Consider the following 60,724-nt stretch of genomic DNA (forward strand, 5'->3'; position numbering starts at 1 on the left):
CTTCAAGAAAACCACCAAGCTCACAGTCCATCAAGGACCCCACTGTCTTTCCTTCTTTTCCTGCCTTTTCGTCCAACACAAGATCAATCCCATTCTGTTGAACTTTAGGTGAGTTAAAGACAGTCTCTCAAGCCCTTTCGTGGAATCTCTTTCCAACCCTTGTGGTAGGGGTTGAAAAGATAACACAGAGGAAACCTTACAGAGCACAGCTTCCAAAATTCTTTCTAATTGCCTTAAGGGCAGATTTGACCTGAGTCAAACCATCAGGAGGGAAGGAAAGGGGGACTTAGGATGGAACAGTCAATAACATTCTGAGCTGTTGCCCTACTGCCTCTCCTGTCAGGATATCTGGAGGGGTTTATTTTTCCCCTTGGATTTTTGTCTCCACAATCTTTGGCTGTAGCCAGCTCATTTTCAGGCTCACATCTTTATTAGGACTGTGCCTCCCACCACAACAAATGTCACCCTCTTCTGTTCAGTTTTGGAAGAGTTATTGCAGAGATTGTCAATCAAACAGAATGGGTCCCAAGGTTGTTGTTTTTTTTCCATGCTTCCTTTTCAAAAAGATTGAAAAGAATAGATTGCAAAGAAGAAAAAGATCCTCATCTAATTCAGAAGAGACCCTACTGTAGACTCTAGGAAAGCTTTTCTGGTGAGGGGGGTTTCATAGAATCCGACTCTGAAACGCTCCTTTAATGGCCACTCACCTGACTTCCTAGAGCAGAGGTCTCCAAACTTGGCAACTTTAAGACTTGTGGACTTCAACGCCCAGAGTAGTTGAAGTCCACAAGTCTCAAAGTCGCCAAGTTTGAGGACCCCTGTCCTAAGAGTGAGAGTTTCTGGAGAAGATCTAAGTCCAATTAATTAAATTTTGCAAAAGTTGCTTATTTACTTGTTAGAGCCCTCTTACTGTAGCAATTCTGGAGGGCTAAGAACAGGTTGATTTATTGATTTAATAAATTTATAGTATGCCCATCTCATACACATGATTCTGGGCAGCCCACAAGTAGAATAAAACCAGTACAAGAGAACCAGAGGGTTTAAAAAAATAAAATAAAGCAAAAATAACATAAACATAGCAGCCATGAAGACTCACAACCTAGTCCAGCTAACCATGATCTGGGCCAGTGGTGGGATTCAATTTTATTTTTACTACCGGTTCTGTGGGCGTGGCTTGGTGGGCGTGACAGGGGAAGGAGACTGCAAAATCTCCAGTCAAAGGTAGGATTGGCCGGTTCTCCGAACGACTCAAAATTTCGATTACCGATTCTCCTGAACCGGTCAGAACCTGCTGAATACCACCTCTGATCTGGGATCATCTTTTCTACCAGGTTCCGCATCCTTGATGGCAAACTCGGGTTTTTAAACCTGTCAAAGTCCAGCAGAATTGGTGCAAGTCTCATTTTTGGGGGGAGAGAGAGAGGATTTTCCAGTGGATATCATGATAGAAAAGGTTCTCTTTTCAGGTCCTAAAAGATGACACTGGTTTGCAAGTCGGACCCGGAACATGCTTCTCCTAGGGAACATATAGAAAATAAAATATGTGCAACAGTGGCAAATATAATATTGGGGGGGACACAATAGGGAATAATATAAATTAAGGTGGAATTTCGAATGCTTAATGAATGGTATGAAATTGTAAACATGGTGAGCGCAAGAATACATGATTAAGGAAATTAGTATATTTTTAATGAATTAAATATTCTTTTATCCACTTGAATAAGGTTATGAGGATATATTGCTATAAGTTTGATAAAATAAGATGGAAAATGTATTTGTGAAAAAATGAGGAGTTAAAGGGGAGGAAGCACGTAGAAAACATAAATATATGTAATAGAGGCAGATGTAATAATTAAGGGATAACCATAAATTAAGATGAAATTTTGAATGATCGATGGAATGATATGAATAGATTAAATTGTAAACATGTTGAATGTATGATTAAGGAAGATAGAGAATGAATAAAAATAAAGAGGCTGATACAAAGCAATTTATGAGAATATAAAGAAGAAAATATGATAGTAGATAATGATGTGTTGTTAGAAAGTTATATTTGTGGTCATGGGTATGAATGATTTGAAATGTAAAACACGTAGAACCACACTGTTATTGCAAATATGTATTTAAATAATTAAAAAAAAACTTTTTGTAAAAAAAAAAAACCCATGCTTTTCCAGCCTGATTTGACAAGATGTGTAGAAACCACTGAGGAGTGGCACTCCTTTAAAAAAACCTAGTCCCTAGTACAAACATAATCCAAACACATACCTAATGAATGCAGTATTGCAGGCTAATTCTGCCGACTGCCAGGAGTTCAATTCTCACCGGCTCAAGTTTGACTCAGCCTTCCATTGTTCCGAGGTGGGTAAAACTCCTTTACCTTTACCCTCAAACTAACTTTACACTCCTTTACCCTCAAACTAACCTCTATTGACCTCACCCCATTCCTAAGAGGTCTGTAAGGGGCGTGCATAAACGCACAATTGTGCCCACTGTCCCTGTCCTATTGTCCCCAATTATTAGTTCCTATTTCTTGTATTTAAACTTATGTTTATTCTTGTTTCTGTTATATTGTAAGCTTTTGACAAATAAATAAAATAAAATAAAAATAAAATGAGGACCCAGATTGTTGGGGGCAAGAGGCTGACTCTGTAAACCACTTAGGGCTGTAAAGCACTGTGAATCGGTATATAAAGTCTAAGTGCTTTTACTATTGCAGGGTTAACTCTGCCTACCACCAGCAGTTCAATCCTGACCAGTTCAGGGTTGACCCAGCCTTCCATCCTTCATGGTGGATAAAATGAGGACCCGGATTGTTGGAGGCAAGACGCTGACTCTTTAAATCGCTTAGAGGGGGCTGTAAAAGCACTGTGAAGCAGTATATAAGTCTAAGTGCTATTGCTACTGCTAATCAATGTTAGGAAAAGATAGTCATGATAAAACACAACCAGAACCACATGGGATCCAACTAACTACCTGACCCCTCTCCAAGGCAGGAAAAGCTATACTGGCCCCAGACTGTCTCGGGCAAAGAAGCAGCTGTGAGGCTTTGGGCTGGCTTATCACATTCTCCCTCCCTGGGCTTGTATGCTATCCCTTCAAGCAGCCAGAAGTTGTTACCAAGTTATAATTTCAAACACAACACTGAGCAATGAGTGAAATATCTGAATGGATACCGAAATCAAATAATAAAGTTCTATTTTTTGGCCCAGTTCCTGTCCATTGTGTTTTGATGTAGGATGCCTTAGCAACTGGAGGATTGGATGGGATCCTTGGCTGGAAAAAGTTTGCCCTTCCCAACTTTGGAGTTTAATGCCAGCAATTGAGGTCTGGAAACCACCTGGCACCCCCTGCAGATGACAGAACTGAGCTAATACCAATCCAATAAGGGTAGCTACTCTGTGGAAAACCACCCAAAGTTTTCAGAGCACCTTTAAATGCAGCCCTTTGAAAAACACAACATAAGGGAATATGAATTTTGGTTTCCCAAACTGGCATAGCTCCTTATTTTCAGAGACAGAGGGAGAAAGTGGGAGAAGGGAGAGAGAGAGAGAGACACAGAGAGGGAGGGGAGGGAAGGAGGGAGAGAGGGAGAAGAAATCCCAAAGGAGAAATAGATTAGAAGTTCCACTTTATTCTTTCAAAATTTTGTGCTATTCAGCCTTTCTCACAACCTTTTTTTTAACTTTTATAGGACAGGTGTATAACATGGTTTAAAAGAAATTGCAAAAGTGTTAAACAGATATATGATAATATATCTTAAAATATTACTGCTGATCTTTATAGTATTATTACACTAATTACTAATCTTTTATCAATATTGAATCAGTGCAGTTGCAGCTACTCTATTTTACGTATCTGTGAGAGTTAAAATGTGCCATGCAGCATACTAACATTTCCAGCAATGTGTAAAATTTTCAGAGAGAAAGATGTGTTAGATTGTCCAAAGTATGAGTAATATTTTTAAAATCGATAAGTGTAATTTATGAATAGAATAAAGAAGGCAGATCTGTAGCAGTTTTATGCTGATTGCATGTTATAAGGAGTATTTTATAAATTGTGGAATGCTTCCTCTTAATTTTCCTGAAATCAAAAATTAAATTTAAAAGTGCACACCTGAGTTTGGATATGTTTTCTACCCTCAATCGGAACCTGCAAGTATTTCCCAGTAGCAAAATATTTATTTTTGTTTGTGCCAGTAAAATTGCACTAGGGTTGGTTCATTTTTGATTGGGGAATATACTCCATACATTTAAAAAAAAAAAAATCTGAACAGTTGCTGGGATACATATACATAGATACACACAAACACCAAAGAACAGTGATCAACAAGGTTTGTGACTTTATTCCAGTTGTTTTGATTAGACAGAAAGAAAATGTCATGGATAAATGGCTGAAAATTGGACTCATTAATGAAGCAAGTGATGAAATTCTCCAATGAACCTTTTAGAGATAGGAGAAATAGAAATTGAAATAGAAACAATTTTATTTAAAAACCATGAAATGGAAGGGGAGATTTATGCAGAAATCTTTCCAGTTCCATTCTCCTGTCTGATAATGTTGGTTCCCACCCTCTCTAGTTTTCTCCGTGCTCAACAGCGTTATTGTATTCAGAGAAAGGATCGTAGTAAAAAAAGGAAGCATGTACCGTATGCAGGAAGGAAAAATAAAGGGTGTGAAATAATCTCCCTTAAACTGTGGTCAAATGGAAGGGTGGATTGATTGATTGTTTCTCTTGCATCTCTGATTTAAAAAAATAAATGAAAAATTAATTTCTAATAAAAAATTAAAACCAATTATATCGACTGAACGTGCCTTCCAAGCAAGCACAAAATCAGCCTCTCCTCCCCACCCCCAACTTTCCAAGTCGGAGAAAATTTGCTTGGAAGGAATTGGGATTTAACGCTCCCTATATTTCTGGAGAATGAAGTTGGGGAATGACCTCAGTGAACGGTGAACGTGAGAAGGATTCAGCTCTTTGATCGGTTGCCCACAGGGCGAAGACAAGGAGGAGGAGGAGGAGGAGAGGAGGAAGAGGAAGAAGAAGAGGAAGAGGAGGAGGAGGAGAGAGAAGAGGAGGAGGAGGGGGAGGAGGAGGAGAGGAGGAGGAGAGGAGGAGGAGGAGGAGAGGAGGAGGAGGAGGAGGAAGGAGGAAAAGAAGAAGAAGAAGAAGAAGAAGAAGAAGAAGAAGAAGAAGAAGAAGAAGAAGAAGAGAAGAAGAGGAGAGGAGGAGGAGGAGGAGGAGGAGGAGAGGAGAGGAGGAGAGAGAAGAAGAAGAAGAAGAAGAAGAAGAAGAAGAAGAAGAAGAAGAAGAAGAAGAAGAAGAAGAAACAACCATCCTGAACAAACTTTCCTACCCCTCGTTTCTCAAACCGTCTTGCTCAGTTTCAGCGAAACCTGGATCCAAGGACCTCAACTGTCATTCGAGAAAATACCAGCGCTTCTTTAATCCTTTCTGTTCCTTTAAGTATTATTCTTGCAGAAATTCTAATTTCCCCCCTCGGGTTTGTTTCTCCCCCCCCCACCGCCCCCACCAGTTGATGGGAGATCCCCCCTGTTGGCTGAATCTCTGTTTGGTTCAGTCTCATTTTATTTCCTTTCTTCCCAAGAAGCAAGAATGCCAACCAGGGAGGGAGTCCTGTTTAATTCTCCTTAATGTTGAGTCGTTGGGAAGAGGAACACGCAGAGAAATAATATGCCCCCGGTGTTTGTTTCCCTTTTATTGGGAAACCCTCGGTGGTTTCCTCGAGAGGAATCAGAAAAACAGGGATTGACTGGAATAAAGACCTAACATGGACACCTAACATCAAAAACGTCATCAAAAAAGCACCACAAAGAATATTCTTTCTGTGCCAACTCAGAAAGCTCAAACTGCCATAGTGCTGCTAATACAGTTCTACAGGGGAATGATTGAGTCTGCACCTCTATAACGGTCTGGTTTGGTTCTGCAACCCAACAGGACAGACACAAACTTCAGAGGATAATTAGGACTGCAGAAAAAACAACTGGCAAAGTATAACAGATAGATAGAGTTGGAAGGTGCTACCAACCTGCCTTCTATTAAGCACCTATATACTGCAAAGAGTCAAAAAGGGGGCTGTGAACATATCTATAGACCCCTCACATCCTGGACATAAACAGTTTCAACTTCTACCCTCAGAATGATGCTATAGGGCACTGAACACCAGAACAATTGGACACAAGGACAGTTTTATTCCCGAATGCCATCACTCTGCTAAACAACTAATTCCAACAACACTGTCAAACTACTTAGTAAAACTGTATTACTATTATTGTTCTCATCCTTCCTATTACCTATCTCTACCCGCTTATGAGTATAACCGTGTTGCTTGTATCTTTACAATTTATGTTTTATTTGTTTCCTAGTATGGCTTGGTTGCTTGTTTTTTTACCTTTATGACTATCACTAAGTGTTGTATCTTATGATTCTTGATGAATGTCTTTTATTTGTTCTTATGTACACTGAGGGCATATGCACCAAAGACAAATTCCGTGTGTGTCCAATCACACTTGGCCAATAAAGAATTCTATTCTATATTCTATTCTATAGGGTCTTATCCATTTCTTTCAAGCATCGATTGGGGCTTTAGGATGGCACTCTGTGCCCTTCATTTAACAGCACCGATTTCAAAGACTCTGCGGTTGAAAGAGGAACTGGGTTTTTTTTTTTTACACGCACTTTATGAATCCCGCTTTGTTAACTGTTGGCTGCAGGTTTGAAGGCAGGTGGTTCTTTTAAAGCGAATCCGACAGACTGAGCCGTGGATTGACCGGTCTGAAATAAGGAGGCCAACGGGGTGGCGGGGAGGGGGATCCTCAGCGCCTGCTTCCGAAGCAAGGAAAGCAAGGAATCGCGCGCACGTCGCTTTTCCCAGGAATACATCCCATTGAGGTCAATGGGAGTTAACTAAGTCTCGAAGGATTCTGCAATTCCTTTTCCCCTGTGCGCTGTGTCTTTTCCCGGCTGTGTTGGGTCTTTTGCACCGGAGTTGCTGAATTTTGCACACCGGCAAAGCGGGCACAAATACACATAAGGGGCCACTCGGTCTCCGCTGTGTTGGGTTTGGGTTGGTGCAACCCGGTGAATCTGTGTCTCGAAGGTCTGCGTCATTTCCTCTCTTTCTGATAGTCAATTGTCTTAAGTACACACAACCTTGAGAGATTCCTCTATAACCTCTGATTATAAAGAAGCTCTTTAGGCTTCTTCCCGATTTTTTTAAATTAATTTCAGTCGTTATTCCTAACTGCCTTAAATGGGTAGCCTTTATTATTATTATTATTATTATTATTATTATTATTATTATTATTATTATTATTATTATTATTATTGTTGTTGTTGTTGTTGCTGTGGTTGTGGTTATGGTTGTTGTGGTTGTTATGGTTGTGGTTGTGGTTGTGGCTGTTATCTCTTTTATTCATTAAACATGAAACTCAGTCAACTGAACATTTAAAAATGTGTCACAAATATTGACTGGCGCTGATGGTTGATACGAGTTGCTTCCAGCATCCTAGATTGTTGTTATTATTGTTATTAATGTTATTAATATTATTGATTTAATCTTTGATTCGATTCGCCAGTTTTTACCAGTCTGGGGCTGATAAACCTTAACAGTTCAAGTCCTGACCGAGGAGCTAAGTGCTGTTAAGATAACGTCTGAGTATATATATCTATATACCTATATACCTATATACCTATATACCTATATATCTATATCTAATCTATATCTATATCTGTCTATCGATCTATCGATCTATCGATCTATCTGTAGGCAGTTCTGAGTAAGATGTTTCTTTGCAAAGTCAGAATATTCAGGTCTGATAAGTTCAAAATTCCACATATCTAGGCAGCCCTTTGGGTATTGTTCCGAGGGCTCCTATTACAATTGGTACAACTGTCGAATTCTTTCTCCGCAATCGCTCAACTTCAGTGTGGAAATCACGATGTTTTGTTACTTTTCCCCCCTAGCTGTTTCTCTTCAATTCCTGCATCACCTGGTATTGCAATATCAATGAACCAGTTTTTTTTTTTCCCCTTTCCTTTCCTTTCCCACAATAGTCATGTCATGCGTGTTGTGGGGCAGATGTCTGTCTGTTTGGATCGGACAGTTATTAGTTCATGTTGTATCTTCTCTTCTGATTTAATTGTATGAAAGTTTGTAAATTTGATTCCTTTGTGCCAGGATTCCAGGCTAAGTAAACGAAGGCTGGACTGGACTGGGAGGAGCAGAATTACATAAGTGTTAAAATAAGGAACGAACAGGCAGATGTTCCTCCGGTTCAGCAAAAAACTAAGAAAAGGAAGGGGGGGGGCACCGCTTCCTTGTCCTTCACCCAAGTGCAGAAACAGGTTTATTGTTAGTGACTCCGTCGCGAACGACACGGAATTGTTCCCTAAATGTGGGTTACTGCAGGTTTTACCACGGGGAAAGAAATCAAATGAATTATAGATATATACTGTCTAGATATGGAAATATGCAGGCATACTGGAGATGTTATAAGATCGAAATTAGAAGAGCTTAAATTTTGTTTTGTTTTGTTTTGTTTTTGAATAAAATACTATTCACCCTGGAAAAACGACATTTTTTTTCCCCTCCCTCGTTTGCTCCTGGAGAGCGGAGGACTATTTTTCTGACCGGGAGGTGTTTTTAGAAAGTTTTCGATAGAAAAATGCGAGAGGAAGAAGGAAGGGCGTCCAAGCCTGCAGGCTGCCAAGCGGGATCAAAGAAGGGCGAGAATGGGTGCGAGGACGAGAGAATTTGAGTGGGTGCGCGGGGGAAAACATTCAAGAAGCGGGGAACGGCTGGAAAAACTCGGTCTTCTATAGTGCAAAATGCTTTGGGGGAAAATACTGCAAGGAGCTCGTGCGGCGCGCGGAGCGGAGACGGCGAGCGGAGCGCGAGAAATACGAGGTGTCGGGATTTCTCTGCGGCGGTGGGAAGGCGGTGAGGTGCGAGTTGCTGGGGAGTCCGCTGGCTTCTACCCGGAGGAAGTGGAGGGGAGATAGAGGAGGAATCGCTCCGTCCACAAAACTCCAGGGTGTTCTCCAAGAGGGATTAAAAATTGTCCCTGACCGCATCTCTTGGGGGTCCCGTCCAAAGCGGACCCCCAAAAGCGCACTCGCCAGTTTAATCGGACCGCTAAACAAGCCCGGGAATAACTTGAAGAGGGACTAGTTTTTCCTCCCAGGTTCGCGATTAGCGGACTATTTCTCTTGCATGTCATATATAAGGGAAGGGGGGAATAGTTCCCGGTCCCGGGGTGCTACGAGAGGGAGCCGCACCCTTAAAGAACCTCCCAAAAGTCCAAATACTTTGCAAAAAGTCCCGGATCCGAAGCCCCTGTGGGAGGGAAGAGGCGCGCTTGTCAAAAGCCCAATTCCGTGCGGCCAGCCGAGAGCCGGGGAAAGAAACGAAGCCTGAAGCCTGTTGAGATTTGGCTTCACACCTGCCTGAAGCTCCTGAAGTTGGAGATGGACTGAATCGGCTACTGGGGCTCTTTCCCTCCCCAAGGAAGGGAGGTTTTTTTGCGGGAGCGCGCGAGAACTCACTTCGGTTCACTTTTCACACCGCTTTTGCACCCGGCAGCTCCTTCGTGGAAATCGAAAATCCAGGAGAAGAACTCTGACAATGTACATAAGCCTAAAAGGGCAGCAGACGAGAGAGAGTGGGAGAGGGAGGGATGGAGGGAGGGAGAGAAAGGGAGAGAGAGAGAGAGAAAGGGAGAGAAAGAAGGAAAGGCAAAAGAAAGGAATTCCAGTTGCGATCCTCGCACTAGTAGTAGGAAGGAAATCCTAGGAAGCCGAATAAAATTCAAGCTGGTTTTGCAAATGTTCTGAACTTGAGTCTCTTGATTTCGGCTGATTGGAGCACACATTCAGTATCCCGACTCGGCTAAAAGTTGGGTCGTTGGATCAGTCAGTGGGTGGGAAAAGATGTCTCGTGTCATTCTTTGTCCAAGTCTACGAAGTCGGGCCCCTCCAAGCTCAGTAAGCCTTAGCAGACAGGTGTAGGATTGCGCCTGGGCGCATCCTCATCCTTGTTGTTGGCCTCCCTTGAGGTATTTCACAATGAAGCCTGTTAACCTTAGAGCCCATTGTGGCTAATATGAGTCTTTTAGAATCGCAGTCTTTCTCTTCTCTCTCTCTTCTCTCTCTTTTCTCTCTCTCCTCTCTCTTCTCTCTCTTCTCTCCCTCCTCTCTCTTCTCTCTCTTCCTCTCTCTTCTCTCTCTGTCTCCTCTCTCTCTCTACGTGTGTACACAATGCTATAAAGTACTATGGTTATTTGCTAGGATATCCTTAAGAACAAAGAATGCGATGTTTCCATTCCAAACACAACCTTCACGTACTCAGACACCATCTGATGCTCCGGCTAAGGTTATCTTTCTCTAGCGGACTCGGCCCGAAGATCTCAGCCAAAACGGCGTTCCCAACCATTCCTGCAAGTCTTCCATCCCTTTGTGACCTGCGCACGTTTGCTGAGAAGCAAATATTAACCGGCCCACCCAAAAAGCACTGAAACGGGACCGGATCACAGTCAGGGCACCTGTCAACCCCCTGGGCGTTATATTTATCTCGGTTAGGTCAGGACCCCGTGTTGAACTTCGCTTGAGGTTAGGGTCCCTTGAGAGAGTAGGGGTGTTCCGCCAGAAGGCAGAACGGGGTGCTCTCAGAGCTACCGACTGCCGCCTATTTGTGGCTTGGCATAATTCGGATTCTGCTTCCTTTTGGGACCGACTACCGAAGTCCAGTAGGACTTCCTGAGGGAGAAGAGGAGACTGTAAAAGTTCGTTTCTCTTTCTTCCAACTTCTGCTGCAAAAAGCGGCAGGGAGGATGCAAGAAGAGGCGGAGAAGCGGATCCTCTCTTACACATGTACGCGCGCGCGCGCACACCCACGCACGCTTAGCGCTGCCAAGCCTAACCCCAGCCCCTGGGCCTTCTTCCAGATGGAAGAAGGGAAGCGAAGCCAATCCACACCTCGGATTCTTAAAATAGAGAGGTGACTCGCTCTCCCGCACAGCCCGCGGTCGAACGATGGGGTCGCTGCGGATGATAGGCGCTTTTGATTGACAGCTGGGGTGTTCCGAGCGGGGCTGGGTTGCGCGGCTCTTTCCGAGGCTTATATAGAGGCTGGAGGTGGGGAAGGCAGGAGGAGATCGCGGCGGGCGGGCGGGCAGGCAAGCAAGGCAGAGAGTGAACTCTAGGAGCGAAGCAGGCAGGCAGGCAGGCAGGAAGGAAGGAAGGATCACTGGATCCCGGCGACCGCCTGTTGCTGATCCCAGCGGCCGGGTGGCCGCGCCGCGCCTCGCCTCGCCTGGCCGCCTTTTGCCGGGGTTTTCTTCTCCTTCTCTCACTTCCCGAGGTCCGGCGGTCTCTCCGAGCTTATACCCTCGGCCATGCACTGCCAAGGCGGGCTCCGGCTGCCTTCGCCCGGGCAGCAGCTGAAAGCAGCCAGGCGGCGCTACAAGACCTTCATGATCGACGAGATCCTCTCCAAGGAGACGTGCGACTACTTCGAGAAGCTCTCGCTCTACTCCGTCTGCCCTTCTCTGGTCGTCCGACCCAAAGCTTTGCACTCCTGCACCGGTAAGAGCCCTTCGCTTTCCCAGCTCTCGAGGAGGACGAAGCTGGCGGGGTGGGGACAGCCTGGCTGCGGCGCTTTGATCCTGCCTCTCGGGGTGCAGGCAAAAGGAAGCTTAAGGGTGGATGGAGACCTCTCCTCTCCTCTCTTAATTCCCTTTCTCTTTTTCCCTTCCCTTCCTTGCCTTTCTCTCAATTTCCTTTCCTTCCTTCCTTCCTTCCTTCCTTCCTTCCTTCCTTCCTTCCTTCCTTCCTTCCTTCCTTCCTTCCTTCCTTCCTTCTATTTGTTCCTTCCTCTCCTTCTCCCCCTCCCCTCCTCCTCTCTGTCTCCAAATTGTTTGCCAAAGAAGCCGCAAAACTCTTCCCTTAGAAATGCGTCTTTAGGGACACTGTCGCTGTTGAATGCTAACGTTTGTGGCCTTTAAAGCAACGGAGGCTTTTAATGGGAAGTGGCATAGCCAGGATTTGTCCTAGTACTTGTCCAGCTGTAAAACCCTTGAGAACCAAACCAGGTGCGTTTGTGGGGGGGACACAGACTTACCTGAAACTAATATTCAGTCGGTTGTAGGCGTCCCCCTTTGAATTTTACCAGGGGCAAAGAAAGTTTCACACACACACACACACACACACACACACACAATATTAAGGGTAAGTCTCTCTCAAAGCGGGATTTAAGATTGCGTCAAGGATTCGGGATCAGCAACAGGAGAGATTATCTGTGTTTCAGAGAAAGTTTTGGCTGCTCTCCTCCCCCATTCCAGTCCCGAAACTAAGATCCGAGTGTGAGAAGGAACTTTAGAAACCAGCCCGCTGACTAGGGCAGATCAATCAAGCAAATAATTCCCAATAAGGCCTGGTTCTCAAATACTCGGCAAGCAAATGTCTCCCAATTGTCACTTACCCTGTTATACTTCCTATGACTTCAAAGGCAGAAAGTGGCAAGCGTTGGTGCCCATAATGGAAGGGTATCCTGTCTTGCATTTGTCTTTCTCTTTTGACAGGCAGGCAACTGTCTTCCGGATCCAAAAAGAACCCAGAAACAATACCCAGGAGAAGGGTTTAGGGAAGGAAGGTGAATTGGATAAACACTTCCAAGTGCTATTAGGAGCTCAGATTTTCAGATGGGGCTGCTTACAATACACAGTAGTTACTTACTACATACACTTGTCTTCCAAAGTTGAGTTCCTATGCTGAGAGGAGCAACCCAAGAGTCCTGCTCTGTGATTATACGCAGAACAGCAGATAGGGGTTGATTGTTAAGTTGTGCAGGTTTGTGATCTTGGGGCTAAAATAGGGAGAATTGTTTTGTCTATGGAGATTCTCAGTCATCCTGGTAATGGTTGTCCCAGAGGTGCATTTTCAAAAGGCAACTGGACTTTGTCTTTCCTTGAAGACGTTTTGCTTCTTATCCAAGAAGTTTCTTCGGTTCTGAACTGAAGACGTGAAGGAGCTTCTTGGATGAGGAGAGAAATGTCTCCAAGCAAAAACAAAGACAGTTGCCTTTTTTAAAAAAAGCTCATTTGGGAGAATTCTTTTCATTTCCTTCCCATAAAACAGTCAGCTTTCCCAGTATTTTTTTAACAATTAGAGATCTTGACAAGAGTGATGAGACAGCTTTGGATTGGACCGGAAGAGGCATTCCTGTTACAGCTGTAGTCCTTGAAGACTAATCTTCTTTCATGAAATCTTCTCTTTTCCAATCCTAAACAAAAACTTCTTTATGTGTGGTCAGAAGTAGGACCTCTAGCATGGTTCTCCTGTAGCTGTTTGCAAAGAGACGCTTATCTTGTTTCAAAAGTTGACGCTCCAATTCCATTTTTATTTTATTTATTTTGTCCAGCATGTGTTAGATAACAGATATCAGTATAAACATGATTATTAATACATGAAATGGATATAAATAAAAGGGAACATTTAGAAGGGACGGTAGGCACACTGGTGAGCTTATGCACACCATTTCTTGCTCTCATATTAATATTGCACCATGCCTGGGCTTTTTTTTTTCATGCTGAGCCATGCTGAAATGCATTTTTCCCCTAATTCTGAAGATTATTAGAATGACAAATCAATAAAACTCGAATTCAGGTATCCTATTAAGCCATTCTGCTAAATCAACCCCAAATTGTTGGGTTAAAGACATAAACTGAGATTTATAAATCACAAAGGTTGGGTTCACACATCCCTTTCAAGGCAAGATCAAGGAAAATGTGTGAATTCAACCTTTTGCCTGGCTTAATTTAATCTGCAGTTAACATCAGGTTAAAATATAAAGAGGCGCTTTGTTGCTTTGAAAGACGTGTGGGATTTCTATATAATAAATAAAGTGTCCCATTGTCTTCTAGGATGTAATCCAATTCCAAGACGATTGCAACTTATTTCCTTGTTAGGAAATAAGATTAACTGAAATAGAAACTGATTAGTTACAATGATCTTGCAAACACTGGGTGTAAAGGTTGATCAGTTGACATGCCTATGATTTAAATGTGAAATAAACTCACTGATACTTTACACAAGGATTAAACTGCAAGATTCAGTTCACTTAAATCTTTGGAGGGCAAATATATTTCATTTAACATGAAGCCACCCAGGCCAATTTCTCCACATTTTTCTAAAATAATTCATTAGGGAATATTCTGTCCCTGAAAATCAGTGAGTGTGTATTCAGAGAATCAGGGAAATATTTTAATCCCTTTTCCCCCCTTTGGGACAAGAAATGAGAATGTATTCAAAAAGTGCATTGATTTTAATGGAACCGAAAATCATACTAATCCCAATTTGATCAAGGGGGAATTTTTTCAATTGTTTGCCGACTAAAGTTGTATTTAGAAATCATTTAACATTGACTGTGGTGCATGCCACAGGTTTTCATACCGAATCCTCCTAATGATTGCATAAATTTTACCAAGTAGCAAACAGAGCTGTTGTGTAATAAATACTTTAGGATGGAGAAAAGTTATATAATATATTTAGCCAATCAAGTGCAACTTATTGGCACAGTGACTATAACATTTTGAAATAAGCCCTGTTTGCTTTGAATATCTGCAGTCTTACTCTTACCTGTTCTACTCCGGTAAAACCAATGGCAAAACTCCTGACAGTGTAACTCCAATCAGTAAAATTAGTATTTTTAAATCCCATTTTAATAGAACAGATGTTCTCCTGTCTCTAAAATAAGAGATTGCGCTGACATTTAATGGTGTGTAGGTTGCTTTTAAACATAACATTTAAAAGAAAATTGTGACATTTTCAGGTTTTTCTTTCTTTGATGCTGTCACTTGTGCTAAAAACCAAAATCGTTAAGTTTGTCTCAAAAAGAAAGCGCCAAGAATTGGAAATTGCGTGTGGTTATTTCACCAAGCACCCCATGTGTAGATTAAGTATGTTATCATTAATGCAGATCTCAATAAACTGCATCGATCGTAACACGAGTAGCAAAACATTTTCATGACAAATAATGTTTAAAACAAAAGCAGAAAGTTATTGGGCAGGCATTCTTTCGAAAGGCGTATCTCTCTGGGTTTTAATTTAAATCTATCTACTCCCATATGATAAGGAAGTTTAGTTTATAAAGTACGCCTAGATTTCAGTCATGTATATTAAAAAGAGGTAAGTACCACCAAATTCAGGGTGACTTACATCTAAAAGAATTAGTGCAAAATTTGGCTAAAATATTTCCAACTGCCCTCTCTCAAAAGATTCTTATCTTTTGGGAATCTCCAGTTCCATTCTCTGAAAATAATTGGATTCTCTATAGCTCATTCAGGCAAAACATGCCATGTAGGAATGCAATGTACAATTAATTGAAATGTTAGGGAAGTGCTTAAAGGCATTGACAAATTCCACTTTACAATTGCCTTATAACAATATTATATTGTCATTCATATTTTATATCAATTTCCCCCTCATTTTCCATTCAAGCCAAGAATTTCTAACCAAGAGTTGCTTATTAGGAATTCACAGGCAAGACCTCCTATTAATTTGCATTTGCTCACATCCTGATCTTTGAGAAATCCCATAAAATGAAAGAAAAGTATAAAATAAAAGTCCCATTAAAATAGATAAGTAATCTGTTAGAAATTTCAAGTTAAATGGCACACGTAAGTCTCAAACTACCATGCATGTAATTAATTAAAACAAACAAGAATTCAAAACTCTTAGAAAGTTGTAGTTCTTCAAATGTTTTGTTCGGAATGACTCCTGATCACAGAAATATTTATTTTTGAGTAAATTGCATTATGGAAATACCTCTCATTCCGTATTGTATGAAAGATCAGTCAGTACAAATATTTTTTGAAAAGGAAATAATAGCCTGCTCAGAGTCAGTTGGAGGAGCTTATATATCCAGTAAATTAAAAAAAAAAAAAAGACAGCTATTTTAATTTGCTGCTACTTTCCTCTTAAACTTCTAGCGAATCCATATATTTAACAGCAGAATGATATGAGAATGTGAAATTAATTTAAAAAGGTATTTTCCTATTTCAAAGGCTTATCTTGATTATTATTAACTCATGTGTTGGGAAAAATATTAACAAATACCTGCAGGCTGTTCTCTTTAATTTTTTGAATGGCTCATAACCAAAGGTGGTGATTCAGTAGCTATTCATAGATTATTCATTTGCAAAAACTTGTATACAATACTCACAGCGCTAAATCAGAATTCCTCAAAGGTTGCTCCTGTGACCTCAATTATTTCATCCAGAAAGTTACTCTGGATTATGATAATAGATTGACTCATGGTGGAAATATAATTATTTTTGTGTTTTTGGAGTCCTTTTTTTAAAAAAAATCGAAGTAGGAACACATATACAAAGTGGGTTTTCTTTCCTAGCCCTGAATTTAATAGTTGAAACTTCAGGCGCAAAACTACTCATGGAAGGAAAGCCAACTACTGATTAAGAACATGAAATTGATATATAAATATGAGTGAAATATATACGACCTTTTGTAACTTCAGCCAAATTGCCGATTTAAACATTGTCTTGTTTCACTGTTTCTGATCTCAGTGCCTCAATGAGAAGCAGGATGCATTGAGAAATTCAGCATGAAGGTAACTATTAATAATAATACATGACATTAATAACAATATGCTTTTCAAGACAAACAACTTATAATGACAAATAACTTATAACAACTGCTTCCAATTGAACCTACTTATTTTAAAAACGTTTCATCCGTGAAAGGAGCCAGGCAAAGGAAGACAGTGCCGTATTACTCCCTTTAAGCATGACCGTTCTTAATTGAAACCATGTAAAATTTACCCAGATAATGTACCCAAGGCAGTTTCTAAAATGCTTGGAATAATAATCTTCATGATGAATTGCTTCATCTTCACAGCTGTCCTAAAGGACAGCCTTTTCTCATGTTGGCAATCATATCTCTTAGTATTTGTGTTGGCTGGAACTCACCAACAATCTTTGTTTCATCTTGGAGCACATGGTTGCTAAAGCTAAAAATGGCTTTCCAACATAACTATCTTTACAGACTTACCTCTAAGATATAGAACAGTCTAGCAATGTCCTTTTCTGATATTTGATGAATACCAGATGATCAAGTCAGACAATTTTACCCCCCCCCCCAATTGATTCTTCCTGTTCTCATGCTTTCTCTTCAATGTTCATTGTTGGTAGAGGAATGCCACCAAGCTCACAGTTAAATTGACTGTAATAAATACTGCCCTACTCATGCTTCTAGCTTAAAGAGGACTAAATCAGGCAAAACAAATGCAGAACTGTTGAAGTTGAACTGTTGAACAGTCGAAGAGGAGGGGTGGGGAAATTCGTGAAAAGATCAAAAATAGGGTAAATTGTGTTTTATTATTGAATTCCATAACCTATTACAAACAAAAACTGACAGAAATGCATCATTGTACTGAGTTTAAGTGTCCATAAAGCACACTGGGAACAAATTCTGGAAATAAATTGGTTGGTCTCTTCTGATTTTGAATTTATCCGTGAACAAAAGCAGTTCTAACTTGGCCATTGAAAAGTTCCAATGTTCAGATCAAAGAAAGTTGGTTAATCAAGAAAATGAACAATTTTAGTGCTTTTGGTTGAAGGAGAAATGCACAAGTTATTAGCTAAGAAGTGACCATTTGGGGTGATTCTCAAAATACATACAAGAGATAGGTTACTGCAAACTTCTTTTTTTCTTGAAATCAATCTATAGAAGACCTGAGTTAAGTTATTGTAACCAGTTTATTTTTCATTTTTTTTTTTATTATAAACCACTTTGAGATTGTCTTAATTGATGAGAAACCAGGAAAGGAAATATATAAATGTCAAATGAATCACTCATATTGATATGCATGCTTACTTAAAACAGTGTTTTATTGGTTTTGAAGACTTGCATGTACAAGAAAGAAAGGTGATGGAATGAATTTACAGTAGGGGACTTCAGATAATAAATAAATTTCTCCCTTTGTCCCATTTGTGCAATATTTTAGCTTTTTGAACATATTGATAACAGATTGGAATGCATGAAGTATGCATTTGTGCCTATCAACCATTCATTGTTCTAGGAAACAGATATTTAGAATGCCGGGTGTTGTGACAACTAACTTTAAAAAAAAAGGTTGATTATGTAAGAATTGCATGAGTTTTCTTGAGCCACACAATAGCTAATCCTTAATCCAACCCAGAAAATCTTTTTTATTTTTAGTTTTGAGTGGGGAGGATTGTTGTTGCGCTGTTGTTGTTTTTACCTAGAACAATATAGCAAAGTTAGAGCTGTTGAGACAAGTTCATTCAAAACAATGGAATCTTTCTGTAGGGATGAATTTATGAGATCCAAATATCAATAGCATGATTTCCTGATTTGCACTGATAGCTTAATTAGAACATCCTTCTAAAGATCTTAGATATTGTACTAACCAAATTCATTACCAGGTTAGGTTTCAATCTCCGAATATTACCTTTGGAAAAATATTGACCCCAATTGTTGTCATTTTGTTAAAAGCCAACTGGTTTAACGTCGTACTTTCATAATTTCGGCTTCCTGTTGATATTAATTTGATGCTGATTTTGTGAAACAGCCCTTTCATCATGGATTTTGGCACAACAATGGAGGGGCACTTCACTGAAAACACAAGACATTTTGGAACTGTACTGACGGAGTTAGCAATTTAAATGTCCAAATATATACTTTTTAATATTTAAAAACAGACGTCATGGAGCTTAGATTAATTAATTTGACCAGGAACTGGCTCAATACATTTCCCTAATTGCGACAATGTTCTCTCTGTACACATTGACCTAGGTAGGTGGAATAATGATAATAGGTCAGCAATTCCCACTATCTAGGAGACACACTTTTTGAACACCTTATAGTGAATTCACCATTCTGTCCGCTGGTCTTCCTGTTGTACACAAATTGCATTGTGGCGTGACTAGAATGCGCAACTGTTACAATTAAAAAAAACAACCTCTTTTTAAAAAACACAACCTCTAGGACGCATATGTTAGCAAAGCTTAGAGTACCCACTTTGTTCTGCATAACCAAAAATCAACCTTACTGTTCCTCAACTCATTGCCGATAGCAAGAGATATTGGGAGATATAGTTTGTACATGAAATACCCATGATAATTATAAATAAAGTACTGTAACACAATTTATCTCAGAAGGGCAGAAACAGAAGTTTCTCAGAGCTACCTCTTGTCCCTGAAAGCATTGAAGGGGCCCACTAAGGCCGCACCCCAAATTGCCACATGATGGAGAATTTTAATAACTTTTAACAATTTAATAAATGCATGGGAAGTAGTTTTACTTCCTGCATTGTATTTATTGCCACTTTAATTACATGTCACTTAAACCATTTAAAATTATATTTCTTCCTGGACACACCCACTTTTTGGCAGGTTCTAAGATTATCTTAGGCCCTAAGAAAAGTTGCACACTTCAGATTTAATAATAGGATCCACACTTTAATGCTATCTCTCCTACTGGCTACAAATTGCCATGTAATCTTGGATCTGGAGAGGTGGTTGAATTAAATCACTGCATTGGGCAACTCATGTGCAATGCCTGTTCGTCTACAGAGAGAAGATAACCCTTAGGTGACTTGAATCTCATATAAATGGATTAGGCATTATTTTCTGTTATGTTTGCAATGATCAGGGTCACTTCATCAAGTGGAGTTTCTGTTTTTACTAAGAAAGGTCAGTATATTTTTCATTAGGGCTAGGCAAACAGTTAATGTTGTAGAAGGGTGGAGAAGGTGGAAGGAAAGAGAAGAAGGAAATGATCAATGGCGTATTATCAATCACTGTGGTGCAGGTGGTCCTTGACTTATGACTTATGACATTTGTTTAGCAGAAGCTTCTATGCATGCACCAGAGCTGTTTCCTGTATGGCACATCATGTATTGTTCATTGGTGCACTCCCATAATTCTTGTCAGCCATTCCTGAAATTGAAGTTTTAGTCTTCTGAGGTTTTGGATTCATGCTGGAGCCCATCCTTGGGGATCTTCTCACTGTGGCTGTTGGAGAATCAAGAATGCCCATCTCCAAATTTTAAGCTGGAGGTGCACCCAGGGGAGGGATTCTATTGGTTCAGACTGGTTTGGGTGAATCGGATGTTAAATTTACATCTGGTTCACTGAACCGGTAGTTGAACCAACTGGCTGGCCCCACCCACCCTGCCCCTCTCCTCCCAGGAGTCTCCACACGGCCTGTTTTGGATGCAAGTAAGTGCAGGGTCCTCACAGAGGCTCTGGGAGGGTGAAAAACAGCCCTCCCAGAAATTCCAGAAGTCTGGAAACGGGCCTGTTTCTGGCTTCCGGAGGGCCTCCAGAGCCCAGGAGAGGCTGTTTTCGCCCTCCCGGAGGCCTGAGGGAAGCCTCTGGACCCTGGGAAGGGTGAAAAACATCCCTCCCGGAAGTTCCAGTAGGCCACGCCTACCATGTCCATGCTCACCCAGCAACCAGGCAGCGAACCGCTTACTGGGATTTTTGAATCCCACCTCTGGGTGTACCCATGTCATTTCCATCCATCCAATTTCCTACACAATGAAATGTCTGCCCTTCACACAAATCGCTTCTGAACCAGGCAGGGAGTAAATAGCCCATTGAAAAGATTTCCGATGACAAGCCATCATCCAAAGATGCAGTGTTTTAACATTCCTTGGCCAAACCACACAGCCTTTGGAGGAAGCAGAAAGAAAGCCTTTTAGAAATTATTAAGTTGTACTATGGAAATCCGAAGAGTTAGTTAGAGCTTCGTAGCCAGTCTTATCAACTCTGGAAGCCCAGAGAAGCAGAAGATTTATGACATATTATAAAACAATCCAGTTGTTATATCGGCGACCCCCAGAAGCTCACAATGGCATTTTTGTGTGTGGAGAAGGTCAGCAAAAGTCCCAGCGTGGAATTGTTTTAAATTTGATCTGGGACACACTTCAAAATCCGCATGGAAACTGTTTCTGCTGAGACCCACTTTCCCCATTTAATTGAACGGATAGTATTACGGCATTCCTGAGGGATGGCAGAGAGCTGTGGGAAAGGGAACAAAACAGGACGAATACAGTGTGCGCGGATTCTTTTTCACCCTAAACCTTATTATCGGCCCCGTAACAGCTGTATTAATTCACTTAAATAAAACAAACACGACATTCTAGGTAATACTGTTTATCAATCTCATTTACACCTAGCTGGAGGGAGTTTGCATTCTGGCAATGATATAGGCAAGAGGAATGGGATACGACACTTTATTTGCAGAAATCTTTCCATTCTAGAAGGATTATTGGTTGGCTGAGGCCATGCCCTGAACACTTCTAAATATTCTAACCTTCATTTGGGCCGACTGCAATGTCCTTTCTGGTTTGCCACAGACCATCCCAATTTGCCCGGTGGAAATGCCAGACAACCAAAAAATAATTATCGGATTCTCAGGGATGACTACCATGAGAGGCCAGACCAAAGTAACTGCTGTTATGCAATTGTGATAATTTTTTGTCACAGAGAATTGATGCAGCTGTAGAAAAGGTATGAGGGCAGGATACCAGGCTCTCCAGATGCTTTCGGGAGAATTCTCAGCATCCCAGCTGTCAGGATTTGATACTGAAGGATGCTGGCTGTCGTATTTCTTCCACATCTGGCAAGCTGCGTTTTGTTCTCCTTGGGAATACCAACCCATCCTTGTGAAATGTGAAATGGATTTTTAACTTAAATGAAGGTCAGGCAAGACCGCCTGTTTTGCCTGAGTAGTTCTATAACCAGTCTGGAAACCGGGTGACTGTGAATTCTAGTTTCCACTTTACGCATGCAAACTGGCTGGGTGACTTTGGACCGGTCCCTCTCTCTCAAGCCCAACTCACTTCACAGGGTTATTGTTGTGGGAACAGGACGGAGTGTTGAATTTGTTCACCTCCTTGAGTTATTTGTAAAAAATAATAATAACGGGAAACAAATCCATCAATCAGAAGAATGGAGCGAAGAGTTTGTGAATCGAGTTTTGCAGTGATGCTTATTTCTTATAAACAGGCTGCTCTAAAAATCTGACCTGGTGGAAAGCTAGCCTAGAAGAAAGAAATAGGAATAACATATACAAATGGCCACCGGTTCAGCAAAGTACAGGCAAAAAGAATTCTGGAAAAGAGTTCTAACTCTGCTTTCTTACCTGGTGTTAAAAAACACCAGTTGGTAAAACACCTTGTTGTAGACAGAGCTTCTTAACAGGGCCAAACATCTTGCTATTAGAATTAAGTTACCTGGTGTTTTACACACACTCTTGCAGTCAATGCCACAAACAGCTTCGCTAGCCTGTTCTTTCTATGCTGTTTTTCTCAGTGCCGTTTTCTGAGCTAAATTTATCCCTTAACGATAGCCCACAACACAGATTTTTTGCAAAGTCCCTAAACAGATGCTAATCCAGAGCTGCATGAATGGCTGTATTATTCTGTCTTACTCCTTTTCCTCTTAGCAATTGTCTTGACCTTCCTCCTCTGCCTTTATCCGATTTCTTTTTCTCTTTTTTACTTCTCTCTCTCTCTCTCTCTTTATTTTTTATTTTGACATTAATCCATTGGTGCACAATGCCTGCTTTATTTCTCAATCTTCACAAAGTCAAGGAATCCATCCACTCTGAGGATTACAGGATTTCTTACAAAAGACTTGAGAAGAACCAGCGCATTATGGTTGTGGTTTAGGATGATTAAACCTTCTATGACATTACTAGAGGTGAATAACGGTTGTTTTACTTGCACTGTGAAAAAGCCAGCATAAATGTTGAGTGATTAGGGCTCTTCCCCCCCAGCACTTCCACCCTTCCAATCACTAAAATAATTGCAATGAAAATAAATGGCCTGGATGAGTTGATTCACAATGCTTTCAAAAGGTGCTGATAGGTTTGGGCTGCTGTACGTTCACGTAGCATGGCATGTATTAAGCAGTCTTTAGATCCTAAGTACACTTACAGCCAGCCTCTGAAAAAAGAATGAATGCAACAAGGAAATGTCAATGCATTTGACATACATATATGCCAGAGGGGCACATGTCTCTGGTTAGTTGTCTCAGGGGGGTGGAATACTAAGTTTCTTAAAATAGCATTCATGGATTTCTGATGCAGGATCATGTGATTGCTCAGATTCCTGACGGAAGTTGGGCTCACATGCTCCGGTAAACCCTAATTTTCTTGGGTTCTGCTGAGCAGGAATTCAGGAAGTGCTTTTTAAATCATGGCAGACCCACTCAATGCTGGTTTGATGGGATTGAATTTATTTATATTTTTATTTATTATTTTTATCCAAATCCCAAGGTAGCAAAACATACCCAATCCTCTTTCCTCCTCCTATTTTCCCCACAACCACAACCGTGTGAAGTGGGTGGGGCTGAGAGAGAATGACTGGACCAATCACCCAGCTGGCTTTCGTCTAAGGTGGGACTAGAATTCACAGTTTCCTGATGATTGGCTGAAAGTCACCCAGCTGGATTTCATGCCTAAGGTGAGACTAGAACTCAGTCTCCTACTGATTGGCCCAAAGTTACCCAGCTGGCTTTCATGCCTAAGGCACGACTAAAACTTACCATCTCCTACCGATTGGCCCAAAGTCACCCAGCTGGCTTTTGTGCCTAAGACAGAACTAGAACTCCCAGTCTCCTGGTTTCTAACCTAATGCCTTAACCACTAGACCAAGCTTTGCTAAACAACAGATGAGCAAAATACACAACACAGCACAATGTATGAACCTAAATGAGGCAGATAGTGTTACACACTGCACAATGGAGATCTTAGCATTCTGTAGCTCAATATTTTGTTTTGCCAAATCTACCTAAATATTATGTTCCAAACCATAGAATTTTCAGCGGTCCCAAGTCTTATGTAAGGTAATGGAGGTTTCTTCTGGACTTCAAATTTCCTGCCAGGGGACAATTGCAATGCTACATTCTTCATTTGTCTAAAGAAATCAGAGCATTTGCTCGTACCGATGGTAAATCCATAAGATTTGTTGGGTGACTTTTTTTTTAGGCTGAAGCACTTCTGCATTTTTTTTTAAAAAAAGAGTAGTGCTACTTTCTGTTAATCAGAGCAGTTGTAATACTTGGCTGATCATGGTGTTCTTGACAAGCTAAACAGGTTTAGATCTGGTTAGTCTTTGGATGGGAGACTGGAATTTACAGAGTACAAGAAAGCAATCTAGTACAGCAGAGCTGTGAAGAACACAATATGGCATAGCGCTAGCTATTTAAGAGATTATGTGTCTTCCATAGTTTCTGCTAGCCTTTCAACTGAGCAAAGTTGACACTCTTTCCATTTTATGTCACACGTGCACTGATAAAGAAGTGGGACTTTGATTGTGTGATTGTGATTGACATCTTAAATCTTTTCATATCCAGAAAGATGAGTGTGCCTTCTCTGTCACACTACCTACTTTCTGGAATGTCATCTCTTCTGGGTTTATCTGTCCCACCCTGAACTTTGAAAACTTGAGTTAAGGCAAGCAGGTTCTGTCTTTTTAATTATTTGTCAAGTTCTGTATTTTCTATTATTTAGAATAGTTCTAGAGTCTTTGGTGTGTGTGTGTGTGTGTGTGTGTGTGTGTATGTCTTGTATTCAAATATTAATTCCATTATATGCTGTCCAGTGTCTCAATAAATTTGCTCAGACTTACCATTTATTTTAATAAACACATTTCAATAAATATCCCAAAGATATTTTTTTCAAGAGGCAACTGTACTTTCTGGGGTTTTGTTTCTTGAAGACTTTTTGCTTCTCATCCAAGAAGCTTCTTGGATCAGCAGCTAAATGTCTTCAAAGGAAAAAACAAAGTCCAGTTGCCTCTTGAAAAATCACTTCTGGGACAACCATAACCTGGATGACTGAGAATCTCCATAGACATTTCAATAAATACATCACGGAAGTCAACAGGAATGGAATTCAACTGAAAGAAAAGGCAACAGGCATCTTCGTACAGCATGCAGGGCTTGGAAATATATAGTTGTCAGTTGTATCAGAGCACCGTAGGGTCTAAATATTGTACCAACTAGTATTAAAATAGAAACATGCTGGAGATCAGCTCGATTTATGCATCTGGAGAGCTGCAGTGGAAATTGGCCAAACAGTTACATAGGTGCCTTCCACCTCCAATTGAGGATTGCAACCCTATGAAAAATGGCAGACAAATTCCGGGTGATTATAGGCCAGAAGGTGGCCTTTGTCTTGCTTTGGTTCAGTGTTTGTCATTTAAGCCTCCCACATTTTTTCAAGTCAGACATATCTTACATCCACTGGGGGAATGGCATGTTTTTAATAGGAAAACTTATACAAGCGAGACTAATGGTTTGTCTCATCCAGGGATGTGTAACCTAGGTTTCTGAGGCCAAGTTCATCTCTAACCATTCTTTTGCAACCCTAGAGTCACCTTTAGGCCACGTTACAAACCTCAGGACTACTTCAGCAGAAACCTGGCAGGAGGATTTCCTTCTGCCTCCTTTCTGCATTGAAATAATGCTGTTGGGTTTGTTTTGTTCCACGATTTATGCATTTAAAGAAACACAGAAGATTGCAATATCTGTTGTGGTTCACCAGCAACCAGTGCAGCTGGCAGCGGAATTGGACAGTGGGGAAGAACAGGGACTAGTCTGAGAGTCTGGCAAGGACTTGGATGAGGGTACTGCATCCGATGCAGGGATGGGGCCAGGACCATCTGGGAGTGGGGTGCTGCCTCTGGAGCCTACGGAGTCTGGCAGCAGTGAAGCAGAGGACCCAGGGGAGCCTGTTCCCAGTGTGCGTATGCGCAGAGCTGCTAGAAGGCAAGAACAGCTGAAACAAAAGGGTCAACTCGGGAATAAGGCTGGGAGGTGATTGCCCCTCCCATAAGGGATAAAAGTCAGGCCAAGTTGATGAAACCTTTGCAGGAAGCAAAGTAGTTCAATAGATTCCGAGTCCTTCTTGAAGCTCTGTGTATTCTGGTAGTTTTTTTTTCTTCCTGGCACTAATTAATTTGGATGCTTCTGCTTTCGGCAGCATTCCACAGCACTGACAGGCATGTGCTTATCTCGGGGAACTGTTTAAGATTAGTCCTGGCTGTGAATGAAAATAATTCCCAGCATTGCATTAAAATAGGTTTTTCGTTTAAAACAAGTTTACATTTAATAACATTTGATGAAGCCTGGGTCAGAACAATATCCATCACCTCTCTATAAATTAAAAACAAGGGAAAATAAAAGAAAAATATTCTATGCGCAGGGTCTAGTTTGAATGGCCAATCTTACAGTTTGTATCCCTGTGCATGCATGACTGTTGATAATTATGATCAATTCACCACAGATTAGATTTCTGTCCCCAGTGAACCTATATGTGTCAAATGGACTTTCACCTATTAAATTTCTTTCAGTTTTTATAATTCATTACAGAGAGGATTATATTTCCTATGAGTGCATCCAAAACCATGCATGAAATTTAAACTGTTTGCATCATTCTCTCTGATGTAGAAGTAGAGTTGATTTTGGTGAGGAGTGTAGAAAGAGTTGGGAAGATTGTTTGTAGATATATATTTTATATTGAATGTCATCTTCCACAGAAATTCATTTGAAAGAAGGATCTGTGTAAATGCGAAATCCCTGCATGTCAGAGGATTTCATCAGATAACATAGATGTGATTTCAGTAGTCTGTCTGAAATCCAAGAGACCAGAGAGTCTCTTTTTAAAAGAGAGATAAATTCATTGTAGGAGGAAAGCGGTGTTAGTCTACGATAGCAAAAATCAGGAGGTTAGTGGCACCTTTTCCAACTAACTAATGTTATTAAAAAGTGTAAACTTTCTTGAGCTGCAACTGTGACCCACATAAAAAAGGGGCAGGCTTCAAAAAATTTAGCAACCGGTTTTCTGCCCGGTTGCTGGATGGGCAAGACCTAGTTGGCCTCCTGCACTATGAGGGGGGGGGGCATTTTTGCCCTCCCTGGCATTGGTGGGATTCAATTGTTTTTACTACCGGTTCTGTGGGTGTGGCTTGGTGGGCGTGGCAGGGGAAGGATGCTGTAAAGTCTCCAGTTAGAGGAGGGATTTGCCGGTTCGGCGAACTACTCAAAATGTCCGCTAGTAGTTCTCCAGAACTGGTCAGAACCTGCCGAATACCACCTTTGCTCCCTGGGCTCTGGAGGGTGAAAATGGCCTCCCCAGGCTCCAGAGGCTCTCTGGAAGCCGGTTTCTGGCCTTCCCGAACTTCCAGAAGGTTTCGTGAGGGCCCTGTCCTTACCTGGGATCCAAAACGGGCCGTGTGGGGACTCCTGGGAGGAGAGAGGTGGGTGGGTCCAGCCAGAGGTAGGATTTGCCAGTTTGCCAAACCAGCCATAAAATCAGCTGCCAGTTCAGTATGGGTTCTCTCAAACTGGGGTGAAGACCTGGTTAGGCCTGGAACCCCAAGTGTGTTAAAGGCTTAGGAATTTCGGGGGTCCCTCTTTGAGGAAAATGGGCAGTTCATAAATATGAGAAATAAATAAATGAAACAAAAATAGCAGACTTCGAGACTCATGGCTATGAATAGCCTGGTCTTTAGGAGCTGGTCCAATTTTGTTTTAAAAGTGCCTATATTGATAAAATCTTCTTTACAACCGATAGCAGCAACTCCCACAGTTTAACTATAGATTAAGTAAGTCCTTCCTTTTGTTCATCTCTTTCTCAGCGGTGAAGGAAGATGTTTCGTTATAGCTGTTGTCTTAGTTGCAAATTGCCTGTGCAGTATTGAAGTATGGCCGTTGTTTGGTTTCTAAGCAGCTGGGCGACAGTTAGCTATTCCCTGTTGCTTCATTAATATAATTCACAACTCAAATCCAAAAAACAACAGAGAACTTTCTTATAAATAGGAGATATTTATGCCATGTCATTCACTATTGCTTTTCCCTTGCCAGAGAAGTTATACCATGTCCTACTGTCATTATCTCCTATGCAAGGAGAAACAAATTTGGAGGCAGCTCACTAAGCAAAGAATGTAAGTCATCCTGATCCACAAATCAGTTAAGCTCAGTTGTTTTCACTGGAACAAATTTAGTTACAATTAAGTCCCCAGGCTTGCCTTTAAAATGTGCTTTGCCTTAACTGGTTAGACAGATGGAGTGGTACACCTGTAAACTGAGCTCTGCCAGCATCCTGATTCGTTATCATACAATCATTTCTCTCACTTGTTTTATTTTTATTCTTTTTCCCCCTTGACAGATATATGAATGATTATTTTCTAAAAAGGGCTCAGAACAAACTATTGCAACGGGGAGGGTTTTTGTTCATCATTCAGCTCGTTCAGCCAATGCATCTCTGCTCTGTTTTGAGTCTCTCTTTCTCACCTTTCCTATAAGGCATACTCTGAACTCACATTTTTTAATCCACTGAGAATGTTCAGTCCACGTGAATCTGGAGGCATTGATTAACAGTAATCATATATTATCATCTATCAGATGAATGTCCGGTACTTGTAGAGGATTGTGGAGATAGTCTTGAAGAAGGATTCAGTGCCTGTTAGGTAGATATCAGAAAGGAAGAGAGGGTGAGAAAGAAACTCAAGATAGGCTCACTTCGATTCTCTTGGATATAAGAAAGAGGAGAGAGAATCTCTCTCAGGCTGTCAGGATTCTGTGATTATAGCCTACAACAAGAAAGTAGAGTTGAAGACTACCAGACAGGCCTTCAAAAAGACCGTGTTATCCTTCTGCACCTGATGCTTCCCTCTTGTGCATGTAGACTGACCATTTGACTATGGAGAATAGAATTACAGAGTTGGAAGGGACCTTGGAGGTCTTCTAGTCCAACCCCCTGCTTAGGCAGGAAACCCTACACCACTTCAGACAAATGGTTCTCCAACATCTTTTAAAAAACTTCCAGTGTTGGAGCATTCACAACTTCTGGAGGCAAGTTGTTCCACTGATGAATTGTTCTAACTGTCCGGAAATTTCTCCTTAATTCTAGGTTGCTTCTCTCCTAGATTAGTTTTCATCCGTTACTTCTTGTCCTGCCCTCAGGTGCTTTGGAGAATAGTGGGATTCCTTCTTCTTTGTGGCAGCCCCCGAGGTATTGGAACACTGCTCTCATGTCTCCTCTAGTCTTTCTTTTCATTAAACTAGACATACCGATGTGAAGAGTTAAAACTTGACTATATGATCAGTTTCTCCATTTATTCCAATTAAACACTTCCTTCTAGCTCTTAGAGCAGGCCAGAAGCCATGGGGAGGATGGTTATATCTTAATGTGAATGGATGATATGCCTTTGATGTACTGCACTCTGTCTATGAGTATTTCTGTATCTTCTTCCAACCACAAAAGGATTTAAGCAGCTGCTCCTGTGGCTGAATTATACAATCCTGCCCATCTGTTGAGGACCTTGGACTATTTTAGAAGAACTGTATATAAAAAAATGGTCAAGCCCACATACGCTCATTCCCAAGCCATTTGGCCTGAGGTATAACATTTAAATATCCACCACACACTGTAATATAATTTGAAGCCAGACTTTTTTCATCAGAGCAAGGAAATCATGATGATAATTTGGACATCATGACACATGTACCTTCCTCTTGTTCTGTCACTGAGAAAGGTGCCCATTATTTTATGGTAGGGCCGGTTCAGAGAATACCTGAAGCAATCTTACATTTCAAGGGAAAAAAGAGGTGTGTCAATTAAAATATGTGAGCTACTGAATTTAGCCATTTCAGAAGGTGTGTTGACAGGTAGAAAGGAGATTCTGAGCTTTCGCTGGTTTAAGCAACAGATTAAGCAATTCAGACTTTAGTCAGTTCATGGTTAGATAATATCTTTGAATGGCTACTTGCTCATTCTACTGGGCTGTTTGATATACTTATTTATTTGTGGAGAAGGGTTCCTTCCAACATACTTCCATAACGGGAAGGATAAAGGATGCATTGACAAAAGATCCTTCCTTCTTTAGAAAGAGAGTTAGGCGCCAATACCTGGACAATGGAGCTTTTGGTGGGTCCATACCAGTTTACCCCAACTTCAGATATCTCCATTGCTCTTTAAGGCTTCAGATGTTGGTATTAAGACATTGCCCAATCTCTAAGTATAATTTTTGTTTCTTAAATGAAGATTGCATAGGCTTGTACCAAAGGTGCTTTTTTCAAGAGGCAACTGGACTTTCTGCTTTTTCTTTGAAGACGTTTCGCGTCTCAGCCAAGAAGTTTCGTCAGCTCAGAAACTGAAGCTGAAGAAGCCAAAGAAGCTTCTTGGATGAGAAGCGAAATGTCTTCAAAGAAAAAACAGAAAAACTACTTGCCTCTTGAAAAAAACACCTTTGGTACAACCATGACCGGGATGACTGAGAGTCTCCATAGACATTGCATAGGCTTGTATTTGCTTCAGTTCTTTGATACCTTTATTGTCCAGTTTGCATCTTGTGATTCTGACATTTTAATTTTATTACAATCCTGGAAAGTAAGGTTGAGAGGTAATGACTAGCTCTTAAAACAATATGATTTGTGTGGAAATTAGACTCTGGATCTTAGTCCGACAGTATCTGCTAATGCTATATAAAGTGTTAGGGTTTCAAAGACGCCAATATATTTTATAATAATAAGTTATCTCCCTAGTCTAAAAAAAGCTGATCATTAATCAAACAACACTACTCAGTCCTACCGTAATCCCTGTTGGAAACGAGACAGTGAGATAAATTAAAAACACAAACACCAGCCAAAGGGGGCATTTTCCTCCATTTCGGGCTGTCCCATTATATATCTGGGTCTTTTCAATGTTTCTTTTTCAGGAGTTTCTTGGAAAAGAGAGCATCTTACATTCTTAATTTGTCTGTGCCACTTTTCTGCCTGTTACACACCCAGGAGAGATAATTGATGAAAAACAAAGGTTCCGCCGTCAGACAGCAAACTCAATCATGTGTCGTGATGCATTCTTCTAAATGGCATTGTTTGTGCAGCTGTTCTCTAGAGCTGGCTGCACAGTTTATTTTTGGCCCATTTAGGAGGGGGGTAGGCAAGGATGTTCTTTCGATTGTGACATGAACGATACCAAAGAATGAAAATAACAGAGCTCAGGAGATCTAAGGAAGCTTCCTGCAGAAGTCTTCTTGTGACGAATACCGAAGGTAAGGGAAAGATTTGGGACAATTCAAGTAACAGGAGAACTCAACTGAAATGGCAGTCCATGCTTAGTTCATGTGCTGGAAGAATATTTCACTTGCATTATTTAAAGAAAAAGAAAGAAAAAGACAATTATAATGTATGTTTTATATATATATATAAATGCGTAACTGAAGACAATCTCTATAATGAAGGATATGGATCACATTGAGAGATTAAGGTTAAGATTAAATACCAAATAGACCAAACTAATCACAGCAGGTTGCAGCAAATAGCCTTAGAAATGACAATGAAAACATGGGTGGGTAGCTTCTGACTTTTAGGACTGACTATCAACAATCAAGAAATATCCTACAGACTAGCACTTAGTTGGGTAGCACTGAAAGCCTTGGGGAAGATATTCAGATATCATAAGATATCAATGCCTACAAAGATCTGAATCACACAAGCAACACTCTTCCCTGTGACACTTTAAGAATGTAAAAGTTGGACTTTTGAACTTTGATTTGGAAGAAAATGCCTGAGACTCCCATGGATCACCAAATGGAGGTCAAATAAATCTAGAGACCGCCCCCCATCTAAGGCACAAAGGACCAGACCCCAATTAGCCTACTTGAGACACCTTATACCAAGCTCTAGTTCTCTGGAAAAGGCTGTAATACTGGGAAAGGTGGAAGGAAGGAGAAAAAGAGCATGACCAACACTAAGCTGGATGGCTTTCATTACAGCCATGATGACTGTACAGCTGGGAAAGCTAAAGGGTCAGATTAAAGACAGGTTATCTTGGAGAAGATCTATCTTTTTGCCTGCTAAGAGTCAACACGGACGTGATGGCATATAGTCAAATCTATCAGAGCAACACAGGGAGTTAGCACAGCTTTGCCAGCTTTCCTTGGATCTTTCAAAAAGGACAGGTTATTGGACAAGAGCATGGCTGGGCTGCTGGGGGTTTGAAGGAGTCTGGGAGAGCCCCCAGCTAAGATTCTGTGCAGCTGGGAGAACCCCCAAATCCCACTCCTGGCTGGCCCTGCCCACCCTGCTCCTCCCCTCCCAGGGGTCCCCACACAGCCCGTTTTGGATGCAGGTAAGTGCAGGGCGTATGTGAAGACTCAGGGAGGGTGAAAAATGAGCCTCCCTGAAGTTTGGGGAGGCTGGAAATGGGCCCGTTTCCAGATTCCAGAAAGCCTCAGGAGTCCGGGAGGCCATTTTCGCCCTCCCAGAGGCTTGAGGAAAGCCTCCGGAATCCGGGGAGGGCAAAAATGCCCCTCCCACACCATGGTGCAGGAGGCTGACTAGGCCACGCCCACCATTGCCACACCCACCCAGAAACCAGGCAGAGAACACTTTGCTAAAATTTTTGAAGCCCACCCCTGGACAAGAGATTACGTGATTTGTAGTTTAGCCTTCTCCATCCCACAATGTTGCTGTAGCTCATACTGGATTGACCAGTGTCCAGCTACCCAAAGAGCTCCCAAAATCAGAACCACCTTATCTAAAGCAAGCAACCAGATGGGGAAATTACAAGAAACCTGAATGGTGATTTCAAACATTCATGGCTGTAGGCAGAACCCCGCTGAGTTTTAGATTTGTGGATTTTGTCAATTCAAGTAAGGACTAGAGCTTGCACCATAATCTCTCCAGAACAAAATGCATTCGTCTTTTCACACCATCCATATCTTCTCTGTGCCTGACATGTCATTCACCTAAGAAATATTACCTTGGCAAGAAATGTATTTCCCAAAAGTTGGCACAACCCTGAATTAAAGCAGGTCTTATTTTGCAAATAATTAAGTTCCCTCTTTCCCCTCCTGTGTCATTCATCAAATTGTTTTGCATGTTGGAAGCAGAGAAAGACGGTGGCATTCACAGCCACTGCTTTCTTGGCAGCCAACAGAAGGATGGGCTTGTGAAACCTGAAGCATCCTCTGTGAATCATGTGAGTCAGCAGCCATAATTCATGCTTGCTTATGGATATTGCATTAATTAACAAAGGAGGAAGCCAACAACCGATTGATTTACATTTAAGCATGCCTTCATTCAAATGCCGATATGCTAAGTTAATAATGTGCCTTTTGAATACAGAGGTGGATTTGCAACCGGATCTCGTACATGTTTTAGTTCAATGGGGCTAAGCATGTTTACGTTTGCAGCCACCGCCTGGGCCCTTTGTAAGGCTGCTGTTTAACCTGTCAAAATGGGATCCACTCTTCTTGATGAATCAATTTTTAATGTCACCCGGGGAGAATCTGTGTGAGTGGGAAGCAGTCAAGGCTAATGAAGGAGCCATTTCCCGGCTTGTCTGGTAGAAAACATACCAACAGAACCCAAAAGTCGTTTTACTTTCTAAAGCTATCAGGTTATAGCAATAGCACTTAGGGTTATATACCGCTTTCTATACCGCTTTACAGCCCTCTCTAAGCAATTTATAGATTCAGCCTCTGGCCCCCAACAATTTGGGTCCTCATTTTACTGACCTCAGCAGGATGGAAGACTGAGTCAACCTTGAGCCTGGGGAGATTCGAACTGTCAAATTGCAGGCAACTGGCTGCAGCAGAAGTAGCTTGCAGGACTGCACTCTAACCACTGCACCACCGAGTTATGATGAATAACTGATCCTTTGTGCCTTGGGGAGCAACAGCCCCAAAATTACATCAGTCTTGTATATAATGCTGATCAAAAATAGATTAAAAACGCTTATTATTATTATTTTAATATTGTAGAATTGATACTAACGTAGTGCATAATGCTGTAAATTTTGATTATGATTTTACAAAGATATTTGCACCTGGATGACAAACTGTTCAATTGAAGATGGAATTATTATATTTTTTTAAAAAAGAAAAATATCTTAAAAACAACTAGCAGAAGATCCCAAATAAAGAAAGAACTGGAATAGTCATAGCTCAGGTTGAACTGTGTAGTCCTTGGTGCTTTCTGAGCTTGGTTGTTTTCTTGCAGACTTTTTATTACTCAACTGAACAACATCATCAGTGTTAGAAGGGAGTGGGGTTTGTGCTTTGTTTACATTCAAGAAGAGACAACCAAAAAGCCAAAAAGGGTGTGTGCATATGCCAGCCAGGTTGTGAATTGCTACTCTAACAGGCTAGCCCTGTATTTACAGCAGAAGGAAGGAGACAGATAAAGAATCAGCATTATACATCCTTCAGTCTGAAGCCTCTGTGAAAATCATACATTCTGTGGGTATTTAAATATCTTGGCACAGTTATAAAATTGCTTCTCTAAAGAAATGTAAGAGAAATAAATCTAAAGGCAGATAAGCCATATTTTGGCTGCATACAAGATTATAGAGAACTATAATCAATGTAGCATCTTGTACAAATCTAGCCAAGGGTAGCTGATTCAGCCAATCAGGACTAAACAAACCACGATTTAGCTTCAAGTCTCAGCCCTACAGATACCCTTCAGTCTAGCTATCAGACAAGTGTATGATAATGGCTGATAAATAATCTATGGGTGGAGTCGTTATAATACACATTAAATTAGGTTTAAACATTACTTTTCAGGACTGCCTTCATTAACTTCTGGCTTTTCCAAAAGTTGCAGATTGTCAAATATTTTAGAGCTAATTAGTTACTGTCAGAGCATTTGCCTTGAAGACATATATAGTAGTATTTTTAAGCTGTCATCTTAGTGTGTTAATTATCTTCCCTGATTAGGAACTGGATTTTTTTGTTTGTTTTTTTGTTGTGTTTTTTTTTTTTCATCCTTTCCCTCTAACCTCCAAACACCTTAAGGCAAGAAAGCTTTAAGTGCAGACTGCAGTGAGAACCATTCGTTACCATTATTATGCCCAATTAAACAGCAAAGTTGAGTTTGAAAGGTTGTTTTGAAAAAGTAAGAACTGGCTGTGCAAATACCACTTGCGGTAGAAGTAAAACAAATGGGAAAGTTTGAAATTAATGGGAATCTGAGATTTAAAGAAGTAGGAACTGAACAGAGCTTGTGTACTAATCTCTGAGATTTTAAAAGCACAATGAAGAAATCCTCGATGTTCTCTTTTTAGCAGAGGTTTGGCTAATTGGTTAATTAATTTGTCAAATTTGAATTTAATTGCATTCTTTGTTGCAACTGAAGTTTTTCTTGGAAGACTGAAGGCTCAAAGCAGTGGCATAAAGTACCTTCCCTACAGACAGCATGACTTTAACCAAATAACAGAATTGGAAGGGACCTTGGAGGTCTTCTAGTCTAACCCCCTGCTCAACCAGGAAATCCTATACCATTTCAGACAAATGGCTGTCCAGTCTCTTCTTAAAAACCTCCTGGGTTGGAGTACCCACAACTTCTGGAGGCAAACTGTCCCACTAATTAATTGCTTTAACTACCAGAACAATTAGACTATTCTGACCAATTAGACTAACTAGTAACTGTTAGGTTCGATTAGGTTCATTGTGTTTTTGGAACCAGTCAACCCATCTCTTCACATGCATGAACGAGGCCAGAATATTATCTATTGGCCAGAAAAAGAATGGAAACTGATGAGTATTTACTCTTACTCTGGAGTAGCACCAGTGGTAGATAGGTAAAATATGTACAGAGTTTACAATAATTTCTCCATGGATTGGAGACTGTCACTTACTCATTTCTCTCCTGTGGGCCTACATTTAAATACATGGACTTTGGGTTATGGTGGAGTTGTGACTCAGAAATCCAAGCCAGATTTAATCTCTCATTTGATTTGTAACATAAAAGTTATCTGTTAGTAACAGTAAGCTATTATCTCGCTGCACAAGTTTCCAAATTGAACTGGGATAATGCAATAAACCGGTGTTTTTGGTACCACTGTGGTACCTCTCTGTCCAGCTTGCAATGTGGAAGTGAAAACCATACATTAAATGCAAGACATGTTGTCCTTTCATTTCAGATCCTTTTTTAACAGGGAATAGGGAGTTTAATTTAGACTATCCCTCTGCAGTTGCCATAAATTACCTAAAATCTAATTTGCAGCGTTGAGCAGAATTTATGCATTTTGAACAGCATGTTATTTTTTTTTGTTTTAAATGACTATTTCACATTTAAAAAAAAGCAAATGCACATAAAATGTGTCCATTCGTTCTGGATTGGGTGAAGGATCCATTTCCTAGTATGAAGGGTGGGTGGGTGGAGGCAGTGGCAATCAGGAATTAGGAATCTCTGCATACCTGTAGCCAGAAATGGGGGAGAAAAGTTTGTTTCTATCTTTGTGTTTTGTTTTGACTGTCTCCAGCCAGCAGAGAAGATCTCTTCCATTGCCAATTCATTTATTTTTTCTTATTATTTATTTTTCTTCCTCCATCATCTTAGACAGTGTTCACTCAGCCAAGATCTTATTTCTGCCTCCCAGCGAAGCTGACATGCCAGCAACCCGCCAACCCATAAATCTTTCCTTCCTTTTACTTTTGTTCCAAAAAAAGATTTAGCCAAGTTTTGCCTGGAACAAAAACTTGGCCTGACATGGCTAGTATCTGTCTATCTTGATATTCTATCTATCTATCTATCTATCTATCTATCTATCTATCTATCTATCTATCTATCTATCTATCTATCTATCATCTATCTATTTATCTATCTATCGTCTATCAATCATCTAAAAATAAAGCTACAACTCAAAAAATAAACACCTCTCCTCCAACAAACATATCAAGTATCAAACAGATTTCTAAATTTATTTTAGGGGGGAAATTAATGGTTCTATAACTTTATAAAAATATCTGCTACAGAAAAACATATTGGGTCATTTTGTATTCACGGATAACATTGTTTTCCAACCACAGATGAGTCACATGAATCCAATTGTTAATATTATTATTTTTCCAGTTTCTGGAAATTATTTCTACTCTTCTCAACAAAACAATTCTCATTGGAACTCAAACCAGCTTCTATGTGGTCCTACTCATATTATTATTCTTTAGCACATTGTGTTGTGCCCAGGTAGTGTTAATGGTGGACTCTTCAACCAGGACGTTGACCTTTCAAATCTCATCCTAACCATGAACTCACTTAAGTGGGCTTTGGCCAATCAATTCATTTATTCCCCTGGAGACATTCAAGAAAGCTACCGAGGGAAGGAATTGAGGATCCTTGTAAATCTTGTTCTTTCCACCTCCAGTCTTGTCCTGCTGATGGAACAGATCTGATTACCTTCAGCTCAGTGCAAAACAGTATGACTCACATGAGTTCCCTTTGGTTATGCAGAGCTTCTGCTCCTATAAATCATTCTTCACAGAGTTCGAGAAAGGCGATTACAGGTGAATTCTGGAAGTTGAAGAATTCTGGGAGTTGAAGTCCACCAGGCTTAAAGTTGCCAAGGTTGGAGACCTCTGCTTTACGGGGAACCTTTAGCTGTTTCTTTCAACATACAAAAACAAAAACTCCTCATGTGGAAAGAGAGAATAAAAAACAACCCTGATAGGATGACAGCATTAACCTGCTTTGCAGGTTGATTGTCAAAATGAGAATAGTATACAGGTAGTCCTTGACTTAACAACCATTCATGTAGCGATTGTTCAAAATCACAACGGCACTGAAAAAAGTGAGTTACCACCAATTCTTACACTTCGACCATTACAGTATCTCTGCAATAATCAAAATCTGGGTGCTTGACAAACGACACATGTTAATGACAATTGCAGGATCCCGGAGTCATATGATGGCCATTTTGACCTTCTCAACCAGCTTCCAAAAGACAAAGTCAGAGGGGGGATGGGACCAGACCCATTTAACAACTGTGTGATTCATTCACAACCATGGCCAAAAAAACATGGCCAAATGAAAATTGGGCCTGGCTCCCTTAAAAACGGCCTTGCTTAGCCCAGAAATTCTGGTGTCAAATGTGGTAATAAATTGAGGACTACCTGTAGAGGGATGAACACTGATGACAACAATGATTTTTCCAATTAATGGGATTTATTTGCAAGTCAGCATTTTGAGGAGTGGGATGCCAGAAAATGAAATGGAGATGGGGAAGGAAAGTGACTTGTTAAAGGTCATGCCATGAGTCAGAACTCAGAATAGAGCTTGGGTCATCTGAGTTTATGGCCAACATCTTATCTGCCAAGCTTGGTTAATTGTTTATATCTTTTTTTAACTGTTTTCCTTTTAACTTGAAAGGCAGCCCTAAGGTTTTTCCCCTGCTTTTTTGCTTATGAGTTTAAAAACACCGAAAATTTAAATAACTTTACATCGCTTAGAAATATGAATCCTTCTAACTCAGGTTTGGTAAACAGCTAGCTGGATTTTCAGTCTGGGGATTCCCTGGCGATTCTGGGAAGGGCTGAATGATAAACGTTCATTCTACAGGTGGTTATCTACTAAATGTGTTGGCTTTCAGGCTTAGAACTGAATCAGGGAAGAGAAAACTTATGAACGAATACAACCTGATCAGAAGTGGTTGCACTGACCAGAAGGTGACCTTGTCCTAAAGAAGGAAAGAATAAAGAAATAATAAAAATGAAAAATAAAGTGTGCAGAGAAGAGCAACAAAGGTAGCGGGGCATGGAAGTGGACAGTGAACAGTTAAGGGAACTAGATAAACATGGATGGGGTGAGGGACATCATAGCTGTCTTCCAGTATCCAAGAAGGAGGATTTTGATTTATTCTCCAAAGCAACTTAGGGCAGGATAAGAAGTATTGGGTAGAATCTTGTTAAAGAGGGATCCAACTTAGAGGTAAGGAGACATTTTCTGACGGTCAGAACAATTAATCAATGGAACAGTTAATCACTGGAGGTTTTCAGAAATAAGCCGAACAGCCATTTGACCAAGATGGTGATAAGGTTTTCTGCTTTGACAGGGGATAGAACTAGAAGACCTCAAAGGTCCCTTCCAGCTTTATGATTATGTTCTAGAGAGAAATGTAGGTGAAGAAGAGTCCTCTCATTCATGACTACCAGTGCCTTGTTCCAAGGCAATGATAGGATAAGGATAAACCCCATGTACCATTCTGCCAGTGACCTCGTCACTCATCATACCACTGACAGCACACACCATCTTTTCCTCGTTGCCATAGTACTGCAAACTTCTTCAGAGGTTTCTTCTCCACCCTCCCTGGCCCTCCTAGAGTTTCAGTTACACTCTCCACCCTAAAGGATCATGAGACGCAACAAATTCCTCCTTGCTACCAGCTGAGCTATCCAGATGTACAACCAAAGCAGAAGAATGCAGTGGTGGAAACCATAATCTTCAAAGCCATGGGGAAAATAACTCCAAGGTGGTCCCTGAAATGGATTGATAAAACCATGGATGTTGGGAGAAATCGGGGCAGGGAGAGACGGAGAGTTCAGATTTCAGTTACAGCGTGGCAATTGGCAGCCGGTTGATTTGAGCAACTTTGCACTCCAGGTGTGGCAACTTCAGCAAAATGGCTCTTCTCTTTGGGAGCCCCACCCCTCCCCAAAAAAGGCAGACACACTTCCTTTTCCATGACATTGAACGATGAAGGTTAGGAAAAACCAGGTATATTTTTTTGGACATAACTTTTTACCTGTGTCGGCTAAATGTTATTTCACATTTTTCATTTCCCCGTGAGCTAATTATGAAGTTTCCACCACCTTCCCTTAAAGTTGTGTTAACTCTTCCAAACTGCAGCCACCCATGGCCTTCTTGTCCTCGAACCCCACCCAAATACGGAAAGTACCATTATAGCCCAACGACTTTAATGTGCTAAGATGAAAGACTTTGCTAAGCAAAAATGCTTCCCTGTAATGATTTCAATCTTCCAGACTTTGTGGTTGTGTGTGTGAGAGTATAGATTTTGAGTGTCATTGATTTATTACTTTTTAATGGCGTTTGTGGTTTCCTTGGTGTCTCCGCTGAAAACTATGGAAAAATCTTGATAGCAAAACAGTTTTTAAGTAAACTATGTTGTTTTTCCTGCTACATTGTTTGCAGAAAAATGATTTTGCTACCATGCTTTCTTCGTCAACCTAAATATTTTACTTATTTACAAGCATCCATGCTCAAGTAACATGGAAAGTGTATGAGCATACATATGCACAAACACATGCTTCTGAATTTACTTGGCTTGTGTTTTTAAGTACATTGACTTGGTTCACACTCATGTCTCTAAATACCTGGGACAAAACCCTTCTGTTGTAGATTTTTACTCTCCTCTTATTCAGAAAATGTACCAACAGTTATTAAAGGTAGACATTTCAGAATAAAGAACGCTCCAAATTACAAAAGTGTTTCGAGTATCAAATGCATAAAATGTGAGAAGTGCAAACAACAATAATGCCCATATAATATCATGCTTTAGATATGTTGAATTTTTCACATGCCAAACAAGTCCAGACGTAAAATAAATTGATGTGTCCAAACTTCCAATGGAGACAAGCTGTAAGGTATATTATATTTATTTCACAATAGCCTCTAGAACACTGATTTGTGAAGTTGGCTCTGCTTGCCAATAGACCATTAATTTTCTTTTTAAAATGAAGAAAATGAAATGGGGTTTTACAATATCTGCACTGAAACTCTTATACCTTATTATTCTTATACCTGTAATCTTGTAAGCAATTGACAAATAAATAAATAAATAAATAAACTCATTTACCTTCAGTACTATAGATGAATTTCCTGAAGTCCATAAATGCTTCTTCTCAGGTTGTAAGAAAGTAACAGCCAGCCATGCCTTGATGTTCTGCTTCTTGGACTGTCCAATGCTAATTTCTAAGGATGAAAATCGAAGCAAATGGCATGTCAGAGGCTGGAACAGCTGCATAGGCCTTAACTAGATCACGATGCAATCTACATGTCTTCCACCCCAGTTTTATGATTTTGTATATTTAATTCGAAACGCATGGTGGTCCATTCAGGACTGAGAGCCTTGAACAGGGAAGAGAAACTACCTTCCTTGTACTAATAAAATCCTCTCTTTTCCGATACCACCCCCAATCGATTGGTGCCTGTAGGCAGTGGTGGGATTCAGCCAGTTCTCACCACTTTGGGAGAACCGGTTGTTCTTTCTGAGTAGTTTGGTGAACTGGTTGTTGGAAGAAATCATAGGGCAGGGAACCGGTTGTTAAATTACTTGAATCCCACCACCGCCTGTAGGTAATCACTTAAAGCTTATGCTGCATGTGGAACATGGTTTTTTTAAGCAAAAGAAAGACAATGAAGGCACTAAAAAGAAGGATCACCTCTATCCTGTCTTCGGTGGTCCCAGTTGACGTACTTATGTTATCCACTATGTACTGTGCATTCATCAAATCTTGATCAAAGTAGATCTGGGACCTTAAAGATGAAACAATCTGTCTAGCCAACCTCTCTCAGTAATGCCTTTCTTTCTGATGTTTATTTCCCAGGCTCCTCTTCTCTCCGGGCTTATCCACTCATCTCTGTCATTACCAGACAGCCTTCAGCAGTCTCTCACTTCATTCCTGCAGTGAGCACCTCTCGGGTTCTCTCACCACTTCCACCTTCGGGAAACATCTGTTCAGAGACCCAAGCCAACGAAACTCATGGAAGCAGTGAATCCGAGACAGAACAGCCCATCCTCCCCTTGAAAAAGCCTCGCCGCAGCCGGACCATCTTCACAGAGTTGCAGTTGATGGGACTAGAGAAGAAATTCCAAAAGCAGAAGTATCTGTCCACCCCAGACAGGTTGGTGGAGGAGAGATTGGGTTGGTTGGGAGGGTGGGTGAAAGAACAAACCAACTGGTTGAGAAGACACTGATGCTTTGATGGGCAACCTGGTGCTTTTAAAATGTCTTGGACTTCTACTCCCATCAACCTCAGCCAACATGGACAGTGGCAAGGGAGCATGGGACTTAGCTTGTAACGCATCTGGAGGTCATTTAGAGGTTTCTGCATTTCTGCACTAGCCTGGTTCTAAGAGGAAGTTGCTACTGAAAATGATATGTCTGTGTCAAATTCCATGTTACGAATTTACCACCAATCACTTATGCAGCCTTAGCGTGGTAAAATTGTCTTCTGAATATTCCAGCTTTGGAGAATCTTTGAAAGTGGGTTGAACTCAAGGCTGAGTCATACATACCCTGAGGACTAGCAGGAATGGTTACACTGGATACCAATATTAGAAGAGGCCGTATCAGTTTTCTCTTTATGAAGTGAGACTTAGTGGCCTTTAAGAAGGCAGCAGAAATCCTGCATGAGCCAAGTTATTATAATATAGAGTTTTGACTACTGCTCTATCATTCAAAATAATGGCTGGGTGAGGACTAAATGGTGATGGTAGAAATGAAAGTTCCCCTAATCCCTCTACAAAATCTAAGAAAATTGGAGGAAAAGGAAGTGGAGAATCGCTTAGAAACAAATATTCATAGGGATTTTACCCCATTTCTCTCTAGAAGTAGGAGTTTCTCTCTGAAATGAAAGGACAACATGTCTTGCATTTAATCTATGATTTTCACCTCCACATTGCAAGCTGGACAGAGAGGTACCACAGTGGTACCAAAAACACCTGTTCATTGCATTATCCCAGTGCAATTTGGAAACTTGTGCAGCGAGATAATAGCTTACTGTTACTAACAGATAACTTTTATGTTACAAATCAAATGAGAGATTAAATCTGGCTTGGATTTCTGAGTCACAACTCCACCATAACCCAAAGTCCATGTATTTAAATGTAGGCCCACAGGAGAGAAATGAGTAAGTGACAGTCTCCAATCCATGGAGAAACTATTGTAAACTCTGTACATATTTTACCTATCTACCACTGGTGCTACTCCAGAGTAAAAGTAAATACTCATCAGTTTCCATTCTTTTTCTGGCCAAAAGTAGAAGTATTATCAGTACTTGACTGAAAAGTTGAGTAAGCTATACCTCAAAGTCACATATAGCCAAGAAGAATCAGAGTTTGCAAAATGAGAATTATCTTTAACTTTCTTGTGTACTCATGTAATCCACAAATCATGGTGCTCTTCAAACAGTGGCCATTGATGTCTTAAACATTCCTATGGATAGATTAGGATCCTATCCTTCTTATTCCAGTTGCACATATAGCTCTGCCTTCTCAAAGGCAGGAGATTGGATAGGCAGCTGACCCTACAGCCTTTAATTTCTGTTATCATTGATGATTGCCCCAAATGCCTAATGGGTAGACCCAGCTAGGTGACATGTGGGCGAACAATTAGTGAACTACTCACATAGAAGGAGAATGTCTTTTTGTTTCTGCTCCATGTTTAACAGGTTAAAGGTGGGTGTGGGGAAAATATCTTCTCTATTTACCATTTGAAAAGAAGACATTCAGAAGTTCTAGATTTAGATAAATTCAAGCGGAGCAATGTATACTGGAGGAATGGCTGATTTGCACTTGGAAGGGCAGGCAGACAGAACTTTCCTTCCACTCCTCAGCCAATAAAAACGCAATCAATAAAATGACCAATCAATAAAAACCAATAAAAGTGACCACACAAAATTATCTCCTAACCTTGAAGGGCAAAGTTGGGCTACTTTATGGGCTACAGAGGGAAGAAAAGACTAAGCAGGCAGATGCTTTGAATCAATACAAAATACCTAGTTTTAATCTTCTATAAGAGCAGGCAACATTGGAGCCTCGTCCGTACCACCCCCTTCAGAAGGGAAATCCTCTGCAAAAGACTTAAAAGGTTTTAAGTCTTTTTCTCGAGTGAGCATTGAAGACAAGGCTGTCTTTCCAGCCACAACAGAGTGGAGTCCCTTAGCTCTCAGCTGTTCAGGTGCTGAGTGGACTATGATGCCTTCTAAGCATGTGAAGATGACTCTGCTCTTGTCTGAAGGCTCGGACTCATAACCGGATCAGATTTCAAAGCACACTTTCCCTTAGAATCAAAGGCTACATGAATAGATCATATCAGTGGAAAATGCATACCAGGCTGTGCGTGTGCTAGATACATGCATACTTGCCAGGGTGGATTTATGGGCAGCGATACTTAGAAGCTGGTTTCCTATGAAAGGGGGGAATCAAATTATTTGCACTAGTTGAGAGCAGATAGGCAGCCAGGGTAGAGCGAAAAGGAGTTGCTAAGAGAAGGAAACCAATTCTGCCTGGCAATTGTTCTAATATTCCTTGCATAATAAGAACCATGGAATGAATGACAGAACGAAGGGGCTCAAAAATTGAATTAAAAGTGTTGGCGTTTCATTCTAGATTGGGTTCTGGGTGCTGAAATTCAGAACAGGAAGGGCTTAATCCATTACCCATGGTGAAGCTGAGCCCTCTGAATGGAGCATAATTTTAATTATTTTTAAAGAAGAACCAACAGTATCAAAGTAGGAAGGCACATCCACCCAATTTGCACAGGTAATTGTAACGCTATAGTTTGACCTTATATCCGTTGGGGAACTCCCAGCCAGCCAAGAGGAAGGGATTAAGAGACCTGGTGGCTCAGTGGTTAAACTGAAGCATTGCAGGCTAACTCTGTCCACAGCCAGGAGTTCGGTGTTCCAGGTTGTCTCAGCCTTCCGTCCTTCTAAAGTTGGTAACATGAGGACACAGATTGTTGGGGGCAATATGCTGACGTTGTTGTTATTAACTGGAAACTAACCTTGAATCCTTACAAAGCCACAAGAGGCATAAGCCTGATCTTCTGCTGAACTTCCAAGAACCTGATCTGTTTGTTCCCAAGGAAAGGCAAGCAATCTTGGGAGATTCTTGTACGATAGGTAGAATACAATAAAATAGTCGATTTGAGTTTTTCCTGTGTGTGTGTGTGTGTGTGTGTGTGTGTGTGTGTGTGTGCGTGTGCATGGTTGCTTGCACCTGACAGTATCTTAACTATCTCTGAATCTTTGCGTGGCTTTAAACATCATAGGTCGGGGATGTCAAACCTGCGGCCGCGGGCTGCAGAGATGGTATTCAGCAGGTTCTGACCAGTTATGGAAAACCGGTAGTGGAAATTTTGAGTAGTTTGGAGAACTGGCGAATACCACCTCTGACTGTCTCTGTCCCCATCTATTCTCTGCCTCCCATCGAGTCCCAGGTGATCGGCTGGGTCTTCTTTGGTTGCCCTGCACAGGAGAACGGAGCTGGAAAGCAGGTTAGTGGGATGGGGAGGGGATGGGGATTTTGCAGTATCCTTCCCCTGCCACCCCCACCAAGCCACACCAGCAAGCCATGTCACACCACGCCCACCAAGCCACACCCACAGAACCAGTAGTAAAAAAATTTGAATCACACCACTGGCAGGCCAGATGAATTGTGTGCTGGTCACACCCAGCCCCAGTTTAGTGAAGGGGGGGAGTTGTGACATGTCACGTGATGATGACATGACAATATGAGTTTGACACCTCTATTATAGGTGGCAAAGCACGCTGCTTTCAGATCTTGCTGAATTGTAACCCCCAAAGTCCCTATAATTCTCAAGAGCCTGTCAGCCATGGTCCCCTTGATCACATTCTCAGGCTGTTGCTGCTCTCTGAGTTGGCTGGTGTTAATGTTGCTCATCATTGTACATGACTAAGCCTGATGAGCAAGGGTAATTTCGTGGCTTTTTGCCTCACACTTTGTGTTTGTTGCTTCTGTTTCCTAGGCAGCCATCAGTAGTTTTCCACAAGTCAGCAACCAATCCGAAAGGGTTACAGGTAATCTAGCCACGATAGGCATGTGTTATCTGGCCCGAGAAGATTAATCTGACTCATTTCCTTTTCCTCAATGGAACGGGAAGACTCGCCTCTAATATGTGATACTTTGGGAATCAATTGATTGATTGATTTGATAAGGAAGGAGCACACCTACTTTCTCAGAAGGCCTCTCCACAGTAAAAAGGTGGATACATTGTGTTATCCAATTTCTCAGAATATTTTCTGGGCAATGTTTATGGTTTGGAGATTCTGAAGATGCCAACTTGATCAATCTCACTGCCCTAAGATACAAACCTAGGCTTGCTAGCACAGGGGACTTTAAACAAGGATTGCATGAACTTTCATGGATAAGGAGTAAATTGTGGTGAGTCCTCCACCCTATCACAGCGCTGGGATTTGTCTGCTTGGTGGAGAAGTTAAAAATAAGAATAATAATCCTCTGATAGATGACACTATTGTTTCTTGTCTATGTCCCCTGCAGCTCTGGACAGCTTGAAAAACAAAATAAATATGGTTTGAAAGTGCACTTTCAGTTGTGGAGGATAGATCACAATCTCTAGCCATTACTTGTAATGACAGGTTGATGAAGCCCCAAGAGCTGAAAGGTTTTTTAGATTCCTTGCCCAAACTGGTTGAGACCTTCTAGTTCAATGTAAATGACTTCCCATCCCATTGCACTCATGTCAGAAGCACCAAGGTGCTTTTGGATTGAAAAAGATGAGCTGGCGACGTCACCATTACCCAGGCAGCTGGAGGCTCTTTTCATGTGCTTGGCAGGAGATGGAGTGAAGGACAAGAGCTCACCCTGTCCCACAGTGGCACCCAGGTCTTGAATGTGGACTTGCTGATCTCATGAACCATGCTAGCTCCACTGTGCTCCTAGCAGCTTCCCATGATCCCCTCTCTTGCAAGATTTTTCAGTTCGGTTCATCCAGTATGTTATATCCGACCAGGAGTGTCAAACTCAATTTCATTGAGGGCTGCATCAAGGTTGTGTTTGACGTTGGGTGGCTGGGTGGGTGTGACCAGGGTGGGCGTGGCCAGGGTGGGCATGGCCAGTTCAACATCACTTGAGTTGAGGGCAGCTGTGGTGGCCTGGGTGAGGCTGGGGGGGATCTGTTTTCATTGGCAGAGGGCTGCAGGAAGCCACTGAGGCCAAACACGGAGCACGGGGTGCTACACACGCCTCTCCCAAGCTGTATTTTCTCTGGCAGAGGCACCACAGGCCAGTTCTTCGCTGTTTCCAGGACAGTCCCACAGGCCAGATCTAATTTGTATTAGACCAAATATGTTTGGGGATCTCTGTATATCAACATATGGAAGCCCACCATTGTCTTAGCATGTTGTATGTATCAGATCATCACATTAAACTACAACATGATGCCTTTGTTTGGACATAACCTGTTAAGTGGGGCACACTACACTGTGTTTTGTTAACCCCGCTATGCTAAATTGTATGATCTCAGCCTATATAGTCGTCGCTTGTTTCCAAACAAAGTACAAATGCTTTTGCCACTCTTCCACAACTGCAAACAAGGAACAAACGTATTGTATACGCTGGGCAGGGCATCTGAAGAAAAAAAAATGGTTGAGAAACTTTAGACTAATTCACCACCACTGGTTGCGCAACTGCTGGTGCATGAAACAAGACAAGGTGCATCATGTTTGTTTATGTTGCCTCCGCACCATTTATGTTCTGGTTCACTAATATTAATCATGGAAAAGGCATAACTCATGAGCAGCACTAGCAAGTTTCATTCAAGTGTCTTTGTTCAGTGAGTTTCATGAGCTTCACTCTGACATCCTGGCTCTGATGATTAGGTAAACACAGTTCTGATATTAGGGGAATACCCTCTGCTATCTGCTGTGTTAGAGAAGACCATGTTGGGCTTAAAAATCAGTCAGAAAGAAGAAAGTAGAACAAGATCTCTTGTTCTTAACAACTATCAATAGATCAGCCAGGATGTCCAACTCCAGTAGTTTTACTTTGCCAAAGTAAAATAAAAAGTCTTTTGCCATAACTATTCTTGCTTTAACATTTCTCAGCCACACTAGTTTCTTATCTCTAAAAAGAAAGGCTTATTTGGTTACCCTTAGCCAGATCTCTGAGAGACAGTAGATCAAATGTTTTAATCCCCAGTTTCTCACAACTGTGATGAATTTTTTTCCTGTTTAGGCAGCTCATCTAACTTGTGAACATGCAACAGAGAACTTTATTTTGCCCACCAATTTTACACTTAATTTGGTCAGTATTGTCCAGCTTTTTTTCTTCTTTAGTGGATCATGTAATACAACAGTTTGTCCAGCAGGAAAACATTTGTTGTTGTAGCTACTTTTAGCTTAAGGGTTTTATAATGGAGAGAAACATGTTTAAAATGGCAAGCTCACCTACCAGATTTATGGCTTCTTGGAGCAAATACCAACAACAACAAAAACCTGATGTCAGTACCCTTCCCGCAGAAGCCAGTAGAATAGTTGGGCCCCAAAAGTAGGACCGTCTTTGACAATTTTGAAGATTGAGAGGAATTAAGAGGAAAAATAAATAGTGAATATCTTTCAATTGCTTCAGATGCCATTTCAATCTTCTGAAATGCTCTTCAGGATGGACACTGGCTTCATCCTGTTCTGCAGTGCACTTCTCAGCATGCCACATAAAATCTAGTACAGCTTCTGAACCAGAGGAAGTTACCTATTCCTTTTTTACAGGGTCATTCTTAATGTAACCAATTTCTTTTTTTATTCTGAACCAGCATGACACAATTCATGTTGCGTAATCTGAAAGCAGAACTGGTAGAAAGGGTGCAAGACATCCCTGCTGAGAAGTAAACCCAATGCTTAGAACCATTTAGTTAATACAATCCCTAAGCAAATTAAAATGTTTGCTTTTAAAAAGCAAATTTAGAGCACAGGCCTTCATTTACTTTCTTAGACTAACTTCCTCTTGAGTTTGGCATGACTGGCTTAGAAACCCTACAATGACCAATATTGTGGCCATTGCGCTTGTTTGATCATTAGTCATTGGTCTTCTCTCATCATTAGTCATGTCCAATTAAGCTGCTGGTCTCTTGATCCACACAATAATGCATGAACCATTTGCTCTCTTTCAATAAGATGCAGTGCAATCAGGTCTTGGCAATGAATGATGATGTCTTCTTGTTCATTAATCTAGATAGTTTCTCTTCTAGGCTGGATCTTGCTCAGTCACTGGGCCTCACTCAACTCCAAGTGAAAACCTGGTATCAAAATCGCAGGATGAAATGGAAAAAAATGGTAAGCATTTAAGGAATTCGGAGGGAGCAATAATGGTTAAACTGAGTGTCGGTTGAGTGACTTCAACAAGATTGAATCTGGCCCTGAGGAACATATCAGTTGATTTCAAGGTGTCTCTAAAACCATAATTAAGCCTACCCACCCCACCAAAAATAAAGGACACCAGGATTCTTTATAAGGTATGGGGTCAAACAATAGCCACAACCTCAAAATGGTGCAATCGAAGTTCTGTTGGTAAAACACATAAACATGGATTGAGTTTTTGAGTGTGTCGCCTTAATTTTATAATCATCATCTGAGTATTGCAAATATTTGTGTGTATTGGTTCACCAGTTTTTTTGTTTTGGCAAGATTATTTTTATAGTTTTTATCTTTGTGGCCTAAGGATGTTTAGCCTTTGACAAAGAAATCTTTATTTTATCCACAATAAAAAACAATACCATAGTTAATTCATGCCAAGTTACGTATGAAGTTTTGGGCACTGGTGTGATTTTTTTCCCTCTAGTTCTTTTTTTTTAAAAACGTCTAGTGATTTTGACTCTAGTTGTTTGTTGTCTCCAGAATTTGCACAATGGTAAAATGTTGATGGGATGGCAGGATGGGATAGATGGGAGGTATAGAAATGTGATGGATGAATAAATCAATAAATGGAAAATAGTGTGCTGCCTGGAGCACCAATGACTAGTGTTCATGATATGGGAAGAATGTTTTCTACTTGCTTTTAATTGTATATCTGACTCACCTCTCAAACAGTGCATATATTTTTATGCATAAAATGTAATAATAATAATAGGCGAGCATGTGATAAATTAGGGGAAATGGCTTGGCAAATGTGTAAATTAGGCAAAAATGCACAAAATGTTAATAACGGGGGAGGAGATCATTAATGTCAACCAATGTAGGGAGAGGGTGTATTCAGCTGGTTCGGACCAGTTCTGGCATATTGGTAGTGGAAATTTTGACTGGTTCAGAGAACCTGTAAATACCACCTCTGGCTGGCCCTGCCCCGCCTCTTACAGAAGTCCCCACACCCCCCATTTTGGCTCCCAGGTAAATGCAGGCTTGCTAGGTCCAAAACGGGGTGCAGGGGGAAGTGCGATGCGGCCCCCCTGCAGCTGGTTTTTGCTCCTAGGAGGCTTCAGGGTGGCTTACTAGGCCCAAAATGGGACATGAGGGAGTGCAGCACAAGCCCCCCCACACACACACACCCCGTTTTGGCTCCCAGTTTAGTGCAGGGAGGCTTACTAGGCCCAAAACAGGATAAAGGAGGAGGGGTGTGGCACAGCCCCTCCCCGCCCAGCCCATTTTTGCTCCCAGGGAGGTGCAGGAGACAGAGTGCTGCCTGTCACACCCCCTGGCCACACCCAGCCAGCCAGTCATTAGGGCAGAAAACCGGTTGTTAAATGATTTGAATCCCACCACTGAATGTAGGGCATTGAGCAAAATAAACTTAAGATGGAGACGACACAAAGAAGCAAAAATCGGTCCATTCGCCTCTCTGTAACTTGGACAATGGGATTATAGTACAGCCATAACAGCTTTGTTTATTTATTTTTTTCCAGGTCCTGAAAGGAGGGCAGGAGGCACCCACAAAGCCCAAAGGCCGCCCAAAGAAAAATTCCATTCCCACCTCAGAGGAAATCGAAGCAGAAGAAAAGTTGAACAGCCAAACTCAGCCAGACGTCTTGAAGGAAAGCCAAGCAGAAGAAGACTGTGGGTTGACCAAGGAGCAGTTGGGCTCCTCTTCGGAAACGGATGGATCTCCTAAACACATAGCAGAGGCATCTCCAGGGCTGACAACCTCAAGTTAAGAGGCACCTCAAGGCTCCCCCAGGGGACAATGCATAAACTGGATTTCCCTGCACCTTGTGCCTTAAGATATCAGTTGGTGTGATAGGTGACGGTTGGATGAAGAGATCCAATGTTAACCAGGATGACTTCTTGACTCCCAGTGTCAAGTATACACTTTCCCTACACGTATCCTGGAATGAGAAATTCTCCCCAAAACTGCATGCTTCAGAGATTGGCGCTTCCAAAACAACACAAGCGACTCAACTCCTCATGTTTCCACGAGAAGAAGCATTTTACGGACTTCAGCATGCTGAAGATACTGGTTCTTTTTCTTGCCATAATTGGTGTTGTTGTTGTTGTTATAATTATTATTCAGAATGCTTTAAAATGGATTCTAAGTAGCAACTACCAAAGAACAGGATTCCCACCGTTGCGTTTTGTAAATGTGCCAATGCAAAGCATTTTCGTGGGTCATTCAAAATAGGGGGATATCTCCCATTATGCTGGCCAGAGAGTGATTTTGGTGGCAGTCAAGAGAAATATTAATGATGCTCTCGAATTGTGAGTCTTGGGTGAGCTAATTTTCTAAAAGATCATCTAAGCCACCAGGCGAGGGAGAAGAAGCAAATGTCCTAGGAAGAGCTGCCTTGACAGCAAACACATTGATTTGATCAACCATGATCAGGGGCTGATTTTAGTAATTTAGTAGGCTGAAGTTGCGATCCAGAACTATGGCTGATACACACAGCTCCATACTGGCTGCTCTTTATCCTCATTGCACTGTAAGTAAATTATATTGTTCCATACAATACCAGAATCAACATCAGAGGCTGGAATTTTGAGGAGCACATCAAGTTCTCTGGAGATGATCAGTGGCAAATCTGAATGGATACTGCCAGCCCAACTCTGCTATTTACTCAACTTGCTTCTCTGAGTAGAAAGGCAATAACAAGAGGGAGGTGACATAATAGCAGTCTCCAGTCCCCTCTATCTAGACTGTGGTCTGGGTTTAACTTAGTAGAAGAAGGCTTGTGTGGTGGTACTGGAGACAGAGAAGTGATCCACTTGGGCATAAGTGTATCCTGAAAAGATCTTGCACGAGAGTCTTCCACAACTGGATCACTGCCAGATTGACATATTTCTTCTGGAGGACCCTTGAGCAGAATGACAGTGCATACAATTTAATGGCTTCTTTCGGTACAGAGAATATGACTGGAGCTCTAAAGCAAGTTTTTCCTTCAATCATCTGGAATACTGTATTACCCTGGAAATGAAGTGGAAGTTAATAGGAGAGCAAGCAAAACACTAGAATATAATATTTCCCCGAGGGGTAACTGTGCAATGAATTGTTAAGAATTCAAGCTGCCATAATCAAAAGCCAGTTTAGCCTTTATATGTTCACCTCTGGCCAGTTTATGTTAAGGAGCAGCAGCTAAGAGTTTCCTTCAGCCTCTGTTGCTATCTCCTTTGTAAGTTTCTTCCATTTTTAAAAATGAAATCATCGTTTTAAACAAAGCATCCAAAGTGTGCATCAAAATCGTATTTGAAAGCTGTTTTTTAAAAAATGTTATTTGCTCCTACACACCATTTGTATTTTTAAATGTTTGTTCCCTCAAGGTAAAGGTTTGCAAGTATTTTTGATGCCTTTGTGCCAAGAATTGTATTAAAATGTTGGTGATGGCAGAAGCTCCAGAGTTACTGAATTTTTATCTATTTGCAAAATGGATGAAACAAAGATCAGGTCAGTTTACTTGATATGAAATTTGTCAGGGTAGTCATTACTGGAAACAGCCCAATCTCACAAGCCGTGTGAGATTCAGGCTTGCTCACACGTTGGGAAATGTCATCACTTATTCAATTAACTATATTCTTCTGAGTAATGAGTTCCAGCAAATAGATATGCTATTGTGATGCAATCCAGCTTTTAAAGAAAAAAATACCTGCGAACCAGACTGTCAGAAGAGTCAAGAGGGTTCCCACAACTGTCTGGTGCCCTTATTTTACCAAGTTGCACATCTGATACACGTAAGGGAGGGGCAGGGCTTTGATGCAGTCATTGGGATTGAAGTTCTTCACCCTTTGGTGGATGGAGCCAAATTCATACAATTATAACAATATAGATCAAGGGTGTCCAACTTTGGAACTTTAAAACCTGTGGACTTCAACTCCCAGAATCCTCTACTCCAGATCAGTTCAGGAAGAGTCTTCATGTCCATCTCTTTCCATCAGTTTTGGAAGGTTCCATTTGTTGTTGTGGTGGTTGCCATTTCCCACCTTGGAACTGTTTCTCCTGTTTAGCAATGCAGGTAAAGAGCACTAAACCATTCACCCAGGAAAACAAATCATGAACCTGAGAGGAAAAAAAATTGCAGGAGAGGGATTGCGTTTTATTTTCCAGTCCTGTGTGCCAAAGTTTAGATAACCATCTTGTTTCCTACAGTCTTGTTAAAGGGTGCTTTTTTTTTTGCCCATATGCTGCAAAGAACTGTATCAAGATAACCTTTATTTTTTAATTAAAAAATAAAATGTGTAAATAAAGGAGTCAATGGAATTTTCTCTCTCTCTCCTCTCTTTCTTCCTTAACATCCAAGCTTCCACGGAGCAGAAGTCCCTTTATATACATTACTTTGATATGTGATGGGTGATGGCTATCAACTTAGCTAGGGATCAATAACTATTGGCTTTGATGGCAGTGGACTGCCTCTGAGAGTAATCTATTGTCAGCTTCCTTGTAAAGTTGGTTGGCACTATGGAGAACAAACTGGTAGACTAGATGGGTCAGAGGTCTCATTCAGCAGAGCACTCCTTATGTTCTTATGTATTTATGTCCCTTCTAGTCCTCTGATTCTATGACCTATAGCTATAGTGAGACAGAAGATAACGAATAGCCTGCATTCCCATATACCTTAAAAGCATACTACAACTTGCTAGATAACTCCAGACAATGATGATGGTATCAGATAAAGCCTTGGATAGCATACAGTTGCACAAAGTATAGGTCAACTTGGAGAAGAATCTTAAGGGCATGTCCTGTACTAGAAGACACATCTTCATGGAAGGACATAATCATGGATCATACATACATTAAGACTACAATCTTATATCAATGAATCTGGAAGTAATAGCCATGGAATTACAGTTCTGCTGTCTGGAATCTGCACTGTATATCAGACATAAAAACAATTGAGAGAGTTCAGAAGTGTTTTACCAGAAGAGTACTACATTCCTCTGTTCGCAACAGAATACCCTACGCCACCAGACTTGAGGTTCTAGGCTTAAACAACCTTGAACTATGCCAGCTCAGATTGGATTTAAGCATAGTACATAAAATCATATGTTACAATGTCTTACCAGTTAATGTAAACTGCTCCAAACTTGATTGCAGGAAGTATGATTTCAGCAACAGAGTGGTCAATGCCTGGAACTCACTACCTGATTCTATTGTCACCTGCTCATACCCCCACTCTTTTACCCTCAAACTAACCTCTGTTGACCTCACCCCATTCCTAAGAGGTCTGTAAGGGGCGTGCATAAACGCACAATCATGCCTACCGTCCCTGTCCTATTGTCCCCAATTATTAGTTCCTATTTCTTATATTTAAACTTATGTTTATTCTTATTTCTATTATATTGTAAGTATTTGTCAAAATAAATAAATAAATAAAATGGAGGCTACCTTTAAGTATTCATATACAGGACTGCAAGGAAGACTTCTCCTTGTAGCCATTTGATGTCACCTCATCATTTCTAATCTGGTCATCTTGGTGCTAAAATTTCTGCCTCTGATTTGAGTTCTTTATGAAACAAGTTTTTTGTTAAATGGTTAATGAAGATTCTTTTCTCAAATATTGTATATTCCCAAAGGAAGCTTCGATCTTCTCCTTTAACTCTGATATTAATCACTGGTTCAGGTCGTCCCAAAGGTGCTTTTTCAAGAGGCAACTGGACTTTCTGGTTTTTCTCTGAAGAGGTTTTGCTTCTCATCCAAGAAGCTTCTTCAGCTCTGAGTGAACTCCACTTGCTTCTTGAAAAAGCACCTTTGGGATGACCATTACCTGGATGACTGAGAATCTCTATAGACATTGATTCAGGTCCCACTTCTCTCCAAATCATCTCAAAATGGAAAATGTTTGGCAGGAAAATGTCTGGCCCCATAATTCTTATTTACCGGCACCTCTTGGAAAAAATGAACATCTCTATCATCACTACCATCTAATAATTGATAATCCACATTCTCGTTGACTGTTCAGACAAACATGATGGGAAAAAATGTGCACATTATGTGCCAATGCGTGGGTGTGGGTGAACGGGTGTATATATGTGTGTATTTGGCTCCAAACCTTCTTTTTTAAAAAAAAATAATAATAATAATCATCCCATCTGTGGCAGAAGAAGTTGAGCCTGTGAGTATGATGGATTTGAATTAACTCTCAGTCACAACGCAGTACGCAAACTATTCACCACTTAACTGAATGACAGAAGTAATTACATTTTTGTTCCATAGCACTCGGGGTGAATTCAGGCTTGCCTTGGCTGATGAAACCTGTCAATGATGCCAAAAGAGAAAAGGTGTGCTCTTCGGAGGCTGGCAGACAAACAAGGTGAGCTAACCCCTCCATCTGTTCTAACATGTCCATTATCTGGTGGAAACACTGAAGCTTATTGTTTCCAAGAACGGTCTCGGAGAGGAGGCGGCCCCAACGTTACTTGGTAGGCATTTGTAAGTTCCTCCCAGGCTCAAGGGGGCATTACGGTCGTCTCACCTTCTTTGCCAGTTTTTGTAAAACAACCCATTAGGAAAAGACATTCCCTCACAGGGAAGGTGTTCTTTTCAAGGGCAAGCCGGTAGCACGTATGCATGTATTTGCATAATTCCAGAAAAAACAACCCCTAGTAGACAAAACAGAAGAACAGATCTGAATGCATTTTGGGTCTATTTATTGCCTTAACACACAGGTGAACAACGTTATGGTGCCTTCATAATGTGTGTGTGGAGGGGGGGCGGGTAGACTAATGGCTTCAACAGCTACAAGGCAAAAGTAGGTAGAACTAATTGTTAAACTGGGTTAGGCTTTTTTGCCATTGTTCCTTTGTTCCTTCCACCAATCCATGTGGAAAGACGCTTCATCTCATTTACCGTAGTCGTGGCCATCAGAATTGAAGCTAAAGACCCCAAGAAAAAAAGGTGGATGCTACCCGTGGCTTTGGAGACACAGTTATCCGCTCTGCTTTAGGACAATCTTGTGCGAACTCAACCCTTAGGATTTACAAATCGTAATTTATTAATTGCTCTTATTATGCATCACTCCAGGTAGTTTACCTCAGGAACAATTCAATAAAAATCAATCTAAATCAGACAGGAACTTCAATGATAATTCTAACAATTATTCATCATGTTAAACCTTCAAAATGAGAATTACTGTAATAGTTAAAAATGATGACACACTAACGTATCATTTTGAAATTGCATTATCATAAGAAACGCAACAAATCCTAACAATAATAAGTCAAGAGGTTCTCAAACTTTGCAAGGCTAGATCCTGAATATAAGGTTAAGATTAACATCACAATATCATTGCACATGTGCTATCATTCTTTGCTGTCTTGTGGCACTCTGTGGGCACTGTTGTTCAGTATCTCACTACTTTAATGGGTTACTATGGGTAATAAATTCCATATATTTGAAAAATGCTAGGATTGAGAAGGCTGAAGAAGGATAAATTTGAGAATGATATGTGTGATGGTGGATCCATCCATCCTTACATACATACACACATAGATACATACATATAACATACATACATACATAATAGCCATGATAGGACAAGACTAAATCATATAAAGAACCCTAAAACTTCTTTAAATGCCAACACACACATACATATACACTCACACAAATTTGACATCCAACCTTGTTTAAACATCCAGTTTTTAGACATGAAGTAATCTTTTCTGATGAGTTATCTTTATCCTTTAAATCATATTTAAACCCATATCATGTATCTAATATTAACACAATTGAAAATGTCCAGAAATTTTTCACAACAAGAGTTCTCCGCTCCTCTACTCGTTGCAGAATACCTTATGCCACCAGACCTGAAACTCTAGACCTAGAAAACCTAGAACTACGCCACCTCTGGTCCGATCTAAATATAGTATATAAAATCATACGTTGAAATGTCCTACCTGCAAAGGAATATTTCAGCTTCAATCATAACAATACAAGAGCACACAATAAATACAAACTCAAGGTTAACTGCACCAAACTTGACTGCAGAAAATACGACTTCAGCAACAGAGTGGTCAATGCTTGGAATACTCTACCTGACTCTGTGGTTTCTTCCCCAAACCCCAAAAACTTTAACCTTAGACTGTCTACTATTGACCTCACCTCTTTCCTAAGAGGTCTGTAGGGAGTGTGCATAAGCGCATCATCATGCCTACCGTCCCTGTCCTATTGTTTTTTTATTTTTCTTATAAGTATCTATCTCATGTATTCATAACTATATTTATTCTTATACCTGTATCTTGTAAGCGATTGACAAATCAAATAAATACTAAAATACTAAATATATTTTACATTTCTTAAAGCCAACACCCATTGATTGGATAGTCAAATTCTGTGTTCCACAGTTTTGGCACTTAACTAATGCTCATCTTTATTCTATTTTTAAATAAATTACATACAGTATATAATTCAATTGTTGGTTTGTCTTTAAGCACCAGGGAGTCTTGGAATTCATTAACCAATTTCTCTTTACCCTTCTGAGCACATTCCCCTCTTCTCCCTCTCTCTTTCTCTGTTTGTTTTGCTTGCAGATTGATCAGGCTCAATTAGGTCCCACTATGTTTTGCAAAACTGTCATCGCTGGCTCTTTATTAACTGGATAATTTGCTGACAAACTATTTGAACAGCAAAAGGAAGAAGCTGTGGATAAAGGGAGGAAGAATTTACTGCCTCGGGTCAATGAGAAGGCCAAGATCAACCGAAAACTCAGTCAACTGTGCCTTAAATATAAGAATCATGCAATTAGGAACATCCCAGCTTTTTTTTTTTAAATAATGCACTCTTGTATCAGGGTTATTGTCAGGTTAACTGAGAGGGTTTGTACTCCAGATTGTTTCTTCTGTTTCTGGCCTCAAGCAACTCAGAGAAAAAATAACAATAACCCAAAGCTGGGGATAAAAAAGGTAATCATGCACCTGCTAATGAGGTATGTGGTTTATCTAGGATCTGCCATGGAAAGACACTTGATGGATATTGTAATGTTCATCCCTGAGAGAAGAAAAGTTCCTTTCTGTGATGCTTGGCTGAAAACTACACAAGCTAGCAATAGAAGACATCTAAATTCAAGATAGAATGACATGACACTTTGAAAAAACAAATGAAAAGACAAACGTGCTCAAAAAAATAGCATTCCCCTGATGAGTAATATCACTCAAATGGATTTAATGTATCTCACAACCAAATGATATTTCAGTTGGTATTTTTTTGGCCTTTGTCAGAGACTGTTGCCTCTTCTTGGGACAAAGAAATTTGCATCGTACAACCTCAGGAAAAGGTGTACATGATTCCTTGGATAAACACACTGAGTCTGGTAACTTTCACCACTCACCTTACAAAGGCTGCCAGGTAAAGAATTTGACTTCTCCCAAAGCTCCTCTCTGCTTTAGGTTTCATTTTCAGATGCCATCTACTCTGGTCATCCGATTCTGGCAAAGCAAAAAAATGACCTTCAGGCCCACACAGCAAGTGCTGTAAACAACAGATAAGGTGGAGGAAAAGCAATTTTCATCAGGATAACTCTGGAAAAAAGAAAAATCTATGATGGAAAAACTCAGTCTTCCCAGTTACAGGCATAAAATTTCTATGGAGATTCTGTCATCAACGTCATGATAGTGCTTTTTCAAAAGACAACTGGACTTCCTTTGTATTTTCCTTGAAGACCCTTCACTTCTCATCCAAGAAGCTTCTTTGGTTCTGAACTGAAGAAGCTTCTTAGATGAGAAAGAAAATGTCTTCAAGGGAAAAAAATAAAGAAAATCCAGTTGCCTTTTGGAAAAGCACCTTTGGGACATTCTTGTATAAAACTGAGATAGAAGTGGGAATGCTTTGGATGGTTGGGACCATATCAACATTTCTGAAAGAAAAAAAAATATAGTAGAAAAGTCAGTAATGAAGACCGCACTTATCTGTGTTCATAGTTTAAAAGGGAAATGGAGAATTGTTTTGAAAGTAATTTGATGAAACATTGTTTGAAATGAACATCTTAATCTGATCCTAATAGAATTGGTCACTTCTTCAGTTCTCACTCCATCTCCTAAGCATTAAATCCTGGCCAATGAACAGCATCACCATTTTTTCTCTAGTGAAAATTTTCTTTTTCACCTGATCCTGAAGTTATTGCCTGGCTTATAGCTCATTATATGTAGAGGATCAAATTGTACTATAAAGTTGAGCAAATTGACAATTTCGTATCAGTTTTCCTCCCTTGAAATTCCAAATCACTGCACAAATCTCCTTGGCTAATCCAGGCAGAGCTTGCTTGCATGTTATGTTTGCACAAAGGTATTTGAGGTATTTATAAGGAAACTATTAACATTAATAAGGCTATATGCTTTCAAAACAAGAATAGACGTGGGAAGTGAAAAATTAGGGCTCTTTAAAGAAATCATTTCCATTTTGGTCGTAAATTGCATAAAAACTGCTTGAGAAACTGGTCCAAGTGCATGCTGAGCTGTAAAAACAGGTTTGGGTCAGTGACTCACTCAACAAAAATACTTAGATGGGTTTAGCTATATTGAAGGGAGAGAATGAAGAGAGATCCTGCTTTAGTTCCTATAGAAATAAACAAACAAACAAACAAATAAATAAATTTGTCCCTAGCATACACAAGTGTTTTATGAACACCGTATTGTCTGAGTCAATTTGCTTACATAATAGTATATAATGTAATAATATATTAAACATAAGACATACATAATAGTATTTTTCCAATTTCTCATTTCTACTTCTATTGCTCAACCAGAGGTGGTATTCAGCTGGTTCTGACCAGTTCTGAAGAACCGGTAGTGGAAGTTTTGAGTAGTTCAGAGAACTAGCAAATCCCACCTCTGACTGCCCCGCCCCCACCTATTCTCTGCCTCCCATTGAGTCCCAGTTGATTGGCTGGGTCTTCTTTTGTTGCCCTGCACAGGAGAACGGAGCTGGAAAGCAGGTTAGTGGGGTGGGGAAGGAATGGGGATTTTGCAGTAACCTTCCCCTACCATGGCCATCAAGCCATGCCCACCAAGCCATTCCACATCCACCAAGCCAAGCCCGCAGAACTGGTAGTAAAAAAAAATTTAATCCCACCACTGTGCCCAAGCACTGATAAAATAAGTCCCACGTTTGAAAATATTCTGTATCTTCTTCATCTTTTATCTTTAATGCCAACCTATCTATTTCTGCACAATCCAGTATTTTCTAAATTACATCTTGTATGGATGGTTCCTTGTTTTTCCGGTGCTGTGCATACACAATTCTTGCTGCCCTCAAAACATATGATATTAAATATATATTCCCTTTATCATATTTTCCTGGTACTATACCTAACAGAAATATTTCTGGCTTATAATCTATGTGTTGCTTTAACTTTTTTTCTAACCATATATGTATTTTCATCCAGTATTTTTTTGCCTTTACACATGTCCACCACATATGATAATATGTGCCTGGTGTCTGATTACATTTCCAACATTTGGCAAAGATCAGAATTTCTGTTGCCAAGCAAGACGGTTGTTAAGCAAGTAACACCTGATTTTAGGACCTTTTTTTGCCACTGTTGTTACTCAAACTATTCCAGGAATTAAGTGAATCTTGTAATCATTAAGTGAATCCAGTTCCCCCATTCACATGGATTGGTGGTGATCACATAATGTGCAATTTCATAAATACACGCCGGTTGCCAAGCACTTGAATTTTGATAAATGTGACCTTGGACATCTGTGACATTTGTAAGTGGAAGGAACAGTTGTA

At 40.7% G+C, this 60,724-nt stretch overlaps 1 protein-coding gene across 1 annotated transcript; it reads left to right on the forward strand.

The window, feature by feature from the left end:
* The first annotated feature begins 10,910 nt into the window (after positions 1-10,910).
* Positions 10,911-53,262, forward strand: BARX2 (BARX homeobox 2). The gene is made up of 4 exons (XM_026709017.2): positions 10,911-11,605; positions 41,427-41,724; positions 48,831-48,915; positions 50,478-53,262. Exons 1-4 carry the CDS (start codon positions 11,416-11,418, stop codon positions 50,724-50,726), a joined length of 822 nt encoding a protein of 273 aa, XP_026564802.1. The 5' UTR covers positions 10,911-11,415; the 3' UTR covers positions 50,727-53,262.
* Positions 53,263-60,724: the final 7,462 nt, after the last annotated feature.

This window comes from Pseudonaja textilis, chromosome 9, assembly GCF_049901715.1.
Source record: "Pseudonaja textilis isolate UNSWEBS1 chromosome 9, rPseTex1.2, whole genome shotgun sequence".
Classification (NCBI taxonomy): Eukaryota; Metazoa; Chordata; class Lepidosauria; order Squamata; family Elapidae; genus Pseudonaja; species Pseudonaja textilis.

Bases quoted from the DNA above. Each gene is read 5' to 3' on its own strand.
- BARX2 (XM_026709017.2), top strand. From the start codon at position 11,416: ATGCACTGCCAAGGCGGGCTCCGGCTGCCTTCGCCCGGGCAGCAGCTG. The intron at 11,606-41,426 runs GTAAGAGCCCTT...TTTATTTCCCAG, and splicing joins AGCTTTGCACTCCTGCACCG to GCTCCTCTTCTCTCCGGGCT. The intron at 48,916-50,477 runs GTAAGCATTTAA...ATTTTTTTCCAG, and splicing joins GGATGAAATGGAAAAAAATG to GTCCTGAAAGGAGGGCAGGA.